Source organism: Triturus cristatus, chromosome 2_2 (assembly GCF_964204655.1).
Source record: "Triturus cristatus chromosome 2_2, aTriCri1.1, whole genome shotgun sequence".
In the NCBI taxonomy this organism is placed as follows: Eukaryota; Metazoa; Chordata; class Amphibia; order Caudata; family Salamandridae; genus Triturus; species Triturus cristatus.
The window spans coordinates 1,220,583,360-1,220,655,448 of NC_140582.1; the positions used below are offsets into that span (position 1 = coordinate 1,220,583,360).

A 72,089-nucleotide genomic window follows, 5' to 3' on the forward strand; every position below is an offset into this window, starting at 1 on the left:
CAACACAGTTTCTCACAGTGTTTTGCTCAAAAGATTGGAAGAGGTAGGGCTAAGAGAATCAGCCTTGCTATGGAGGAAGAGCTTTCTGTCTGATCGCTCTCAGGTTGTCAAACCTCGGCTCGTATCGGTCGGCCCCCATGGAACTGACCAAGGGAGTACCTCAGGGCTCATGTTTGAGCCCAACATTGTTTGATATCTATGTTGCTCCCTTGGCCAATCTCCTGAGGACATATGGGTTCATTCCCATTTCATATGCCGACGATACTCAGCTTCTTTTCCCATTTAATAAATTCACGACTGCAGTCCAGCTGGCCTTCTCCAATGGGATGAGGGCCATATCTCAATGGATGGTAAATAATTTCTTACAATGCAACGTGGGAAAGACAGAGGTAATGCTCTTTGGAAAGGCCCCCCTTCTATGGACACCTGATTGGTGGCCAACTGATCTGGGCCTTCATCCTGCTCCTAAGCTTATAGTTAAAAATCTGGGCATTCGCCTAGATCAGGCCCTTAGCATGAAGGAGCATGTTGTCCAAACAGCTGGCTCCTGTTTTCATGCAATAGGCCTACTCCGCCGGGTCTTTCCTCTCCTCCCTGATTCTACCCGCAAAACTTTAGTCCAGGCCCTGGTATTAAGCCGCCTGGACTATTGTAACGGCAGGCTGATCTCTGCCAATGATGCCTCACTCAGCAGACTGCAGGTAGTTCAGAATACGGCAGCACGGCTGGTACTGAATGTTCCTCCTAGGACTCCTTCCCACCCCCTCCTTGTAAAGCTGCACTGGCTTCCTATCCGCCAACGGATAACATTTTAAACGTTCTGCACTATTCACAAGGCATTGCACAACCTGGGCCCTTCCTACCTTTCGGAGAAATTCCTGCCCTATACGCCCCCAAGATCTCTCCGTTCAAGTGTTAAACATCTTTCGGTGGTACCCCGTATAAGAAAGGTTAGACTAGGAGGAAAAGCTCTCTCCTACATCAGCCCTCGCCTTTGGAATGAGCTCCCTCTCTCTCTAAGACAGTGCTCTGAACATTGAAATTCAGAAAGTTGCTTAAGACCTTCCTATTCAGTGTCTGTTTATCTTGCCAGGATCCGCTGCTTCTCCTCACAGTCTGCTTAAGCGCAGAGATACCCCTCCGGGGGTCGATTCCTGCGCTATACAAATAAATAAATAAATTCTGTTCGAAATGGGATTTCTGGTTGGCTAGGGCTTGCGCCAAAGCCAGGCAGAAACCACCACTCTAAGTCAGGGCTGGGGAGTTACACGCCAAAGATAACCCCTGCTCACCCCCTTGGTAGCTTGGCACGAGCAGTCAGGCTTATCCCGGAGGCAATGTGTAAAGCGTTTGCGCGCACACAGCAACAACACCCTAGGCCCACCACAAAAGAAACTCTACACAAGGTTATATATAAAAATAGCCTTTGTATTATACCAAAACACATTAGATAATATGCACACAATTTACACTGTGCCAACTGGCACTGGGCAGAATTTACAGGGGAATTATCTACATGGGACAGGGCCTCATGGACCACTGTCAGGAATAAGCACTTTTAGAACTAGCACGTTGTAGAATTAGCACTTTGTAGGAATAACACTTTAGAACATAGCACATATAATCACTGTATCACCAATTAGAAAATGTAGCGCACAACCAGTAACCACTGGTAATAGGTAAGTACCACCTCCGCAACCCTAACCACCTTAGGAAAATATTACGCAGGGGACCATGAACTCACAAGTATCACTATACTAGGCAACACAACCTCCTAGGTATAAAAATACATCTAGAGGGATACACAAAGCATTGCATAAATCACATTAGGCAATAATGACAAATAGCGCACAGATCACTTAGACCTGCCCCCTAGGCCAACCTGGCCTCTCAGGGGCTCAAACGCCCTTTGTCCAGCAGAGTCAGGGCTAGCTGTGAATGCAGCAACGCACAGGGTGCAGGGCACCACCTAAACGTTGCAGCTGCCCAATAAGTGCTGGGCAGCTGTGAATGACCCTGGCACCGGCGTGCTCCCTGAGCCCTCTCTGGGCTCTGGAATGCCCAGAACAGCGTGGGAGCCTTGTGACCTCTAGATCAGCAAAAAGAAATATGCCCGAACAGCGTGGGAGCCTCGTGGGCTCGAAAACGCCAATATGCCCCCGGGAGAACGTTTGAGCGCCCCTCTGCCTTCCAGGGCCACTCTTATCGCCAAAGAAATGTCCCCGTATGTTGGAGCATCAATGGGCTCTGGACTAATAATGCCCCTCAAATGTGGGAGCGGCCCTCTCGCAGGCGGGGCCGCTCAAGCACCGTGCCTTCACTGGCACTAAACTAAGGCCGCCAATAACTGCCCCCAAGCGCAGGCACAGGTAGGTGGGCCCCCCTCTGGGGCCCTCCCAACAAAACCCCCGACGTTGGAGAGGCGAGCCTTGTTGGAGCGGCCTGCTGCCAAGTGCGGCCGCTCGAGAATGGAGTGGATCAGGAACCACCCCGAGCCCTCTCCTTACCGGGTAGCACTTCTGGACACGCTGTGGCGGCCTGCGGGACTCTCGGTACGGAGAGGAGTCCCGCGCTGCAGCACCTCACTTTACCCGGGGCATACGCAGGAGCGCGGGTAGGCTCCCGCCTGCTTCCTGCTTCCGGGCGCGGCTTCGGAGAAGAGTGAGGAGGTGGCCCGCGCCTCCTCCACTCACAGCGCGGCTTCCTCGGTCGAGCCTCCGGTCACGTGAACACACTCTCTCCCGCTGGGCCAATCCCAGCGGGGCAGAGAGATGACGTTGCGGAGACTCCGGGCCTGCGGCGGTGATTGTCTTTCTGCTCCTTTCACCGAAGCGCGGGGTGGGCTCCCGCCTTAGTTTTAAAATTAAATATACATGAATAAGCGGGGTGGGCACCCACCAACGAGCACCACAATGCGGGGTGGGCACCCGCTATGAGTCCAGGACAAAGCGGGGGAATCCCTATGTCGGGCTTCCCTCGTAGATTATTGCAGCTCGGCGCTGCTGTCACAACGAAGGCGCTCTTCAGCAAAAGCGCTTCTCGGCCAGGGAAGACACAGCGCTCCTCCCAGGCGAGGCTCAGGAACAAAGTCTTCTTAGGAGGCAGGGGGGCAAGGGCTGGGCCCAGGGGTCAGCTCACAGGGCCCTCCAGGCAGGGAGGCAGTCCCCAGTGGCGGTCTCTCCTGGCGCCCAGCACCAGCAACAGGCCCCCCCCAGTTCGGATCAGCAAAGAACAACCTACATCGGGTCACAGCCCTTCTTATACACAGGTTTCCTTTGTTTTGCTCAGCCCCTCTCCCTATTCACAGAACAGGCCAGGGTCATCAGTCGCACCACAGGGGCCGGAGCCAGCATTGTGTGGGGAAAGCCCAGCCCTATTCAGGTCCTAGGTGTACTCCTCCCACTCATCAACATGCAGATCTCTCCACCCACCACTGGGGCAGACCCATCCTGACTCCTGGAGCCAGGCACACCAGCCAATCACACGCCAAACAGTCACTGCACATTTATGCCAGCGTCTAGAAGTGGCACTTCTGTACTAGCTACAGTAACGCCGCACACATCACCGCGCAGCATTCACTCTCACGAGTTCGCACATACCAAACTCGGCCCTGCACTTCCCACGCACTAGGAACTACCAGGGACACACACATTCCCCATTCATTCCTATGGGAGGGCAGGTCAGTCTAACTAAACCATACACAGAGCGCACGCGCTTTCCACTGGGACACAGTGTGAAAGCGCCTAGAGGCCTAAAACCACTAGCACTCCATAGGGAAAGAGCTAAGATAATCGCAAAAAGTTTAGGGGTGAACCTGCCAGAAGGGCCAAGTCCAACACATTCTGTTCTGCCATTTTGGCTGTCGCTCTCTCTATAGAAAAATGAATGGGCAAAACATGTTGTGGAGCCCCCTTTTTTCGGCCCCCGCTTGACTGATCACCATGAAACTTTACAGGAAGGAGAGGAGGTGGGTGGATGAGACTTTTTGGAAAGTTTGTGAAGGATCCTCAAACTGAGATAAAGTTCTAAGCAATCCCAAAAAAGCTTTACCTACAGAAAAATGGTCCTAACTATAACTACACACTGGAGTCTGCCACTGATAAAATTTATATATCATACTTTTTACCACTCCGTTTGTGGATCCGAGCAAGATCACAGGTTCCGCAAACCGAACTGCAAATTCATGATAAAGAGTCACAGCCTGGTGACTCCAACCCAGGGCAAGCTTCACAGAACTGCAATTGTGTTAAAAGGCTATGAAGCTTGTACTTGGTAAAGTAGATTCAAAGCCTGGAGCTACAAACCTTACAAATTAAAGAAAGGTAAAAAAAAATAAAGGACCTGGTCACTATCTTACCTGGATGTGGCAGTAGTAAGACTCCTTACAGTAAAGAATAACATCTGAAGCACACAGAGGTCAAAGTAATAGGGTGTTCCCTTGAAGGGAACACTGCTTGGGCAGGGAGCAGAACCTGTGTCGCTTTACACACTTCAGGACCAACAGTGCATCGGTTACAACGAGCACGAGGCAGAGCTCCTAAAGCGTAGAATCAGATTCACAATCATTAAAAATTTTATTTTATATAAAAACTGGTAAAAAAACATCACTAGTACAATTAGGACACAGCAGCACGGTACAGATAATTATACACCATTCACCCCCCACCACTTGCTCACTGATTTGCTTTAGGAAACTCTTTGCCATCGCTCTACAGTCCTTTACTCACTACAGTTCTACTCATTGAGTACCTGTTCCAGTGCTTTCATGTCAAAGTCAGGATACTCAAAGTAAGTTTCCAAAGGCCCGGTCTGTGGTGCGTGCCAGTTATCCTCAATTCCAGGTAGTGTGTCCCACTTGACCATTGATGGCTACTTGCTGCATAGAGTGATTCCCTGCTAATGTTGGGCACAAGCAGTGCCAATGTGCACTAGTGAATGGTAGGAACCCATGCGTGCTTAATGCTAATGGCCAAACCAGTGTGTGCCTCACGATGGAGTATAGGAACAAGCAAGGGGTAGAAAGAGGGCAGTAAGGGGAAGGTGTCTCAATGATGGTGCCTGGACGAAGGGGTACGTGGGACTTCAGACGCAAACGCAACAAGTTTCTATCATGGTTGCCACAACTGTGTAAATATCTCATTCTTACCAATTCTTCAGGCCGAAGTGACTCGGAAATTATTTGAGGGCAGTGGTAAGAGTCAACAGCAGAACAATGTCTATGCACTGCTTTAAAATGCCCATCTATTCAGAGTCTGATTGCCCACCAAAATGGAGGGCTTTTAGCTGTCCAATTGTCCATTATAGATCTTAGAAAGGATGTAAATTGGGAGGTAGGACTTATGTCTGCACAGTCTTAGGCTGTGCCTGTGGCGAGGGCAGTGCAGTCCTTGTCAGTAGCTGAAAAAGGACGACAGAAAAAGGTGAGGTATCACTTTGTGCTCTAACAAAACAGCGATGGCACGGTTTAACGGAGAGCAGTTTCCGCAGAAGTGCCTGTGGCAGCAATATGGGCATGTTGTAAGGCTTCTGGATTTGGCATTAATGGACATATTGAAAAGCTACTTATGGGTGCAGGAAGCTTGCACCAAACCAATGAGCCTCTAGGTTTCTGAAGATGGCTCATGTGAGTAGTCAATGCCCTCTAACCTTTGCATGCCTGGCTCCCTACACTAGATTCTGTGACCATTATATTGCCGGACCTAAAAAAGACTACACAACCATTCATGGCAAGAATTAGAAACAGATCTGAGAATTTAATTTTGACGATAGGAGAAAGTTGAAATTAAATCATTAAGTCACGCATGAGTCACCTCAGCGCAAAACTACCCCAGAATGCTCTTTAGGGTAGTGCAAGAACTCGGACCCCAAGAATGCTGCGCGTTCTTCTACACTGTCCCAGTGTCATTGCGAAGAAGTGGCGCTCTTCTTTGTAAAAAGGTGGCGGATATTCAACTTTTGCTAAAAGCGGGAGGGCATGTCGGGTCTCAGCCTTGTTTCTGATTTGATGCGCTTGATCACGGACGCTCCCATCATTCCAGCCCTGACTCCCATTGACGAGCTTAACACCGGTTACTCTGAAACTTATTGCATGGGACATGTTGGACCGCCATTCAAGACATTGGTAGAATCCACAGGAACAGGCTCATCCGCAGATCCTCTTCCCCCAGCGAAGCTTATTACCCAGGACCTTGACATTTTGAGGCTGTTGGTGGGCTTTCTCAATCCTCCTTAGAGGCAGGGTACATTTCTCAGCCTTGGAAGCATGCCGTGATTCTGCCCCTCCTGAAGAAACCCAATCTGGATCCCCTGAATTAGTCAAACTACAGACCGATCTCCATGCTTCTATCATGGATAAAATCATGGAAAAGCATGTTAATAGACAACTCTCTGCTTTTGTGGAGACCCATAACCTGCTTCTTCCCCCTCAGTCAAGGTTCAGAGAGTGTCACAGTACAGAATCCACCCTATAGGTGTCACAGAACATCTTAGGCAGCTCCCGGATGATGGGGAGACGGCAGAGTTGGTTTTATTAGACCTCAGCACTGCTTTTGATACGGTCTCACACGATAGGCTATCGGAGAGACTGGTCAGCCCAGGCATACAAGGAACGGCCTGATCCTGGATAGCATCCGTCCTGAGTGACCAAACTTTCGAGGTCGCCTCAGTGAATGCCTCCTCCACATGTCATGCCCTTACATCAGGGGTTCCTCAAGGCTCACCCTAAAGTCCGGTCTTATTTAATAGCTACATCCGACCTCTGGCTGACCTGGTTAAAAGCTGCGGCCTGACCTTATTTTCCTACGCGGATAATACACACATCATCTTCTCTTTGCCTTCCGCTTAGGACCATAACTCTGACGCTCTCAACTCCCGTCTGTCTGGGGTCGCCTCATGGATGAACAGTAATGCTCTGAAAATTAACGGGGAGGTACTGGTGCTGGGAAAGAACCCGGCCCTACGGAGCACACAACACTGGCCTCAAAACCTGGGGTCCCTTCCCACGCCGGCCCAAAAGGGGAAGAACCTTGGTTTCCTGCTGGATAAAAAGCTATCCATGAACCTGCAGGTTGCAAAGGAGGCTGCTACCGGTTTCTCTGTCCTGAAATGGATGCGGTAAATCCTTCGTATTCTTCCATTTTCAGCCCACAGGACAGTCATTCAGGCACTCATCCTATACAGTTTGGACTATGGTAATGTCCTCTGTTTAGGAGCAGATAAGGCCTCTATAAGAAGGCTGCAAGTTGTCCAAAAATTGGCAGTAAGGCTATTCTACAGACTACCAAGTGCACTGGCTTAAGGTGGAGAAACGGATCAAATCCCTGTGCTTTGTACACAGAGCTAGACCAGGAGCTGGACCCAGATACCTCCACAGAATGGCGAGCCCGTATCTTCTGGCTCGCTCACTATGCTCCAGTGATCTTTCCTTATGCATGGCTCCGAGAGTCAAACGGACTTGCATGGGAGGCCAGCCCTTTGCCTATCGGGACCCTAAGCTATGGAATGACCATCCGCAAACCCTGAGAAGCTGTACCTCTGGATTTCTTTTGGGAAACAATTCAAGACATGGATGTGTACTATTCACAGGAACAGAAGACAGAATGCAGCAGTAATATGGGAAGTTTATTTTGTAGAGGAGATGAGCCCTGAAGCGCCTTCTCCAAACCTGGGCCAGCTGCCCTAGTGTGGAACCTGGTCCACGCATTCCGTGTTCCAGATTTCACCCGAGAACAGCAGGACACCACAGGATGTTCTGGGTTAGTGGGCTCTGATTGCACCCTATCCATCTTCAAGCGCCAGGAAACCCTGTGGGGGTAGCTGTTTGCGCTATACAAGATTTAAAAAATAATAATAATGAGAAAGTTGCAATAAAGTAATTTTAGCTTTAACAAACCAGCATGTATTCACTACACCTTTCTCACATTCTTCTTATCTCCCTTTCCATGTTTCTTTCTAGTCCGGAGGATGAAACTCTACCGCTGTAAATGCCACCGCATCCTCTCTCTCTCACTTTACCCTCTGCTTGGCTGCCCCTGAGGTAGAATTTACCAATAGCGCGCTGCCGCTTGAAAAGAGGGGCAGATGTAAAAAGAGAATATTTCCGCGGAGTGTAACAGGACCAGTCCTAGAGAGGAGGGGACCTGCTGTTAAATGTCAGAAATGGCAACATTGGAAACACAGCTCAATTAACACCGATACCACCCCGGTCTCCCGGAGCACAAGCACCATTTATAACACTTTATAGCGCAAACTCGACCCGAAGGTATTGGAGCGCTTTACATGAGCAATAGTTACATTACACAAGGACACATTCACAATTTTTTAAGGCACGAGGTGATTAAGTTGTTTGCCCAGATTCACAGGATGTTGAGCAGATGCCGAAAGTCAAACTTGGTTGTCCAGTTTCAAAGCTGACAGCCCTAGCCGTAACGCCACATCCTCTATTGATCCTTGCTTCACTTACAATAATAAATATATATTACAACTGACATTTACTAACACAAAGTCTGCAATAAGAAACAAAAGTAGAGTTTTTTTAAGTAAATCACATGCGACAGAAAGTGCAGAATTCCCTTACTCAGCAGAGTTCGTGTAGACTGGCGTCATACAGCCATTGAAGGTGAAGGACCTTCTTACTCCAAAAGAAACAGTAACACAAGCCTACGGCAAACAGTGCAAGTCTTTGGAAAACAACACGTAGGGACCAACCTCAAAAGAGGATGAAAAGGCCAACAGACTCTAAAGAATATGAGTCTACTTCCAATGAGTGGGGTGGAGCAAACCAACAGACAGATGATTAAATACATGTCACCCAGGCACAGAGTAGGATGGAGTAAGCAGCATATGTGTCTGGATGAGAACAAGGCCCTGAGGTACCTTGTGGGATTCAGTTACAGTCCTTGAGGAGGCAGCTCAGTTACCCACCTACCGGATGAACAGTAGGGTGGAGAGAGCACCTAGGCAAAATGTCTTGGTACATTCAAACACTGCATCTCAGAGGTCCACCAGTCAACCATGAATTCTCAACATCAAGTAAAGTCCAGACGCTGAGCATCCCTGAAGAGCAGCCTATACGCCAGCGCGGGATCCTTTAAGTGCCCGTTGGATCACCACCTGTTGGCACTGGCCGGTATGTGCCATCTGGATCACCACCTGTTGGCACGGCCTGGTATGCATTAAACGACACATTGGTAGTCTCTCTCCCCTGCTCCATGTCCACAGACCCCTTCAGAGAACGGTCAGTGTTGCGTCTGTCCAGCCCTTTGAGAGAGGAGATACAGCAGTTAGTATCAACTTCTAGGACAGACCTAAAATTACAGAAATTAACTGTAAATGACATGACAACAATAGTCCCAAGTAGGTCCTGTTAACACCTTAACATCCTCCCAACATTCCCAAGATGAAGGCGATTAATACCCAGCAGACCTTCCCTTCCGTCTTCGGATGGTCTCTCAGGGTCCACCTCTCACCCGGCTAGGAACCCACAAAACGCTATGTCTCAGATCAGTACGGGTTCAGGTGCTGCTTCGGTCTGGAGCCAAGTCACCTCTTACTGCTATTTCTGAATGACCAGCGACATTACACCGTGTTACACGTAATACCAGTTCAAACGGCCTATAAGCCCTGACCGAATAACTATGATTTAACAACAGTAGATGCAGCTTGGATGTTGGTGGTGGTGGTGCAGAGTCAGAGGATCACCAGTTCCAAAGCCAGATCCTTTGTGATATAGAAACTCTACCCAACCGCCCCATAAGTAATTCACAAAATATTCTCTTACAGGAGCTGAGCGGTCCATTGGGTCGGCAGCACCAGTGGATAAGAATGAGAACCGCGACTGGCACCACAACAGCAAATGAGAAGGTCCAATCAAAGTGCGATGGTTTTCCATAGGCGTGGACATCTGCAAACATTGATCAAAGGTGGTTACTAACACAGGATATTCTTATGACAAAGATGGCAATTCTAAAGTAAGGTTTTGAGAAAAATATCTGAACCAGCCTTCATAGGACTCGGACCTCCTAAACCAACACTAGCAGCCTTCCCCTTCTACTGTCACCTTGCTTCGCATCCCACCTGACCATCCATGGGTTGCAGCCATCCCTAAGCGGTCACCAGGGTGACCCCCATGCCACCTGTCAGATGCCCCCAGTGCAGAAATGATAAAGATATGGCAAGGGCTTGTAGCAATTCCTGTTTTAGGTCTTATTCCTCCCTAGAAGAGCTCAAGGCCACACCTCCTGGGCCACCTCTTGCAGATGAGACAGTAATGGGGATATTTACAATAAAATGTTGGAGTGCTGTGTTACTCCAAAATTGGTAATGCCACACTCCAACATTTTTAAAATGCAAGGATGTGCCATATTTACAAAATTGCACCAGCCCCTGCCTTTTCCCTAACAATGGCGCTAAATCAGCTGCCTAGTGTCAGCGCAGGCATCCATGCGCCATGTTGCAAGGGTGCCTGTGCAGCAGGCGATATTTTATGTCCAGAGAGGGACACCTTCCTGCATATAAACCACCTTTAAGGCGATTTGCTGTTTCTATGTGTGCTGCAGAGTGCAGCACACATAAAAACAACAAAATACGGGGAGAAATGACGATTCTCCAATTTTTATGCAGAGAGAATCTTGATTTCATTAAAGACATACGGAGGCTAGCATTATGCAAAGACTTTTATTTGCTGACCAAACATGCAGCCCTTTAAAGAATGTTATTACATCATAAAAGAAAGAACATTAGCAACATGACAAGTAGGTAGTCCTGGTTCCAATCATCCTCTTTTGTTCGCTGCCCTGACACAGCTAAGTACCAATCTTTCTTCCTTATCCTTACTGATTGAAATTTGTCTATCTCTTGACAATATTTTACCATATATACATTGTTTTATTGATTGTATATGCCTATATATAAACAGCTTGCTTTATGTATCAACATAGATTTACTTAAATAAGGTTTTTGATTAACACTACCTGCCAATTTATGGTGGCTCATTACCTCCCTTATTATATTGATATATATATATATTGTTATTTTCATCTTTAATTTCCATTTTAATCGTTTGCTTTGACCGATTACGTGATGTTATACACAGCGTGAGGCTACTTCGTCTGTTTACTTGAAAGCATTAAGCCGATATGAAAGTATGATAGGCGTTATACTTTTTTATAAAACATATTCTTTATCCAAATTCTCACTGTTTAAAAATGGGGGACTCTTATGATTTCGAATAATGCGCTTTCCAAATAATTCGTTTTTCCCCGTGTCTCGTAACACAAACACGAGACACGGATCACTTCCTCCTACAGCGCGTCTCCCTCCCGCTGAAACACGCATCGCGTCTCCCCCTCAGCGCGTCTCCCTCGCGCTGAAACATGGGATCGCGTCTTCCGTTCAGCGCGTCTCCCTCGAGCTACTATCTCTGAAACAACCCGCTTCCGCTCAAGACGGGTTTCCATAGTTACACTAATATCGTAGAGTGTAACTGAAGCCTTTTTGTGTACCGGCAATCGAGATCTTGAAGACGAGGATCCTCTAATTATACTGCCATCTAGTGGCCTAGTGAATTTTAGCTAAAATAGCTTAAATCAAACAATTTATTGAATTGTTGAAGCGCACACTTTACCGCTTCCTTCGCACAAAGAAGCTAATACCAAGAATAGTCTGTTGGTAAGCCACCCTAAATTTGACTGATTTTAATTAATCTACTTATTATTATTATATATACCTTTTGGTATTACATTTTAAGGGGATTTCCTTTAATTAATTATTTATTCATTAATTTTACATGGATTCTGATGGCAACGCCCCCCAAACTTCCCTTAAGGAAACTTTAGATGACAACCTTAAGAGGCTAATTGATGAAGAGTTAAAATCTTCAATAAGACAAGCAGTAGATGCTGCTTTTTTAAAAAGGAAAAGGTCCCCCCCCCTCGGGAGGAGACATACTTTTCTCTCTCAGATGGAGACTCCCCCTCCACCTCTGGTGCTCAAAAGAAGGGCAAGGTTTCCCAAAAAAGGAAACCTATTTCAGAAGCATCTAACAATGCAATAAGATCTGGTAGCTCACGCGCTACAAAAGATTATGGTGCCCATAGCGACACAATAGAGAGACCCCAATTCCTTGGGGCAGAGAGAATGGGTGCCCATAGCGGCATTATAGAAAGCGGTACCCTTTACGGGACAAATGATTATTACAATGATTATTATAATCAAACAACAGACTACGAAGACTTGGATGAATTTGTTTTTGACCCTAAAGATACATTTGAAAACCTTGATGAGGACTTCGATCAAGCCTGTTTTTTTATTTTGGTAACCTTCTAATGATAGCCTCCGGTCTTGTAATGAAATTAATAATTTCTCATAAATTTCTCCTCGTATCGCCATCCTATGACCCGGTTTTACCTGGCCTTAGTTTTTGGCACTGCCCCATCCGTGTAAATATGGGGCAGCGTCAAAAAGCAATAGGTGTTGCAGCGGAACGCCCACTGCAAGACCCATTGCATGCGAAGTGAAGCGTGAAAAGGGGCCTTATTTACAAGGCGGCTTTAAGCGACGTTAAGCTGGCATGGAATTATGAAGCCAAGTATAGGCATAAGTGATTGAAAGTCTGCTTTGAGTCGAACTATAGGTGCTTTACTATGAATTTCACAATACTAAACACCTAAGAAAATGAAAAAAATGTGAAAAATAAATAATAAAGAATATGGCCCTTATAGAAGAAACACATTTTAATTAAAATTTGTTTCTTATATAAAGGCCATATTCTTTATTATTTATTTTTCACATTTTTTCATTTTCTTAGGTGTTTAATATTGTGTGATTTAAATATATGTGATCTAAAAATATGTTTGTATTTTGAACACTTTGTGCACACTGTGAACCATGGTTAGGATACAATACTGATTGCCCCTGGTTCAGGTGGTTAGGGCTGCCCCTGTGGTGGTTAATTACTATGAATCTCAACATAGATCTAAGCTGTGTGTGCGACAGTAGCTTAGGCTCTACCGGACACCTAGAGACACCATTTTGCGAGTGCGCTCTCTAGTTGTTCGGACTGCAGACGCATAAATACTCTCGCTGCGCTGGCGAGGGAGCCTTAGAGGATTGCTCCGCTGCTATACCATAATTGCTTTTTGCACTTTGTTTACGACTGTTTTTGAAAACTTTTTATGAATTTTAAACGTTACTTCATGTTCCACTGTGCTCACTTTGTTTAAAATCTGTGCCATTTCCTTTCCCAAGTGTGCGACAGTATCTTAGGCTTTACCGGACACCTAGAGACGCCATTTAGCGAGTATGCTCTCTAGTTGTTCGGGCTGCAGACGCATAAATATGCGCGCTGCGGGAGCGCTAAACGCGCGCCTACAGCAAGCCCGTCTACACCCGGAAGCGTCCTGGAAGCGGCCAGCGCCAGGCATGCTGCCCATTCCACTCCCCAGCATGTGGCCCCTCTAAAGTATAGCCGCGACGAGCTGCTGCTACTTCAGCCCTGTCCTTGCCAACCAGCTACGAGGTGGGATGTGTTCCATCAACAGCCGAGAGTCTGTCAGCGGTGCAAGTTCCAGCTAGGTTTAGGCCCGGGGAGACAAGTACAATCTAATGGCATGACCCATGCTGTCAAAAAGAGGCCCACCCTTAGGGCTGCTCTGATAAATATTCGCTCGCTGGTGTTACATCACCAGGACGTATTGGACCTTCTCTCATATAATCATATTGATCTTCATTTTATTACGGAGTCTTGGTTGAATGAATCTTCCAATCCGGTAGTGCAGATGGCTATTCCAGAAGGTTTTAAGATCTCCCGCACTGACCGCCAAAATGGCAGAGAGGGCGGTGTTGCTGCTGTGTACAGGCATAAGTGGGAGTTTAAGCACGGGAAGACCGTACTACTGGGTGAGGGCGAATTTCTGGCCTTTAGCATTGCTTTTTTGCCGCAATCCACGTTTGGGGGGAGGGAGGTCCTGGTTTATAGGCCCTCTGGCTCTGCAGGGTCCTTTCTCAAAGGAGTGGAAGATATTATTGTCCCCCGTGCCTTGCGCTTTTCGCAGTATCTTTTTCGAGGGGACCTTAATATCCACCTGGATCAGATTGAGTTAGGGAATACCCGGAAATTCCTGGATTCTTTAAACCTGGCTCAGCTAACTCAGTCGGTCAGCCTACCTACCCATAGTGGCGGCCATATCCTCGATCCCATCTGTTCCAATTTTCCCATCATAATTGAGCACCCGCTCCCGGTGCCCTGGTCGGACCACTTTCTATCTTGTTTTTCCTGGGCGGCTGAAGGCAGCTCCATGGATCGTCAGTGCAGATCTGGCCCTGCCACCACTAAAATCGATCCGTTGGCTTACGACCTTGCTCTGGAAGAATCAAGACCTGCCTTCCCCTCCAACTTGAGAGGTGCGCTAGCCATTTTCACCAAATGGATTATGCAGGCGGTGGATAGTCTTTCACCGCCCTCGTGTCGCAGGCGGTGCAGGCAATCCCCCTCTAAACCCTGGTTCTCGTCTGATTTAAAAAGACTCAAGCAGCAATGTAAAAAGCTGGAACGCTGCTGGCATAAGGACTACTGCCCTTCAGCAAAGAAGACACTCAGAGAAGCCCAGAAAATGTATTACTGTGCCATCAGTCAGGCCAAAGGCCTCTATTATACTGAGCGCATAGAGTCAGCTAGCAATAACTCCAGGGAAATCTTCTCTATTGTTCAGAGCTTTCTGGCTCCTAAGGCGGAGGCTACTATGCTTCCTACTTCAGATGCCTGCTGCGAAAAGCTTTCCAGTTTCTTTGTTAATAAGGTTCGTGGCCATACAGGCAACGTTTATAGGTCAGAGCTTGCCGAGGCCGGAAGCTGTGCCCTCGGTTGGTGCGCTAGCTTCTTCGTTCATACTTGAGGCCTTTTCTCCCATTGCCTTGCCAGAGTCTCTTAAAATTCTTAAGTCCATCACATCTGTGTCTCCGTCTGACCCCTGCACGGCCAGGCTCTTGGCCTCCGTTGCAGAGTCTGTCAACCAAGAGGTTAATGCACTTATCACTCTCTCCTTTCAAGAGGCACTTGTCCCAGCAGAGTGGAAACAAGCAAAGATCCTGCCGCTTTAAAAAAAACATTGTTGGATCCGTGGGACCCGGGGAGCTACCGCCCTATCTCTCTGCTCCCTTCTGTGGCAAAAATCTGTGAGAAGGTGGTTAACAAACGGCCATTAACTTCACCGGTCAAGTGAATGCAGTCTGAATCTCTTGCTCCCACACACTCAAGATGCTCTTCAAATGGCTCCCCACCAACACTTGCAGAACCATCACCCAGGCACTCATCACCAGCAAGGGGCAACACTGGCAATTCACTGTAAGCTGGAATCAACACCCAACTGACCAGAAGACTGCAGACCATACAAAACTGAGCTGCCAGACTCAAACCCTGCACTCACATCACCCTCCACCTCAAAGAGCACCACAGGCTACCTCTCCCCAAACGAGAACTCTTCAAACTTCTCACACATGCACACAAAACATTGCACAAACATTGCCCTCACGCAGCTCAACAACTGTATTACCTTCACAAACCTACCAGTCACCTCCGCTCAGACATACTCTTACTTGCACCCCACCCCCTACATACACGCAGAACCGAATCTAGAGCTTGTGCCGTCTCCTACCTCATCCTAAAGCTTGGAATGACCTCCCTCTCCACATCAGAGCCTCCTCCTCAGTTCTTGAATTTCACCTGGCACTACACCTAGTAGTGCCAACCCTGGCTCGGTTCATCCAGCTCCTTCTTCAGCACCAGGACACCCTCCCGGGTGAGCCGTCCTATGCAGATAACATAACATATTTTTGCTGCCCGTTGGCTAGGTTTGTGCTACACAGATAGCACATACATACCAGCCAGCTGATGCCAGTTAGTCAAAAAGAAGGTGCAAGTGCAATTTAGAGAATGAGAAACCTACAAAAAAAATGAACATCATCTTCTTAACTAAACGGGCTTCACCGAGAGCGCCCACGGTTACCGCGGACCCTCTGATGCCCAGCGACTACCCTACACATATGTTGAACCCATCCCCCAAATCGATTATCTGCTGTTATTCCATTACAGGTGGAGATGGGGAGACTTATTAATGTGTGATCATGAAGATTATGTGGAGGTATAGGGCGCCTTTTCATGTTTGCAACTAGATCTACCAATAACCTCACAAGGCGGATTCATCTTCCTGTACTCACCGGTACAACAGTAGAACAGCAGCATAGACAAGGAACCCCAAAATAAGAGGGGGCGCAGTGCCACTCGTAATAAGCTCACAGCACCTGGGAAAAAAAGGACAGAGTCAGTCCCACATCTCACAAATAGAAAACAAAAACACTTCAATAAAAACTAAAATCTCTGCATTCTATCAAGCGAGTTATCTAGTAATGAGTGAGAAAATAGGTAAGTGATCGTAAAAGTGAACAGGTTAGTGATTCAGTGAGTTAGGAACTAGTGATCTAGTGACTGAGCTTCTCTCTAGCACAGGATTGCCTGTGCTTGCATTTATATCATGTAATGGTGACTACACCCCCCATGAAGTTTTCTAAACTACCCAGACTGCTCGGTTTTCATTTTTCCATTTAATTCATGGCAGCTAATTTGTTTACATTGAAACTTTGTTGTGGGAGGATGGGGTGGAGTTTGACATACCTCCACAAACAATGCTAACAGATCAGACGCAGAATTCATTCTTGAGCTAGAGTGACAGGTTTCTATAGTGCCTCGAAGTACAACCTAGGCGCACCCGACAAACATCCGCTGGGATCCTAATAGTTCCATCACCGTAAAAGTCACAATTTCTGCCTCTTTCTAAGTGTACAAATAGTGCATTGCTCTGGTTAGGATAAGGGCATAGGATGTGTGTAGGGGGAGAGGGCTTCGTAGTTTTTCAAACAACATTTTTTTTGTATTTACTCGTAGATAAGGTACGTACATTGTGCATTTTCCTGTCCTGGATTCAGAAGAAGGTGCACTCAAGCACAGGAAATGGGGCAACAGGGTTTCTAGGAAAATACCCATGGATTTCATGGCAGTGTAAGAAGAGGGGTTCTGTGCACAACTTGTTCAGTCACATAAAAATGAGCCAATGAGGTTTGGTCCTTGGCAGGGGAAGGTGGAACAGTGTTGGTAAAGGAAGAGAGCACAGATGGAAGAGAATCACCACAAAGCCAACCCATATCTCAGTCTAAAACTCTAAATGCATCGGTAGATACCATGGCAAGAAGGCAGCTTCAGTGAGTAGTAAATAGATAACCTGCTGGTCAAACTGTCCCTCACTTTGGGAGGAAGCCTTAAGAGTGTCATGGTCACCGGAAGCTCACGAGGTGGTCTCTGAGGTCTTCCTTGTGATCCCTCAGGCTGTACATGCCTGGGGCGGTCCTGGTTACCTTAGGTCTGCTCAGACACTGCCCGGCTTTTATCAACTGTGACCGCTTGCTGTATTAGTAGGTATCTATTAGTAACAGTAGTGTTAGGTTACAGCTAGACCAGCGTGTTGTATGGTGTCCTTTTACTATTATTATTAGTATTAGAATTCTTGTATGTCAGCACTCTGATGTAAGTGCATTCTGTGTTACCTAGATACTTAGAGGAATGTTAGGATTCACTTCGTGTTCTGAGTTGACCGGTGCTGGAGGGTCTCTGTCATCCGCACTGGTGGGTTTACTTATACCTGAATTGAGAATAAATCATCTCCTCACTACTTCGTGTGAGACCCGTCTTTACATTGGCGACGACTGGGATAACCCACCGTGAAGGAAGGACCCGAGTATCTCCCTGCACTACGATTTTTTTTTATTCTCTTACAAGTTTTTTTTAAAAGAGATAAAGAAAAGTGCACGAAGGCATTGCTACGGAAGCAGCTGAAAATTAATTGAAGGCATTGAAACGGAAGCAGCCTAAAATTGAAGAACTGAAGTCTTCATGGTCGTGAAATACTTCAAACGGTAAAGTTTACCTTGGATTGATGTGAATGACGGTTGAAGACGGGAGTTTCTTCTGCTCGAGCTTCCATTGTTCCGGCGATTACGTGCGTCTGCTGCTCACGCTTATAAAACAAGAACCACTGCCTCTTGAAAGCACGTTCGTGGTGTGACGTTCGTGGCGGCCATTTTAAGTTGGGCAGATTTATTTTCATTCAGAATTCAAGCACCAGTTTCTTCGTTACATGACATCGTTTGATGATAAGAAACGGATTGTCATGCTGTGAAAAGGTTTGACTGGTACTGTTCAAGTAATTTTTGTTTACTTTTCTTCACTTATTTTGAATTTTGAGAATTATTGGATAATACTGTTTCGTGTGTTTTTTCTTGTTTCACATGACATGTATTATTCACTGCATCGTCTACTAAGATGAATATTGGCATCAAATTCTTAATTTGGCAATTTGGATTGCTTTCTTGTTGAGTATACATCTCGTTTTTTTTTTCTTCAGCTTTGGAGTTCATTTCTACTAGGATTTTTCTTTTACTGCTTATTGCAATTTTACCTGACTTTCTTCTACTATGGCATCTTCCCAAATATGCAATCAACCAGCAATTTTTTTAAGTACACCAGGAAATCCCACTTTAACGTGGAAAAAATGGTACAAAACTTTTGAAAATTATATAGTTGCTATTGATGGAAAGAAATTTCCTGCTGAAAGAAAACATGCGCTGCTTTTTACTTATTTAGGGTCAGCTGCTATTGAGATTTTTGAAAATTTATCACCTATTGCAGCACCTGCTGGAGCTGGCGATTCTTGGGACATTTTTAAAGAAGCTGTTGCTAGATTGGAAAAACAGTTTATTGAAGAACCTAGTATTTTAATTGAACGTCATGCTTTCAACAAGAGAAAACAATTTGCTGACGAAACGGTGGAACAATATGTTGCGGCGTTAAGGGTTCTTGCTGCAAATTGTGATTTTGGGGCAAGTGTAGATATTTGCATAAGGGACCAGTTTGTATTTAATTGTGAATCTAAAAAAATACAAGAGAGGTTGTTAGCCTGTCGCAATCCTACGCTAAATGAAGTTATCGATATTGCCAAAGGCATTGAAAGGTCCATACGTTCATCTAAAGTTTTATCTTCTGAAGAGATTCCAGTTGCTCCTGTATGTGCGGTTCAAGTCACTAAAAAAATATTTAAACCTAACATGGTGTCAAAGCCTATCAAACCGTCTTGTTTTAGATGTGGATCCAGATTTCATCTTGCTAATAGTTTGGAATGTCCTGCCATTAAAAGAAGGTGTACTAAATGTAATAAGGTTGGTCATTTCCAAACTGTTTGCAAGAATGTAAGGAGTGGTTCCACTACTATAAACAATGGTTTAACAGTGAATTCTGTGAATGATGTGACCAATGAGCTAGAGAATATGATTATTACATTGTATGATTCTTCCTTTGATGTTAATATGATTAATGTTGGTTTTAAAGCACCTTTAGGAGAAGTTTTAATTGGAGATGTTGTTTTAGAAGTAATGGCTGACTCTGGCTCTCCAATCACTGTGCTTTCTGATGCTACATTTGAAAAAAAATGGACAGGTATACAACTTTGTGTCACGGATGTCAACCCTAAAGCATTTGGTAATTTTGATATTGAAATGTTGGGTTATTTTGAGGAAAAATTGAATTTTCAGGGACGATGTATTTTCACAAAGATTTACGTTGCAGTTAATGGCAAGAATATTGTCGGGTGGTATGATCTGGGCAAACTAGGAATAATGCTTTGTCCAGGTACGGATACTCCTATTAGATTACGTGACATTTCTGTTAACCAGATTGCAACACAAGATTCTAATACTGACTTTATTCTTTCAAAATTTAACACTGTTTTTGCTGATAAAGTTGGTCGCGTGAATGGTTTTATGCATCATATTAAGTTAAAGAGAGATGCTAGGCCGGTGCAGCACAAAGTACGCATGGTACCCTTGGGTGTTCGTCAAAAGCTCAAAGAGCATTTAGATAATCTGTGTTCTGAGGGCATAATAGAGTCCACTGATAGTTCAGAATGGATTTCGGCTATTGTAATTGCATTAAAAAAAAATGGAGACTTGAGGTTATGCATTGACTTGAGATCACTGAATAAGAATATAATTATTGACAGTCATCCGCTTCCTAGGATTCAGGAATTGCTCATGGCTGTCAATGGAGCTAAATTTTTTTCCATCATTGATCTCAAGTCTGCATATCATCAAGTAATGTTGGACGAGGAATCTAAAGACTTGACTGCTTTTGTAACTCCTTTTGGAGTCTATAGGTTTTTACGAATGCCATTCGGTTTAGCTTCCGCCGCTAGCGTTTTTCAAAAGCTGGTGGATGTACTGTTTCAAGATGTGGTTGGGGTACAAGCATTTCAGGATGACATACTCATCTTTGCCAAGTCACATGAAGAACATGATTCCATTCTTGGCAAAGTACTTACCAAACTGGCACAAAGAGGCATGACGGTTAGCAAAGAGAAATGCAAATTTTTTGTGAAGGAAATTGATTATTTAGGACACAAGATTTCAGGTGAGGGCATTGCTCCTAAACTTGATCTGATTAGTGCTCTTAACAATGCTATTAAGCCGTATGACAAGGATTCTTTGAGGTCTTTTTTGGGACTTGGAGAGTATTATGCTAGGTTTGTACAGGGCTATGCTTTGGTTGTTGAACCTTTGAGACTTTTGCTTAGGAAAGGGACATCTTTTGTCTGGTCTGACGAGCATGACAAAGCTTTTGTTAGAGTTAAAGAGCTCATTTCTAGGGCTCCTACGTTGAAGACATTTGATCCTTATGGGGAATCTGTGGTAACTGTGGATGCCAGTTCTATTGGCTTAGGGGCTGTTTTCACTCAGTTTGTAAATGGGAAAGAAAGAACTATTTCTTTCATTTCAAGAGCTTTAAAAGGTTCTGAGGTACATTACAGTACAATTGAAAGAGAGGCGCTTGCATGTGTGTGGGCTGTAGAAAAGTTCAAGAATTTTTTATGGGGACAGTCTTTTAAGTTAATCACAGATCATAAACCCTTGGTGTTTATGATGGATGGTGTACGCTCAGGTAATGCTTCTTCCAGGCTCATAAGACTTATTGCTAGGTTACAAGAGTTTAACTTCAAAATTGAGCATATTTCGGGTGGAAAGAACATCACGGCTGATTGTTTGTCTAGACTGCCAGCTAAGGAAGTCGATGAAACTTCATGTGTTGATAATCATGAATGTGTAGTTGCTTTGGTGGATGTGTTAAATAATTGTGAGGGAAAAATTTCTGAAGCTGACTGGGTTAAATTTTATGATGAAGATGTTGTGATTAACAAGGTCAAAAAGTTTCTTGTTCAAGGATGGCCTCCTCTCAGGAATCTTGAGGCAGATTTGCACAGTTTTGCACACATTTCTAGTGAACTCAGTATTGAGAGTGGATTGCTGGTCAGACATAGTTTGTTGGTTCCTCCCATAGGTCTCAGGTCTAGGTTGGTTGAGTTAGCTCACTTCGGTCACAATGGGGTGTCCGCTACTAAGAGAGTTCTTAGACAACACTACTGGTGGCCTGCTATGGATACTATGGTTGAGAGATTTGTTGATGCTTGTGCTATATGTGTGCGTTCAGATAAGCATTGTAAAGTTTCTTGTGAGCCGGTTGGTTTACAGGAAATTCCCAAGGGACCTTGGGAGAAGGTATCCATTGACTTTTCAGGTCCCTATGATATTTTAGGTAGACAGTATAGATTTCTTATTGTTCTGATTGATAATTTTTCAAAATGGATTTACCACACTTTTGTTGAGAACCCAAATACTGACGAAGTGATCAAATTTTTAGAGAGGATTTTTAGTGTTGAAGGTTTTCCAAGAGTACTTATGTCCGACAATGGTGTTCAGTTCACTTCGTCCAGAATGGTTTCTTTCTTACAAAAGTGTGGCATTAGAGCTGAGAGAGCTCCTTTATATTGTCCGAGAGCTAATGGTCAAGTGGAAAGGGCTAATAGATTTGTTAAGGATGGTATTCAGTGTGCTCTGGAGAGTGAGAGGAATGTTTTCAATTTTCTTGATGAGAAGCTTTGGGCGTATCATAACATGCCGCATTCAGTGACAGGATTTTCTCCTTTTTATTTGATGAGAGGAAGAGAGTGTTGTACATTGGTGTCACCATCTTGTGAGTTGATGGTTCATAAGGATTTTGACAAAACATTAGATAAGGTGAAGGACAATTTAGATGGGGCTGCCTTGAGAAATAAGATATATCATGATGACGTACATAGAACTAAACACAAAAACATTTGTGTTGGCAGTTGGGTACGCATCATTAATCCAGGTTTACCACGCAAAGGTCTGTCTAGATTTGCTGCCCCTGTGCAAGTTGTTAAGGTCTCGGAAACTGCAGTTTTTTTACACAAAAGGGGATGGTGGAATAAGGGTGCAGTAGTTCTTCTCAAACCTGGACAAGAAAAATTGTTTAATGTGAATGATGCAAATGATTCATTTTTGGATGTAGGAATTTCCAATGAGAGAAGTGTTTGTAATTCCAATTTTAGACATGCTAGTGTTGATACACATATGGCTAGTTCTTCATCTGATGATAATTCTAAGTCTTGTGCTGATTTGTCTGTTCCCATTACTGATTCTCAGAATGTCTCTTCTTCAGAGGAGATTATTTCTGGGAATGTCTCTTCTGGGGATCCTGTTAAGAGGGTGGTGAAATTGCCCAAGAAGTTTGAAGATTTTATTTTAAAATGATCTGTTTTTTTTTGTGTGTTTTCTTCTAAGTTTTATTTGCTTTTGTTTATGTAAAAAAAAAAAAAAAAAAAAAAAAAAAAAAAAAAAAAAAAAAAGGGGACATGTTGTATGGTGTCCTTTTACTATTATTATTAGTATTAGAATTCTTGTATGTCAGCACTCTGATGTAAGTGCATTCTGTGTTACCTAGATACTTAGAGGAATGTTAGGATTCACTTCGTGTTCTGAGTTGACCGGTGCTGGAGGGTCTCTGTCATCCGCACTGGTGGGTTTACTTATACCTGAATTGAGAATAAATCATCTCCTCACTACTTCGTGTGAGACCCGTCTTTACACAGCGTCATTACGAAGGCTACAAGCGTAAAAGACACAATGCAGCACCTCCTTGGCTGAGAAAGCTTCGGGTGTCGAAACAATGTTTGTTGATCAGATGGAATTCAGTCTCAACTTTGTTCACAAAACTCTCCAGAGCCCTCGCTTCACGGTGTCCCAGTGGGTCACAATATATGGGTCCCACAAGATGTGCCGTCGGCTGATGCACTCGCAGTTACGAGGGGCACCAGGAACTAGATCTTTTGAGACAGACATTTTTCATTCTCAGAAGTTGAAAAAGTCGGTTCTCATTGCAGTTACCCTAGTGGTGGCCATACTAGAGGCTGCAAGTCTCTGCAGCGACAGGACATCATCCCGCGAACAGTAAGTGGGTGGATTTCAGTGAATGAATCTCAGCCACTGTCCCTTCACTTATTATCTGGTCTTGTCACTGCCTGAGGAATTGAGCACAATGATGGCATCCGGCAAGGGGCTATGAAGGATGGCAAAGCAGCCACTGAAGCATCAATTTAGTTTTCTGCTGCATAAGGAGGTGCCTGAATGAACAAGGCTTCACCGTCATTCTTGAGGACCGAGAAGTGCTGCGCAGCCAAGTGCGGTCTCTTACGTGGCAGTGGCCTGGTAGTTCAATCAGTTGGAGCTGCCCTGAAGATGGAAAGTCCTGCTGGGGGCGCCTGGTCTTGGATGGACAGAGCTGGAATGCAATGAGCAGTGACAGAGACGCAAGCCGACTGGTGCCAACTGGACTGGGGCTGCCCAAGCCATTGAAACAGGGCCAGGGCTTCGACTCTGGAAGATGCACCGGTCCTACTGAGGCTGGGAGTGTGGCTGGTCTGCTGGACTTGGAACCAGCTTCCTGCTTTCAGCTAGACATCTGAAGTGCACTAGATGGGATAAAAGCATGCAGGGGATGCCTGCAATCGAGTGAACAGGAACCAGGATCTGGCGATAAAGGAAGATAATTTGATGTTCATGGCTGAAGCGATTAGGGATGTCTGATGTGCCCACCTTAGAATCAACCCCTCCCAGACATGGGAAAATGAACTTCTTAGAATTCATAACTCCATAGAAAAAGGTGGGGGATACAGTTCCAAGCAATAAACTTGTGGTGGAGAGGACTACAACCATTCTTTCCATGATGCCCTAACTGAGATGGGTATGCCCAGGCATGGGTCCTGTTCTCACTATGCCACAGGACTCAAGCTATACCTCAATATAGGGCCTATGCAGGCTGAAACCGGCCTGTGGTGGTTTGTGTTCCTGCCTGGTGAGGACCTGAATTGGTAGTTTGGATGGGTTGTTCCCACTGAGCTGGGACCAAGCCTGATTTACATGTGTCTGGTATCTATTCGTCTGGCGTCACATTAGACCTAAAACGATGGCCTGGAAAGTGGCACCGACCAATAGCTGATATAAATTCAAGCATTTCTTCCATCACTTTGCTGTCTAGAGCAGTCTACACACACGTGTGGGACTGAGGAGGGCAGGATCACATACTCTGCGGCTAGTTTTGAACATATTTCCCAGCAAGATATTGTTAGATGGCGGGAGACAGAAGTGAACTCTGAGAAGTTCTCTCAGTAGCTAACCTTTGTTTTTACATTTGACAGGGAAATGGGATAAAGAGGAGAAGCCATCCCCTTGCTAAGGTGCCATCTTTCATCCACCACCAAGGCAGCTCCACCCTTTTTTATCTACAGTGAGCAGAAGCGAACCCTACCTGAGAAGAGTCCTCGTTGGGACCAGACCGGCTTTATTGCATTGGACAATGGTTGCCAATCGAGGAGCTTTGCTGAACTCTTTGGGGGCAGCTCCTTCTCTTCACCTGAAGGTGGTGAGATGTTCTGTTGACTGTCAGCAGGAAGGAAGGTTCATCCAACCTCTCCGTGGACCAGGAGAATATGCAACCGAGTGTGACCCACATTGAAACCGGGCGGGCCCAATGACCAGGTACTTAGTACAGCACCAGGTTTCTGATCACCTTTCTGTGTATTTCCATGCAGTCTATATATCCATGCACCCTATAGCTCCTAACACCTCTTCTTGATGATGTAATTTGCTGGCTCCTTTGGGAGAAAGCAGTGTATTAATGACAGCTAGCTTTAAATAGATCTTGTACCAATGCTAGCACACAACCCACTGCAGACATTAGAAGCGTGCGGGTCAGCAGCTGCAACTGCCAGGTATTCGGGTTCTAGAGTCTACATATTTTCAAGCTAGTCGTGCACACCTTTACCTTTCATCCGTTGGCCTATCCATTGGCTCATCTTTTTCATCCAGTTATCCAGGATTTGTGACTTGGTCTGCATCCACCACAGAGACTCCATGGAAAGGCTGCATACCAGAGTCACCAAGAAGGCTAGATTACAGGCTGGATGAGCTAGAAAAAGAAGTATGTTTTTTTAACACAAGTAGGCACATGAAACCATGATTTGCTATAACTTTGTGGCATGAATGCACAGGCCACGGGGGCCCAAACAGAAATCATCAACGACACCACTGCGCTTAAGCAAAGACCCTGGATGTTGTAGCACACGCACGGACCCTAGCTTCACTCTCCAACCCCACATTTTCTATGATAACTTATCAGCTCCCATAATTATGCATTTTATTTTCTACACATTTAAACTCAATGCCTACTTGAATGCTGAAGTTAGTATTGCAGAAGACCAAAGCAAATGTTTCAGCATTAAAAGTTCTGGCGAGAATTACACTCATCACATAAGACTAAAGACGCTAAGCAAATTCGCCCACCCCCTAATCGATAAGGTGTAGTACACATTACTCAACACACACACACACAATGTACCTTCTCAAGGACCAGTCATCCCCCCATTAACTCAGCACTCATACTCACCATATGAGACCGAGAAGCACTGTGTGAGAATGGCAGAAACCAAGGCACAGATCAAGAAGAAGAACCAGCAGACGAGAAGTGATAGCTGAAACTCATCGACTGTTCACATGGAAGAAAGAACACAGTCTTCGGTTACTATGGCAATACAAAGGAAGTGCAACCAAGCTCCCATCACCCATACCTCCAATCCCTAAAGAAGGCAATGCCTAATTTACACAGATGGTTGCAAGGACATCAGCAATCATGTTTGAGGATGAGGGCTTACTTTTCAGCCACAGACATTGACCCAGAGCAAGAGGGAGAAATGCAGCAAAGAGAGAGGAGGAGGAAGAGAAAATTAGGAAAACAGTGACAAAGGATGAAGAAGGGAAAGCCTGCAGGAGTGAGATAAATGAGAGGAAGCACAAAGGGTGGAAGAAAGAGGTAAGAGGTGGAATCAAGACTAGGTGGCCTTGGTATTCATGAAATGAAGAGACAGGAAGTGTGGGGTGGTGGAAGAAAGAGTCTAAGGATATCTTTAACCCCTGTACTTGGTATTATTTATTTAAAAATAATAACTTAAACTTGAGGGTTCTCTTTGTCTCCTAGGCCAGACAAGGTTCCAAAGCTTACTTGTCACTGTAGTGTTTAGAACAGGAACATCCCTCTTGGGCCTCAGTATTCCTATATGCTAAACTGTGCTCACATCGCCCAAGAGCGAACTTTGTTCACCAGGATAGCGCACAGCATGGAACTCATGATTGCAGGACTGCCTGCCCTACCAGAGACCCACCCACTGAACTTGTATGACATTGCTTTTAACAGTGTACCCATATCGACAACCGTAATAGCTCGCCCTGCTCCAAGACCTCGCATCATTGGCCCTCACTGCCTTAAATTGTAGAATGGTAAGAGAACAGCGTGAGGGAAACGCTTTACACTGAAGACCCATGTCCTCCTCTGAACCACCCATCCTTGTACAAGCCGTCACCACAAATACTACAAAACTTACCCTTCTGTTTTACACATTGACACCATTTCTTTCCCCAGATGAGGCGGGATAGCTCACTTATGAAGACAGGAAGACCGAAAACTACTGCAGCAGTCACCAACCCCATGACATACTGGATGACTGAGAAACACAAACAAGAACTGGGTTCAGCTGTGATAAAGGGGCAGCAAGAGCCAGGTCTCAAATATTTACTATAGCAACACAAAAAGATGGACAGAACGCTAAACATTGTCACACTTTCACCCCAGGACAGAGATAAATACACTGTGATTTTCTGCTCCCCATGCCATTCCAATTTGGCCCCAGACATACGCAAATCAGTCTTGACCCTGCTCCCCAGGTTAACAGTTTAGCCCGAGACACCAAGCCATATCCCCCCTGGACTGGAAACAAGCATTGTGGGATCGGTTTCGGTGTTTCACCTGTTATCATCCAGGCAAGCTTGAATCGAATGGCATAGTGAGCACAGGACCCACCTCTGGGCATACCCTTCCCACTTAGGGTGACTATAGCAACACAAAAAGATGGTGGACAGAATGCAGAAGACTGTCAAACATTCCCCGCCCAAGTACAAAGATCTTGGCATAAATCCATTACTTTATTACTCACCAAGCTATTCCAGTTTGGGCCCAGCCATATGAAATTCAGTCTTGACCCTGCTCCCCATGGGAACAGTCTAGCCCGAACCAGCAGGCTTGGTTCTCCCTGGGGAGCAGGGCCAAGAGAGATTTGCATTTGGGTGGGTGCAAACTGGATTGCTTGGCGAGCAAAAGAACGATGGATTTAACCCAGATCTGTGACTGGGGGTGAAGAATGCTTGACAATGTTCAGGATTCCGCCCATCAACTTTTTGTGTTACTCAAATATTTACTATACAGCTTAAGCAGTACTACCCATTTACGCATGCGACACAATGAATATGTACTTACATTTTCCCCATCACTGGCAGCCAATGAAAAGAAAGAACCATTGCATTAGTACAGAACACTCTTTGGATTCGCCGTGTACATAGCACTATGAACTAGAACAGACCCCAGTGCCTCGCTGCTCCCTCTTATACGTACTGTGCATCAACTCATCTAGAATGGCAACTTTGACGCTCAAGACCTTTTGCTAGCCCTCCACTGCCTCAAGTCAGCAGCCTATAGTGCAGTGGATCCATTGAAAGCAGCCATACACAGACCTAAGGGGCAACCGAAGCGTACCGCTCCGCACTAGGCCAGCACGTCAGGAGGATGGGAAATGGGTGGAATGGATGAGTTGGCCACAATGTCCTCAGTGGCCAACACCTCAGTAAAGGGGATACCAAATGATTACCATTCCCCCATCTCCCCAGTTCACAAATATCTCTCAAGATCACCTCCCTCCCTTCGATCTATCAGATCCCACGCTAGTCCTCAACATGTCAACAACAGCATCCTGGTGACAGCAGCAGCAGGGTCTTCTAGGGGTACGGTATCAGAAAGCAGAGGGGCTCCACTGGATGGGAAATGAAGGCCTAAAGCTTTGATTTTCGGTAATCTATTAGTGCCAGGTATAAAAGCAGCGATGGAATCCTTCACCTCCCGGCCATTATCGCTCGGCGTACATGTCACCTTGGACCATAATGGGACAGTGAAGTCAAGCAGAGTAGGATTAGATTTGGCAGTATGCCACCACACCGCGGAGGGCACGGTGCTTAATTCTTCAGAGTGCAGCGCACATGGATGATAAATTGAGTTAACATTTCTTCTGAGGACCATGCACGTAGGCCCTCACTTGCCACAATTTGCCTTTTCTTTACTGACCAATTGCATGCGCCCTTCACAAAGTATCAACCAGGTCCCCCATACTCCCAATAACAAGATCTCAAAATCCATCCAGTTTATGTTTTGTGCTTGGAACCAAGATCGATTTTATCCCAAAAAGTGTACCTCAAAATGAGTGGACAACACAGTGGTGGCCGCAGTAAACATCGCCACATATACGTGTAGTCCTAATGCTCCTACATGTTAAGTTCTCCTTTAGAGCATGACAGCAAGGCTGGCATGAACTGCGAAAATATTTTTTTTCTCTTACTTGACATGAAACAAAGCCCCCGACCATTCCTACTGCAACCAATGGAAGTGCTTGCAGAACCTGCTAAGAAAGCAGGCTCAGGTACCAGAGGAGGTGATGGCGTGTTACCAGCCTTGTGCATCCTTCATGGTTCTAGGGCACATAAATGACTGCTCTTGTTATCAATTTTTAGGGAACTAAGTGGTATCTGGAAGTTGGAGTGTGGGCTTTGCTTACAGAGCATAGATTTGGGCTCTTCCGAGGTCATTCGCTATCAGCACTTAAAGGTGGGTCCTCAAACAGCGGAGGTGGTAGAGAACCTCACGGAGGATGTATCTGATGATCAATTATTTGCATTACATCTACTAATACCACCCCAGAAAGATAGTACGGGGGCAAATCAAACTACATTGTGATGCGTGTGTTCAAGTAAATACCAGATCTGGGCAAATCTAAAATACACTGAGCACTTCACACTTTTTTGATTAGTAAGAACTTTAAAATGTCCCCACGGAAAAATGCTGAAAACACTTGAGGTTAAAATTGTGTCACCCAAATGCCTGCACTATCTGCAACTTTACAGATGCAATAATCTTAAAACTTTTAAATAACCCTCTCCTTTTAACAGATTATTTGTAAAACCTGCGATTTAGGGTCCAGTTCAAGTTACCATGCATATAAGGGCTGGAACAATTCAGCCATCATTGTTTTATTAAAGTGTATTTCAAAATAGGGTCTCATCATATTGTACATTGTGATACATTGTTTTATAGTTGCAATGGTTTTAAGTAATCACGCATTAAAAGTAATTGTATCGTGTCACCCAAATGATTTTGACAAAACCGAGCCTGTGGATTGGAAAAGACTTTTTAAAAAAAAAAAAAAAAAACACATTTCTTTGAGGCTAGAAACTCACCAGCACTTTCCTCAGCAATCTGATAGGAGGTTTCCAGTTGGCTGATTGGGTTCCAGGCAACACAGATGTAGGAGCCAGCTCCCACCTCCTTGATGACCAGTTCTGAGGTGTTCCCCCCGTGGGTGATGTTCTGCATCAACTCTCGCCCGTTGTTCCTCCATGCGAGGTTCCAGACATCACCTGAAGCTTCACACATTAGCCGGACACCAGAGTCACCACTCGATAGGATTTTCATAATCTTTATGTCAGATATGGGTTCTAGGGATCCAGAGAGAAGAAATACCATCATGAACCTGAAGAAGGCTTCATCATCCACACTCACAGCCGTGCACCGCAACATGTACATTCTGGGACTTGCAGTTCTGTTTATTCCATTAAGAGGATGGGCTTGAAAATCCCAGCATGGAAGGTGGTGTTTGCAAACAGGTCAGGCCTGGCTGAAAGAGCCACTGCTGTCTTGACTTTTCCTAGTAGCAGTGTGTGAAAGAGATGCTGTGACTGAACACAACACACATCTCTAAGAAATTCAATTTTCAGTAGCTCCATTCCATGAAGTAAAAAAAAAAAAAGGCGTGGAGGTAACTAAACTCAAATATGGTTAGGCTGCGAAACATGGGATGGTGTCCACGTGCATTGAGACACAAACCCTGTGGCAATACACAGCTGTGAACCATGTGCAGGTGCAACACACCGACAACCTCAGTACTTATAGTTTGTGTAATACATGTCTTCACAGAAAGAATACCTTTGTCCAGCCCATTTTAAAAAGTTGGTATTCCTGGTTCTTTAAGGAGGAGCTTTGTTTCCTATGGATATTGAAGCAGTCTATGCAATGACTCAAAGGCCACAACAGCCCTTCTGTGATGAGGCTTTTATCCTGCTCTCGAGCCTTATCAGGAGTACCTCAGATGGGAAACTGGTTTAGGGTCTTGAAGTTGCACCAATACTTTTAAGAAGAAGCCACTTTGGCCCCACTGATGACGTATTTGCAGGAGACACAATGAAAACTCATTTTCACTACTCAACTTCACATCACTAGAGCCTCAATCTTGTAACACAAAAGACCCAGCACCCATGGCAGCACAATCCACATCTTCACTCTTGGGAAACTTTGGCAACACACATGATCCCCTTACTTATAACAGAGCCCCTCGAATAATGACCATTAAAGACCTGGTCCAACCCGCTCCCTCGTCAAAAGGTCGAAACATTCACTCCTTTCTTGTCTCAAGGAAGCTGTATCCAACCAATAGTTCCTTCAATGCTGAGACGTTCATGTAGGAACAAGCAAGTGTGTCACCCCATCATCTAATGCCGCCCTCCCTCGAAAAGCCACACTAGATAATTCAAGGGTGAGAACTAATTTCATGTTTACTGGGGAAGGGTTAAGAACACATTGGACCTGATCCACAAACTGGCTCCACAGTCGTGGAGGAGGCCTCCCAGTCACGTCAGGGGTCCCACACTTGGGGCGGGACACCCCGCAACGGGAAGCTGCTGTATGGAGGTCCCACCACGAGTGCGGTACGCCTGCTGCGATGGTGGAGGCCGTTTGTGAATCAGGCCCTTTGTTTTGACAAGAGCCTTTAGGTTTGTGGTTTTGAAGAGACACCTGGTTTATGGTTTTGCTGTTGGTGGAATCTGTGTTTTAGTGGTCTGGATCTCCCCGACATGCTGAATTTTCACTACGTTTTTAAAGCGGAGTGACATTTCAAAGGCACTGAAGCTGGAGGTGGCGAAATGTCAGTGAGCGGGAATCATAGCGGAAATGAGGGGACAGTTACCCCATTAAACAAAATTCTTTAAAAATAAAAAATGTAAAAAAGGCATTCACTGCAGGGTAAACACTGGCATCGAGTGGGACAAGGTGTGTGTAACGCAGTGAAAAGTCCGCAAATCATCCTCCCCATCTGCAAACTCGAGAGATCTTGTAGCGCACGCGCACACCTTTGCCAATCCCTGCCCAACCCCCCACCAAGCATCATCATAAACAAAGTCAACACCCACAGCAAAACACTTCATGCCAGCACATTTTCAATCTTACCAAGGACTTTCAACAGGACATGGTTCTTATCCACAAACATCAGGTGCAGAATGTACAGGCCGTCATCCTGGGGGCTCAGGTTGAGTAGCCTCAATGAGGCATTGGTAAGGGAAAAAATTATCCGGTGTTGATACTTCTGGAATATTTGTGGCTCATCGCTTCCATAGTGATAGGTCAGGATCCACTGAGGTTCCAGATCCCTAGGCTTCTTGACAAGCCACTCAAGCACGCCTTCTCCTTCGAGCTCCGCCTCTACCCCTGGGAACAGGACGTCGGATCCATGGCGACCGTAGACCTGCAGCTCCGTCTGCTCTGCATGCGTGACATCTGGTGGAGGTGAATTCAGAGAGAAAAGTAGAGTGAGTTTTGGGATGTGGCTGTCTTACCCCTCAGGAGGACAACTACCATAATAAACAAACTTCACCAGTAAGTGAAGACTATGCAGCCTCAGGTTTAGAAAGTGCCGTCCAACTCTCTGGTGGATCACGGGCATGGAAATGCCCCACACCACAGCAGGCCCGGAGTAGTGGAATCTTGTTCATGGCCAGCTAACAAGAAGAGAAACTCTACATGTGACGACATCACACCATCCAAAACCTCCTAGAGCAGATGCAAGAACAGTAGGGCATGAAAGAGGACGAGGACACATCTTTTCTAGCTACACTCCAATCTTTCAAAACAGATTTCTACGGACTCTAAAAATGGCCCCTACCGCAGTCAATTCAACAACTAGCAACAAACGTGCCTTGACAAACCCTCTATACCTGCTTTTTCTCCATTTTTGATTCATCCCACCTCTTTCCAACAAATGTTTTGCTTTTTGACACCTCCGCTCTGCCAAACTCGCCCTGGCCTCCGTCCAATGGATTCACAAGACCAGAACCGGAGGAAGATACTTCTCCTACCTCACCGCCACACCTGGAACACCCTGCCTCTCCAACTCCGCTCCTTCCAACTCACCATGGCCTCCATCCTACGGATCCACAAGACCAAAGCCAGAGGAAGATCCTTCTCCTACCTCACTGCCATGACCTGGAACACCCTGGCCCTCCACCTCGGGCAATCCGTGTCATTGACACAGTTCAGGAAGGACCTCAAGACATGGCTCTTCGACTGAACCTCCACACCCAGACGGATCAGTAGCCCCCGCCCCCACCTCCTCAACGCCGTGTTTGATTAAATTTGACCTACATAACTCTCATGGCCTATTTATGACCATGTCGACATCCTTGTGTGTCCTCTAACCAGGTGCCATGAGGGTTACATATCCCACCGCCTTCTGAAAGTAAACAACCCGTACAATTTGCAATATCTCTGATGACACCATTCACAACACCGCTATTCACATTACTCAATAAACTTTTACTATTGTATACAGCATAGACGTACTATGCGCACATGTCGCATGTATAGAGTAGAGGCAGCGTAGCTCTGGAGAGAGGTGTAGCTCAGTATAGTAAAAGTTAAAATGGAGCATAATTTGCCTACCAGTAAAGTTTTGGACACCACAGGGCTGATTTACAAACCCCTTGCGCCGCTGGTGCATCATTGTTTGTAACGCACCAGTGGCGCAACCTGCAGCCCCATATTTACAAGGACACGTAAACCCATTCTGCGTGGTATTTTGTGTCCTTGTAAATATGGCCCCTTTACGCACAACACTGTATGAAAAGTGTGTGCCATGGGTTTTGCTGTGGGTGTTCCCACGCAACATCCATGGCTTCCGCCGCATTTCCAAATTTACGAAAAATCGTAACCCTGGAAATGCGTCCGAATGCTACGCCTCCCCAGGGGAGGCGCAACGAGTAGAAAGGTTTTCATTTCTCCTCGTTTTTTTCCTCTTTCTATGCGTGCTGCTAGGAAGAGAAAATCACCGATTGTGATTGTTTTTGTGCAGGATGGGACACCTTCCATCCCTGTGACGCAGGCACCCTTGCACCATAGTTCAAGGGTGCCTGCATCGATGCATGGCAGCTTATAGTGCACCAGCGCAGGGTAGAGCGGGATCCATCATATTGTTATAGATATGAAGCATCCCTTTGCTCCGGAATTAACACAGCGCGGCACAACCAAATGGCTTGCGGCACCGCACCAAGTTGATTCCTTGTAAATAAGTCTCAAACAGAGCTCCGCGTTAACCAAGGTAGAGAGGAGGTCAAGCAATGAGTTGTTGGGTAACATTTCATATTACTCCTGGCTTACATCCAAGGAACTTAGAGGGATATGTATTAAAAACCCATTTTGCAAGTCCTTAATAGCGATTTTTTGCAAATCGCTATTAAGGACTCGCAAAATGGAATGTAAGTAGGAATCGCAATATTAATTGCGATTCTTTGCTATTCCTTAATTGTGGATCGCAAATTGCGATTCGCAATTAAGGAATAGTTTCCCATTCATTTCTATGGGCCTAGAGGCCCATAGGAATGAATTGGAAGACATTGGCAATTTGCGAGTACCCATTAGGTACTCGCAAACTGCGAATGCAATTTCAAGGGTGCAAGGGTGTCAAAAGGACACCCTGTGGCACCCATGAAATATGTATGTGTGCACATGTGGCACTGTATGTGCGCCACATGGCACTTTGAAAAATGCAAAAAAGTGAATTTTTCAAAGAAATCGCAATTTACCACCAACTTGTAGTTGGTGGTAATTTGTATTTTCTTATGCCAAACTTGCACAACTTGGGTGCTTCATGCATCGCATTTTTGCGATTCCTTAAATGCAATCACAAAATAGGGAATCGTATTTTGCGATGCCCTTTTTGGGATGATACATCCCAAAAGGCCTTTTCCCGTTCGCAAACGGGCCGATTCTGAGAATCGGCCCGTTTGCGGACGGGGGAAAGGGCTGGATACATATGCCCCTTAGCACTAACACAGAAAAATCAAAACGTTAACGGTGGACTCTATTATTTAATCTCAGACATGGCTTATCACTCCAGGTGGTTTCCATTCCATTATGCTGTTCAGTGGGGCTCTGGAATCAGTCACAAAAAATATGCTTCCATAGGGACAGTCACAGTCCGGATTATTAAACGAACTCCAATCTCAAAGGGACACCAACAATCACAGACGGATGCTGGCCTCGTTGAGCCCAAATTACTTCCTATCTTATTAGCTAAGCGCTGCGCCCCATAACACGATAACCGCACCTTGGTGGACATGGCTCAAGGTAGGGAATCACTTCCCACATAGGATCAAAACAAGAACATACCCTTCCAACCACACACCCTACATGGTGTAGTGTGCTATCCATGTAGGGAAGCGCCTCAGGGCCCCACAGAGTGGTAGGTAGTAAGCGCTATATGAATGTTGCAATGCCATACAAAACAGCAAAAATGGTGCCGTGTTATTTCGCACCACTGAAAAGTGTACATAGCACAGCCCATCTGACACAGGGCGCTGCGAAGTGTCAGTGGAAACACGGCGCTATCTTTCTCCAGAGGATGGAAATTTCCATTCAGACTCTAGCAGGAGAACTTGTACTTTTAACAGCTCGTTTTCACACGAGCTGGAAATCCCCTGAATGAGAATAGATTGGCTGGTTCTGTTGCAAGAGCGATGTTCTCGTGTACTTCTCCTGTGCACATGATTCGCTTCACCTAAAATCGAAATGCAGGGCCCTTGGGTAAAAAACAAAAAGAATGCTGACAGAGTTGTTAATGCCTCACGGAAACGCCTGTTGGATGTTTACCAAGTGTGCAGGAATGTTTGGTGCCCCGGTTGATTTACATGGAATCTATGCTCTTCCTAGCGGCCTCGCGCAGAGGAAAAAATACCCCTTTTTCGTGCATTTACAGTTTGCAAGGGCCAGGAGCTGGAACTTAAATATTGAGAACCCCGCTTCTATTTAAAAGGACAATTCCAGCCTCCGTTTGCCGTGATAACTGATAACTGTGGAGGAGTGTGGCTCAATGGTTAGAGTGGCAGACCCTGAAGCAGAGTTCTGGCCAGAGACCAGGGTTCGATTCCCGCCTCGGCGGGGCTCGGGCTCAATTTCCTTGGACCTGTCTATTCTCGACTCGATCACGGGCCCCACGCTGCAACTCTGGGCAATAGCTTGCTTAGCCTCCACACCGGCCCCAACAGCGCTAAGGATGCCTGGCTTCACCCTGGGGGTGCCCAGGAGTGGACACTTCACAGGGAAAGCCAGGAGGGGTTCCACAGCGGTATGAGTATCAGCGCCAGGAAACCGCAAAGGCGACGCCGCAAGGTGGCCGTCTGGTGACAGTGCGCTCTATAAGTACCTTGACATTTACACCGAGAGTTTAGACATCTCTAGAATAATTATGAAATTACTTAGACTGGCATCTGATATTTTAAGTATATGTTTAAAAGGGGTAACCGTAATAGCAAGGTAGTAACCAGAAATTTAAAATACTCCTTACCCACAAAGCAAGCCTTAATGAACTCTTATCCAAGCATGTATACATTCACCCTTTTATCCACTCGCTTATAACAACCATTTCACATTACTATTATATTATTCATTTATACTTACATCGATCATTCAGTCGTTCACCATTCCATCAATCCATGGGTTACTCCTTCCAAGAAGCTACTCACACATCCATCAGCTACGCATGCATCTATCCATTCATTCATCCATACTATGACTTAGCCTCCATGAAAACATCCATCTAACCTTCACCTGTTTTTTTCTGCCCATGCATCTACTCACTTTCACCTTTCCATGTATTCTGCCATCCATTCATCCTGAGCTGGCCATCCTTTCACCTTCATCCATACATTCATCCTTCCTTCTAATCACCATTCTTACATTTCTTTCACATTCCTTCTATCCTCTACCTCCACTCCCTGCTCAGCTCACGCCAAACCTCATTTTACTCCTATGATCTCCCAAACAATCCTTTTTAAATTCTTCCCTCATGGATCACTCCCTTGAATTACCACAAACCTCTTTTAACTACTGAGATCTCTTAATTCCTTTTTAGAGACTCTTTCCTCCTCCATCTCTCCTTTTACTCATCCCAAACCTCATCTTACTACTATGACCTCCCAAACAACACTCTCTAGACTCTTCCTTCGTCTGTCCCTTCACTATCCTTTTCAATCCAACTAACAGACTCACATTAACTCATATATCCCTATTCTAATCCACCAGTGATCCTTCTGGGTTCCGGAGCAGCATCTACTCGCCAAAAAGTGCTTTGATGCCTCGTCAAAGGTGGTAAGCGCTATATGAATACAATTACCCATCTTTCCTTCTTCCTTGCTTCCACTTCCTGTCCTATTTTATCATCTGCCCCATTTGTCCCCAATTTCTCAAATGTGTCTTTCTCACCCCCTTCAGTGGCTCTGGTAGTCCCTAATAGAGTTAACTGTGATCTTTCCTCTGCACTTTTGCAGATAAGAGGCCCATGAGGAACCCCCCTCCTCGGAAGATACTAAGGAGGGGGGAGTTTTCACCATGCTCCTCCCCTTGGATGGGGGCTCTAACCTAGACTTCATTCCCTTTAGTTTCAAATTGGGGTCCGACGTTTAAGGGGACACAAAAAGATGCCTGTCTTATGGATTCTGATGACCAAAGCAATGAACACAAAACCCCAACTTATTATACGTTTTATCGATTTCAAGTCAGTTTGATAAAATTTCAACGACAAATTATGAGTAAAGTTCTTTAAGTTTGAAATCCCCTCATGTTTTTTAAAAGGCCTTCGGCTCCTATATTCAGACACTAGGGTTTGCATCCAGATTGGTAATCAAGGGCGAATGAAGAAAAAAGTCCCAAATGTAATTGTGCTTAAACAAGCCCCTTTTCTTTTTAACCTGTTTTTGTCAGCTTCGGCAAGTCTTCGACCCGACAACTGTTGATGCTCCCAAATCAGACCAAATCCAGTTGCGTACTCTACAGGATGCGGACGGTGCTTATGTGTAAGACCCCCCTAAAGTCCTACAACATATTGGACTTTATAGAGTCCTACTGTAAAGCTAATGGAAATCAATTTGGACAAGACAAAAAGGTATGCCAGTGGGGCAGCAAGACCACAGAAAGGTGTCTGGTTCCTAAACTCCCAGACAGTGGCTCTTGTCAGCTCTTATAAATATTGAGGCATCGTTTTTGAGAGCCGGGGCTCCTTTAGAGATGTTAAGCTTCCTTAGAATCAAAAGCTGTATCTTGGACTGAGGCTTTTAAACATTGTATGCCAATCTGCAGGCCCCGCCTCTGTTGAAGGTCATTCAAGGCCAAGATGGACCCGTATTAACCTACGATCTTGCTTTACTTCCACTTGTGCTAGTAAATCGTTTGAACACATTATTAGCAAGCGCCTACAGTAAAAGTTTCTCTGCTCCATCACCTTCAGCGCAATGCCAGATGAAGCTGGAATTTGGCATTCGTATTTTACTTACATTGAGGAAACTGGTCCTTATATAATTAATGCAAAAAATAAAATCATGTAATCAGGTGATTTTAGACAACAAGCCCCAAAACGTATAGAGATACTTTATTGCTCATTTTCACAATGGTTCAGAATGTTTACAGCTATTGCACCTAGGCACTTTATAGTATATTTGCACAACGTTACATAATGTTTATATTTTATATTGCATATTCTTGGGAATGTACCCATAATATGTTACAGCTTTATGTTTACAGTGTGACCGTGATAAAATATGTTTATATTTGGTATCAATGTTCTGGTAGGGCATGTAACCATAGAAACATTCTTTTTTGTACAGTTGTGCATTGTTCAAAGAAACACGAAATGTGTCTTTTATTCAGGATTTTAATTGCAATGATTTTTTTAAATCAAGCAATTAAGAAGAATTCAATTCAAAATCATCTAATCAAGATACACTACAGTAAGTAGATCTGGAAGGACATTTCAAACAAATCCCAGATCAATGGCAGTGTAGGATACTTGTGCTCCTCACAAGATGGCCACCTGTGGCCATTAGACCTTCCTTTGTGTTTCCATCTCCCCAGCCTCCCAGAATACCTGTGTGCATTCTACCTCGTACTGTGGGAAGGTTCCACTCTTGTCAGTTGATGGTCTGGTCAGCTGGCGAGGTGAGCACTCTGCTGTGTTCCTAATAAACCGATCTTAACCTCTTCAGCGCGGCGCGGATTTCCGCGCCACGCTGAAGATTCTGTGCGCGGGCGGGGCCATGACGGAACCGTTCCGTCATGCGCGTCGAAGGGGTTAAAACTACAAAGAAGTGTCCTGCTGCATACATCAACGATATTTACAACAGGCAGCAACTTACGGATGAATAAACCCGCTTGAGTTCCAGGACTCCTGGCCAACACCCGCGTCTCACAAGCTTTTTTAAACGGTTGTCAATTCTCTGAGAAAAAAAGCATTTCTTGAGGACAAAAATGCCTTCAGCATTTGTTTGCATGCCTGATTTGTGATGAACGCTTAACAAATTACTACGTCATCAGCAATACCTCTGTTTTTAGAAAGGGGGCCTCTACTTTACAGATTTGGCTGCTTGCCCTCAAAAGGCTGTACAATGAAATGGATCGTAGATTTGAGGTCAAATCATGTTCCTGTGCTTCTCCTCATGGGTGAGCCGAGCACGGTTTATACATGTGTCCTGAATTCAAAGATGAGAAACCATTGTTCATCTCGCCACAAATAGACATGTGTAGACAGTAAATCTAGAACCGCAGGGAGATGATCAAACAATACAACAAAGTTGCAAGAAACTGTACAATGTCCATTGATTAAGTTTCATTTATGATTTATTCTCAAAGGGGCAGATGCATCAAAGGGTTTTGCCCATTCTGTGTCTATGGGAAAAAGTGTTGATGCATATGGCCCAAAAGGATTAAACACAGGTATTCTAATGCCACGTTCCTATTTAAGTTCACGATGTGAAAGAGTTGAAATACTATACAGTCCACAATTACAAAGTTTACAAAATTGGAGGATTTGCAATTCCTAAATTGTAGATAACAACAACAAAAGAAATTTCAATCTTAAGTTTAATCAACAAACTTTTCCACCAGCATGTGTTTCGCGGCGTAACTAGGATTTGACATTAGAATTCTTTTTTTTTTTTTTTCTTGTCAAATAACATGATTTATTTTTAAGCCATTTCTCTTAAATAAAATCCTTAACACCCACCAGACTTCTCACTGTATAAAAATGTACAGTGGCTTTATTAACATGTCCATTCCATTAGGTTTACAGCTGCAAGATATGAGGCACACTGAGGATTGCATTGCATTTAAATTTCAGGCTAACACATAACCTAAAAGTTCAAATGAAATTGCTGTTGTAATAATTCTTATACAAGACAAACATTGACATCTTTATATACAGCGTGATACCGGTTACGTTTATATGCCTTCCTAAAATAATTTTCTTTTAGAACAGTCTAGGAAATTTTCCAGGATACAACTTTCTTCCTCACCCGTGATGCAGATACAATTGTACAAAATCCAATATACCTTAATCAATGATTTGCTTTTCTCCTCTTTGAAGACCAGCATGGCCTCTTATACTCTTGGACGCGAAGACCCTACCCCTGGTTATGTTTAGATCCGTTATTTGTAAGGGCCCAATGTTTCATAGCCGAGGACTAGAATTCCTCTGTTTAATCCTTAGGGAATTAGTCATAAATTAAACTAAATCAGTGGACATTGTACAGTTTCTGGCAACTTTGTTGTATTGTTTGATCAACTCCCGACACAGCTAGATATATTGAATTAAAAGTATCGACCTAGTTGGGCACCGGTCTAGTAGGTAGGAGCTCAGATCAGGGCAATTATAATCTTAGCCCAAAACCTTTTTTAACACATATATACAGGTCTTGATAACAAGCACGGATTGCGCAAATATTCAACTTCCAGGCCGGTTTATCACGCTTTGTGATCGCAATAAGCGCCAACTATTTGAATGCAGCTAATTAGGAAGAACATTCTTATCTTTGCACTCAGACCCGCCCTTTAAACTGCAGTCTTAAGCATCTGTGATTGAATTTTTATATGATGAATTTTGCTGATAATTTTGATCCAATTTCTTTTTTTTTTTTTAGGAGTATCAATGCAAATTACTGTTTTTTGCTTTACTGGGTCAAAGAGGCATTTTTGGAATTGTACACTTGCTTATGTGTTCATCTCCCTTTTTATTGCCTCTGCTAGCATGATTCCAAATCTTGTATATTTTTGCACATGTATGTTGGGATTTTATTCACGGAAGCTAAACAGGTCCTTTTATTTGATATGGGAGCCAGCCAAATTAGACTGTGTGATAATTTAGAATATTTTCCAATATAAAGTTTGCATGATCTTGAAATTACTTAAATGACCATGCACATGCACTGTAGGAATTCAACGGCGGAAGTTATACAAGCCCCTTTTAATTTACAGAGGGACTAGAAAAACTGGACATCATTCTTATTCCATCAATTCTTGAATAAGTTTTCCAATGCACTTCAGGAATTTTACGGGGTGAGGGAAGTTATACAAGACCCTCTTAATCCAATGAGGAGCTAGCAAATTTGGTCTTGTTCTTACTCAATCAATATTTTACTTAGGGTTAGTTAAATCCTGATATTATCAGGTTTGATTTTTCCACAAACGCTTTAGGAACTTATTACGGTATTAATACAAGCTCTCTTGATTCTATAGAGAACATAGCAAAATTGAGACTTTAATATGTTCTAGTAGTCCTCTAATGCTTTTCACTTTCTTAGATTGAACCCTACCAGACAGCGCAGCTGTCTGTTTTGCTAAAGACATTTTGAGGGCATTGGGAAAGCTTCCCTGGGAATGCATTCTGCCCACTGCTCACCATTGGCTTTGTGGTTCGTAAATCACATTTGCTTGCGTTCTATTGGCTGACTCTATTTGTTTTAGGCTGTCCAGCCTGAGTTCGTCCCTTGCGTTGCCCAAACCCTATTTACTGCACTGCACTCAACAACACTGCACTCTACTTTGAAACAATCTACTCTATTCTACTTGCCTCCATTCCACGCTACACCACTGCAATATACACCGCGCCACTCCGCGTTACTATTATACGCTGCTGCACTGTACGCCACTGCACTTAATGCCAATGCACTCCACTTTACTCAAAACAAATGCACTCTCCGCCACTGAACTCTATGCTACAGCACACTACTGTGCTTTATGACAATGCACTGAGCGCCACTACACACCACTCTACTCTGAAGCAATCTACTTTACGCTACTGCACTCTACGTCACTCAGCACCATTCCACTCTACACCACTGCACTCTACGTCACTCAGCACCATTCCACTCTACACCACTGCACTCTACGTCACTCAGCACCATTCCGCTCTACACCACTGCACTGTACGTCACTCAGCACCATTCCACTCTACACCACTGCACTCTACGTCACTCAGCACCACTCTACACCACTGCACTCTACGTCACTCAGCACCATTCCACTCTACACCACCGCACTCTACGTCACTCAGCACCATTCCACTCTACGTCACTCAGCACCATTCCACTCTACACCACTGCACTCTACGTCACTCAGCACCATTCCACTCTACACCACTGCACTCTACGTCACTCTGCACCATTGCACTCTACATCACTCAGCACCATTCCACTCTACGTCACTCAGCACCATTCCACTCTACACCACTGCACTCTACGTCACTCAGCACTATTCCACTCTACACCACTGCACTGTACGTCACTCAGCACCATTCCACTCTACACCACTGCACTGTACGTCACTCAGCACCATTCCACTCTACACCACTGCACTCTACGTCACTCAGCACCATTCCGCTCTACACCACTGCACTCTACGTCACTCAGCACCATTCCACTCTACACCACTGCACTCTACATCACTCAGCACCATTCCGCTCTACACCACTGCACTCTACGTCACTCAGCACCACTCTACACCACTGCACTCTACGTCACTCAGCACCATTCCACTCTACACCACCGCACTCTACGTCACTCAGCACCATTCCACTCTACGTCACTCAGCACCATTCCACTCTACACCACTGCACTCTACGTCACTCAGCACCATTCCACTCTACACCACTGCACTCTACGTCACTCTGCACCATTGCACTCTACATCACTCAGCACCATTCCACTCTACGTCACTCAGCACCATTCCACTCTACGTCACTCAGCACCATTCCACTCTACGTCACTCAGCACCATTCCACTCTACACCACTGCACTCTACGTCACTCAGCACTATTCCACTCTACACCACTGCACTGTACGTCACTCAGCACCATTCCACTCTACACCACTGCACTGTACGTCACTCAGCACCATTCCACTCTACACCACTGCACTCTACGTCACTCAGCACCATTCCGCTCTACACCACTGCACTCTACGTCACTCAGCACCATTCCACTCTACACCACTGCACTCTACATCACTCAGCACCATTCCGCTCTACACCACTGCACTCTACGTCACTCAGCACCATTCCACTCTACACCACTGCACTCTACGTCACTCAGCACCATTCCACTCTACACCACTGCACACTACGTCACTCAGCACCATTCCACTCTACACCACTGCACTCTAAGTCACTCAGCACCATTCCACTCTACACCACTGCACTGTACGTCACTCAGCACCATTCCACTCTACACCACTGCACTCTACATCACTCAGCACCATTCCACTCTACGTCACTCAGCACCATTCCACTCTACACCACTGCACTCTACGTCACTCAGCACCATTCCACTCTACGTCACTCAGCACTATTCCACTCTACACCACTGCACTGTATGTCACTCAGCACCATTCCACTCTACACCACTGCACTCTACGTCACACAGCACCATTCCACTCTACGTCACTCAGCACCATTCCACTCTACGTCACTCAGCACCATTCCACTCTACACCACTGCACTGTACGTCACTCAGCACCATTCCACTCTACACCACTGCACTGTACGTCACTCAGCACCATTCCACTCTACACCACTGCACTCTACGTCACTCAGCACCATTCCACTCTACACCACTGCACTCTACGTCACTCAGCACCATTCCACTCTACACCACTGCACTCTATGTCACTCAGCACCATTCCACTCTACACCACTGCACTCTACATCACTCAGCACCATTCCACTCTACACCACTGCACTGTACGTCACTCAGCACCATTCCACTCCACGTCACTCAGCACCATTCCACTCTACACCACTGCACTCTACGTCACTCAGCACCATTCCACTCTACACCACTGCACTCTGTCACTCAGCACCATTCCACTCTACACCACTGCACTCTACATCACTCAGCACCATTCCACTCTACGTCACTCAGCACCATTCCACTCTACGTCACTCAGCACCATTCCACTCTACGTCACTCAGCACCATTCCACTCTACGTCACTCAGCACCATTCCACTCTACACCACTGCACTCTACGTCACTCAGCACCATTCCGCTCTACACCACTACACTCTACGTCACTCAGCACCATTCCACTCTACACCACTGCACTCTACATCACTCAGCACCATTCCACTCTACGTCACTCAGCACCATTCCACTCTACACCACTGCACTCTACGTCACTCAGCATCATTCCACTCTACACCACTGCACTCTACGTCACTCTGCACCATTGCACTCTACATCACTCAGCACCATTCCGCTCTACACCACTGCACTCTACGTCACTCAGCATCATTCCACTCTACACCACTGCACTCTACGTCACTCTGCACCATTGCACTCTACATCACTCAGCACCATTCCACTCTACGTCACTCAGCACCATTCCACTCTACGTCACTCAGCACCATTCCACTCTACACCACTGCACTGTACGTCACTCAGCACCATTCCACTCTACACCACTGCACTGTACGTCACTCAGCACTATTCCACTCTACACCACTGCACTCTACATCACTCAGCACCATTCCGCTCTACACCACTGCACTCTACGTCACTCAGCACCATTCCACTCTACACCACTGCACTCTACGTCACTCAGCACCATTCCACTCTACACCACTGCACTCTACGTCACTCAGCACCATTCCGCTCTACACCACTGCACTCTACGTCACTCAGCACAATTCCACTCTACACCACTGCACTCTACGTCACTCAGCACCATTCCACTCTACGTCACTCAGCACTATTCCACTCTACACCACTGCACTGTACGTCACTCAGCACCATTCCACTCTACACCACTGCACTCTACGTCACTCAGCACCATTCCGCTCTACACCACTGCACTCTACGTCACTCAGCACCATTCCACTCTACACCACTGCACTCTACGTCACTCAGCACCATTCCGCTCTACACCACTGCACTCTACATCACTCAGCACCATTCCACTCTACGTCACTCAGCACCATTCCACTCTAAACCACTGCACTCTACTCCACTCAGCACCATTCCACTCTAAGTCACTCAGCACTATTCCACTCTACACCACTGCACGGTACGTCACTCAGCACCATTCCACTCTACACCACTGCACTCTACGTCACTCAGCACCCTTCCACTCTACACCACTGCACTCTACGTCACTCAGCACCATTCCACTCTACACCACTGCACTCTACGTCACTCAGCGCCATTCCACTCTACACCACTGCACTCTACGTCACTCCGCACCATTCCACTCTACACCACTGCACTCTACGTTGATCTTATTCACATTTTTGAGAGGTTAACATGAGTTTTGTGAATCCTGTGTATACTGTAAGAATTTTAATGAATCAAAAATAAATAATTTTCATTCAGGTTCCACCCCTAAATCTGAGAGGAAGGCCCCCAAAAAGCCCATTGGAACACATCATTGCAGCAGCAACAGCTGAGTTAATGCCTTTGCAAATCCCAAAACCTGTCGCTACTGCCACGAGGCTGGTTATTACGCATGTTTCGACAATCAACACTGTAGTCTGGCACGTGCAGCTCTATATTTCCGCATTATATATTTTCAAAGCATAGGGCACCCAGGTGGTCGCCCGCGGTAGCATCAGCTGGGGGTGGGGGGTCACATGGAAAGCCAGGAAAAAGCTTTTGGGGGTGAGAAAAAAACGCAAACCGCTCGAGACATCAAATCCCTTCACAAGGTCATAAGACTAAGACAAACCTATGCATGGAAAGTGATTTTAGCTAAAAAAGCAACACGTGTGAACTTTGGGAGACAAGACATGGTAACACCATTGCTGCCCAAACCTGGCTCTATCCAGTATCACTTTCCATATTGAGACTTTCACGTTATTTAACATTATAAATAAGGGAGAAAAAGCACAGCATTCATACTTCCGCTGGTTAATAGTGAAACTGCCCGGAGACGTCACGTGTGCCACAGTGACGCACGCGCACAGCTGCTCTCAGAATCCCAAACACCAAGGACCCAGGCATGGCCGCTGCCACCTTCAAGGAGTCATGCCCCGTACACTCTCTGCTTCACTTGTTAGCACTCGAGTGAAACAGTGCTTAGACGTGTATGTTGCGTTTTGTCTTCTGCAGAACTCTAACGGCTGGAGGAGTTGAGGCATGGGCAAAGTGGACCCGGGGCCCCAGCCTTTCACGGGGGGGGGGGCGGGGTGGAAGGTGGTACAACCAGTTCTATTCTGCAGAGTCTTGTCCCGATGGCCTTGAATAATTTTTATACAGATTGATTTCTTTTAATTTCATTTTATTGTGTGTGATGTGTGGGCCTTGATGACAGACATTTTGCTCAACATCCTTAAAAAATGTTTCTTTTAGTTGAAAACAGGACCTCACATATGGGGGTTACAAAGATTATTTGCAACAATATTAGTGGGCTGCTGCTGTATATGCTAATATTTAAAACACGTCACTATCCTTGAATATCACATGTAAATAAATGTAGACTATGGACCAGTGTGACTGAACTGTCAGTGGCCTGGCCACAGAGGGCACCAAATCATGAATCCAAAGCTGCTCCCGTACAGGGGCCCCAAAACACATTTGGCACAGGGCCCCTGAAATCCTTCAGATGTCCCTGCTAGCCAGGGCTCAAGTCCTAACAAAAGAAGTGGAGGGACTCACCAAGTTAGGCAGAACGGATGTGACATCACTGTGCGTAACATCACAGGAAGTGACATCACCATGTGTGACAGCACAGCAAGTGACATCCCATGTGGCATCACAGGAAGTCTTCCAATCACATAGGGGAGAGAGAAGATCGGATCCATTCTGCTTCCATATTAGTCATCACAGAAAGTAGCATCGCAACCCATGACCTCACAGGAAGTGACATCAGATCTTAAGACCTCACATTTGTTTAGCAGGTCTATCAAGAGTAGATTTGAATGTATTTCAATAGTTAACAAATTTGATTTTGCATTGGGATTGTGCTAAAATATTAACGCAACCCTGACACAAAATCTGGCCCTCAATGTATGCATTTTTTTTAAAACCCTGCCACAAGGAAATTGGCAACAAGGAGAAATGTAGCAGTAAATCTGTTCTGCAAATTGGTTGCAATGTCCGTATTTTAAAACATCTTATGGGGTGAAGGCACCTGCTGCAGAGATCTGTGTGCCAGCTCAATGTTCGGGAATAATATTAAATGGTAAAATAACTCTGGAGGTTAACGCACTTGCTGGAGAGATCTGGGTTTTGCCTAGTCCTAGTTTTGAATCAAGGTAGCATGGAGGGTTAATGTACCTCCTGCAGAGCACATCATGTAACATGCGGATGACAGACTTATTTTATGTAAATCGGTAAGTGGGTTACTGCTGTTAACGCAGAGATCCTTGTGTTACCTGCAGTTCATAAACTAATCCTTGTAATATAGCACAGTGCGCTATGAAGGACATGTGGCTCTTACACAGGAGAGGTGTGGCGCAGCGGCCAGGGCAGCTGCCTTTGGAGCACAGGACTCACGGCTCCGGGGGCAGCTCAGCACCATGTGACTCTGGGCAATAGCTCACTTAATTTCCACAAATGCCCCCAGCGCCTTGAGACCCGTAAGGGTGAGTAGTTCGCGCTTTACAAATACGGATTTACATTTACACCTTGTAACACTGACTGTCTCATGTAGCACATCCTGTAGACTGATTTACAAACATAAGATTTATTGTCAATGTATAATATGTAAGTGTCATTTAAAGCGCTCTGACGCCCTGGATTGGGTGAGCAGTGCTATAAAAGAAATAAAACAAAACAGTGCCAGCCCACAGCAGCTCAAACACTGTCTGCCTGTGCTCAGGAAGCTCTCTCAGCTGGGCTGACACACACGACGGGGAGGGGGCTGGAGCCCTTTGAGCCCAGCGGGCGTTGCGCGCCTGCCTCTGACGTTCCTACAGGGCAGACATATCTCTTATGGACAGGGTCTGCACAAAGTCAAAAGCATGACTCTCAGGTACCTGCGAAGTGATAACAAGGTGTGAGCCTTTGTTTACCCTCCATCGCACTTAGGCGTGAGGCTCCCCATAGCTCCCAGCCAGTATACGCTAACAGAGTGAGGCCTGATGGCCCCTTAACTCCAGCATTTGTTTTGGGCACAGATGGAATTTATAATAACAACGCCCCCTCTCACCCGCACTTTGCTGCTGGGAACAAAAGCAGACAAGGAGCAGGCGCTGCTGAAAGTGTCCCAGTGCCAGAAAAGGACACCGGAGCAAGTTCAGCAGATTTCTGCGAATTCCAAGAGAGGTAGTAGGAAAGGACCCGGCACCCCCTGGCAGCGGCAGCTCTGCAGCAGGGGGGACGGCGCATACGAGCCCTGCGGCTACTTAATAGGCACCACAGTAATAGAGTATTTTTTTTATTTTTTGATAAGATAGGCGTGGCCAGAGCCGTGGGCGGCAGCCCCCATCACCTGATCACAGCCATTGGCTGAGGAGCTTCAGGCCAACAGACAGGGGGGTTTAGGCACATCTGGGCCGGCGCCTGATGCGTCACTAGGATGGAGCGCATCTGATGGACGCCTCCCCCTTCTTCGAGGGCACTAGGGAGGGGGTGCCCGCTCATTCACCTCGGCAGCAGCTAAAGGGTCGCTGCACGATCAGACCCAGTTCCACTGAATGAATGTGTGTTTTAAAGGGGGGGGGGGAGTGTATATATAAATACGCACGTGAATAAGAAACAGTGGGGCCACCCCTTCCCCTGCGGGGTAATAAGAAACGAGGCGAGGGGCATCCCTTCCCTGCAGTGCCAGAGTCCCTACCCCCTCGAAGGGCCCCCTTACTCGGCCCTGTACCCCGAGAGTCCGCATGGGGTAATTATGGGGAGTCTGAGACCGGGGTCACCCCGGTGCACGCGCTGTACTTGGCGCTTTACGGAAAGGTAAGGCCTACCCCGGTACTACCTGCGCTCTGCAACACCATGGACAGCGACAGGCTGCAGGATCTGTACCGGGGCAGTACGGGGTCAGAGAGGGTGACCCCCAATATTACCTGCGCTCTGCAGCGCCATGGACAGTCAGCGCCGGGGTCTGAGCGGGTGCAGTACGAGGTCAGTACAGTATTGAATCTGCAGCACCGACACCACATGCAGGGCCAAACCAGATTGGTCGCACACTGCTACACCTACCAGGCGTGTTCCCCCCTGCTGACGAGAGGCAACTACCTCGAAACACGTGTCCAGGGATGGCATTTATTATTTACACTTTGTAGCATAGGTGTACTCGCCGCTGCTACTCTATCATCCAGAATCCTATGGGGCTACTTGCTAGTAAGACCAGCGGAGTGCGACCCACGTGAAAACCACATGCAGGGCCCCTCGGTGCAGCACCAGGGTACGGAGTTTGTATCCCAGTACTACCTGCGATCAGGAGAGGGTACCACTCCCGCATTACCTGCGATCAGCAGACCCAGCTGGGCGCCCTTGGTGCAGTACCAGGGTGCGGGGGAGGGGGGTTAAGCCAGTATTATCTTTTTTAGTTTTATATAGCGCAAAGGTGTCAGAGCGCTTTACACGAGCACCAGTTTCGTTACAGATGGACACATTCATTTTTGTCAGGCATGGGGAGATTAAGTGATGTGCCCAGAATCACAGGATGTTGAGCGTCGTTGCCGAGACTCGAACCTGGTCCCCCCCAGGTTCAAAGTCGTCTGCTCTATCTTCTTCCTTGCATTACCTGGGATCTGCAGTACTAAATGTGTGGGGCGGGGGGGGTCACTCCTGCGTTACCTGATGTCATCAGAAGCAGCACCCCCGCCACCAGAAGGGCGCAGCAGGTGTCCATGATCACACTGTGGGTCGGCGGGGCCGCTGCTCTCTTCGCCTTTGCCGCCTCGTGTGCTTTTCTGCTGCTGAGTGATGCGAGCGCCTGAGGCTCAATAAACTAAGGGGACTGAGTGCCCCCACCCCCCCCCCCCCCTCCTCACGTCACCATGTACAGCCAATACGTGGCCGGCTGCGAAGCCTAGCCTCCCACCCGCCCACAGCCTACGCTCCATCACACCACCAGCGGGGCTGTCCAGCGAGGGACCACCCCCTCGATGACGTATCACAAGCGAGCTAAACACGGCTCACTCGGGGAAGCCTGCACATCCACGGAGGGTCCGCCCACGTCTGGCAGGGTCGATGAGGCGTCTCCTGCCGCCCCTTCAAGTCAGGACTGTTGTATTTATTTTATTTTATTTAATGCGTTTTTATATAGCGCGGACTTTACCTGAAGGTGTCAGAGCTCTTCACAATAGGAACAGTAATGATACACGAGGAGAAAAATTACAAGTGTTACATAAGCAAACGTTACGTCACAAGGGGCAATAGTGACAATTGTGCAAGTATCAGGAGCAAACAAAATACAAGAGGTAGCAAACGATACGTTACAAAAGGAAAAAGTGACGTGTGCAGGTTACAAGAGCATACAAAGTACAAGTAGAGGTAAAAAACTGCAATAAATGGCAGACACTCAAAACACTAAAACAAACGATGCGTTACATGAGGCAATGGTGGCAATTGTGCATGTATCAAAAGCAAACAAAATACAAGAGGTAGCAAACGATACGTTAAAAAAGGAAAGGTGTCATGTGTGCATGTTACAAAAGAGTACAAAGTACAAGTAGAGGTATAATACTGCACTAAATGGCAGACACTCAAAACACAAGAACACACTGGGAAGGCACCTATATAGGCATGGAGAAAAGAATTTCCTATAATGGAAGGACTTCCTTCAGGGACTAGAGAGCGTGAATTAAATTTGGAAGTGTCTTTGAAGGAGGAGAGCTTTGAGGTCAGTTTTGAAGGCCTGGGAAGAGGTGGTGGTCCGGAGCTGAGGCGGAAGTGAGTTCCAGATTCTCACCACGTTGCTTGAAAAGGATTGGGCCATCGATCTTTCCATCTTGAAAGTGGGAGGTTCAAGCAATACATTTTCTGCATCACGTGATGGTCTGGAGCCTCCAGAGAGTTTCAGTTTATCCGCCAGGTAGCGAGGGGAGGAGGAATGCAAGGCTTCGTGGGTGATACAGGCAGTCTTGTAGATAGATCTTGCCTCGATGGGAAGCCAACGGAGGGAAGATAAAATGGGTGTGATGTGGTCTCTTCTTTTGGCCCCATATATGAAGCGAGCTGCTGAATGGAGAACGGACTTCAGGGGGGACAGGTGGGATTTGGTAAGGCCAGTAAGAAGAGAATTGCAGTAGTCCAATCTGGAGAGAACTAGCGATTGGACCAGGGTTTTAAGGTCGTGCTCCGGGAAGAAGCGACGAATCCCCCAAAGAAGGCGCATTTGGTATCGAGCAGACTTTGCAATGGAATCGATGTGGGAGAGTAGATTGAGTTTTTTGTCGAGTATGACACCAAGGGATTTTGCGCTGTCGACAATGATGGGTTTATTGTTAAGTAAATTCATCTGATCCATCCATGATTGAACCGGGGGAGGAGAAAGTGAGGAGGAGAGGAGGAGGAATTCAGTTTTGGAGGGATTCAGAATCAGTTGATGAGTTAACATCCAGTTTTGAATGGAGTCGAGAGTAGAGCTTAGGAAGGAGAGATCGTGAGTGGAGGCCACCTTAAGGTAGATTTGCGTGTCGTCCGCATAGAGATGATAGTGGATCCCGGATTTACTAAGGAGATTTCCCAAAGGTTCTAAACAGAGATTGAACAGTGTGGGTGCAAGTATAGAGCCTTGAGGAACACCTTGACCGACCGCCAAAGGAGAAGAAAGACTGTTCGCTATTTTGATCATTTGGGATCTATCAGAGAGGAAGGAGGCAAACCATTTAAGCACAGTGCCCTCCATGCCCATTTTCTGGTGAAGAGTGTTAAGGAGAGTGTTGTGATTGACAGTGTCAAAGGCTGCAGAAAGGTCAAGGAGGATTATAAGACAAGACTCTCCCAAATCCAGTATCCGTAGCGCGTCATCAATCACTTGCAGCAGGGCTGTTTCAGTGCTGCAGTTTTGGGCGGCGGGTGGATCTAGTGCTCAATTATGCCATCTGCACAGATCAGATATGTGGGGCAGGCTAGGGGAAGCTCTGTTTGCCCAAAGTGGTTAGTGAGGGCACGTGGCATAACTCTGGTCTGCACATACAACATGTATTGTATGTGATTAACAAGTCTCCCAACCCCACTCTAACTTTTAGGTTGAGGGGGGAGCGGGGGAGGGCACCAGGGCTTTAAGTGGGATGAAAAAACTGGGAGGGGGGTTTCTCACAGGGGCGTGGCCAATGTAATTAAGGGCGTGACTTAAAACACTTAAGCTAAAAATCTGTGTTTAGCATAGTGTGCCACCCGACTTGTATTTTGCTGTTTCTGCCATTGCATCCAGATATAGGCTACAACATTAGTTCCCAAACTCTTGACTCCTGAGGACCCCCATTGACTCACCACTGGAAGCCGGGGACCCCCAGCAATTTGTATGATTTAAATTTCAAATATTAAAAGGGTAATTCGAAAAAAATAAACACATGTGTACACAAAACAAATACTCAAATTACTAAGGATTTTAGTATTTTATATTGAAAGAGTTTGCAATTAAATTTTAAATGGTTAGTTTTACTTTGCAGTACAAGGCTCCTGCCAAGGCCAGAGTGGAAACCCAAAGCAGCCCAGGCAAAGGTTTTCAGACCAGTCCCCATACAGTGCACACCAAGTACAGTGCGTGAGCCTGACCACTACAAAGGGGGCGTTGGGAGGCTCTCCCCCCAAGAAAATGTAGGATACACTGGTGCATTCTACAACACATTTATCATTATATATTGAATTGTATTAGCTTTTAAAGAATAGTAAATGATGATCTCACTATGCACCAGGATACAGCAATCTTTGTTGGGGCTCTTCAATGATTCCTTTACCACCCTCCATCAGTGCCTCTCATCTCTCCATAGCCCCTCTGTCACATGTATTTCATTTGTTTTATAGCATCTCTCATACCACTGTAGGGTGTAAGAGCACTTTACATCACACACATAAAGAGACAATGAATCATACTTGTAAATCAGTGTAGAGAAAATGATACATAAGGCAAAGGGGACTACAAGGTGTAGGAGTCACATGTCATTCATACTGGTAGGCATTTTTAAAGAGTGCTTGGTCTGGAAAAGCACAAACTCGGGATTCAGAACATAACACAGTGGTTAGCATTGACTTTAACAATAAAAATATATTTCCACCCAAATAAACCTTTTTTGCAGCATCAGGATAATGAAAGACTGGGGGAAAAAACAGAACTTACTAACTTGCATCATGCAGTGTGTAAGAAGCTCTTTGATGACCGCTTATAGGTCACTGTGCTGGATTCTGCTTGTCTCTTATGAGCTGCAGAGTAACAAAAGAATCTCTGTGACAAAAGCAGTAACCCACTGACCTATGCACATAAAATACTGTTTTTTAAAATGCATGGTACGCGTTCTTTGCAGCAGGCATATTAACCCTCTGTGCTGCCGTAGATAACTCAAAGCTGCCACTGGGCAAAACTCTCATCTCTCTCCAGCAGGTACATTAATCACTGGTGTTATCTTGACACTTTTATTGTTGCTCATAAACTGCTAATTCTACAAGGAACTTTGAAGTGCTTTTCAAACTGCTGCCTGAGGACCCCTTGGGAATGTGTCACGGACCCCAGTTTGGGAAACACTGGGCTACAACAAGTAACATCATCCCCACTAGAAGTCAGGACTGATGGCTTTGACAATGGTTGTTAGTTTCGCAAGATAAATAAGCAGCAACTATGGCTTGTTACATATATTGAAAAAGCTTCCACTTAAAGCCCTGGTGACACCACAACAATGTTGCTGCTCTGAGTTTCAACAAGAGAAGGGAAATCCAAAGAGAAAAGGACTCTCTTTAAAGGATTTCCGTTCCCCTACAACGCTCACCTGGCATGACGTCATGCCGTAACTTTTCCTCTAGTGAGAAGTGAGCAGTGTGAGCAGCGCACATCCATGTGCCTGCTCTCACCGCAGTCCGGACAAAAACGGACCGCCTTTGGAGGGCACAAAACAGAGCCCCATTAAGACCCGTTTCAAGGCCCCCTTAAAACAAGCATTGGCATAGCCAATAGTTCTCGCCTTTGGGACCTTTTTAAGTGTTTATCGATGCAATAGTTGATATTGTTACACCAAGTATATTGTGCTGGATAACTAAACACTTATAAGGCCCCAAAGGCGAGACCTATTGGCTATGCCGATGCTTGTTTTGTTTGTTTTGCGTCTATGTGTGGCATGACTCGCTGCTCATGTGTTAAACAGGCTCTGGCTGCTACCCCATGCTTTAAGTTTGTGTCAGTTGAGCGTTACAGGCAGTTTGTGTCCGACTGCAAGGGAGTGGCGCGGTGCACATGTCGGTGCTACCCACGGGACGAAGCGCTGCCAGAGAATGGCGTGTCAGAAAGGTCTGCTGTCGGCTTGTCCGGGCTGCGTTGCATTAGGTAGATCGTGTCCAAGTATACTGCATTGGAGACTCTACGCAGTCCCAGCGTCTCCTCGCAGTTGGAAGAGATGCTCTTATCACTTTTTTATATATGGGGACTGTGACTGAGTACCTCCATAACTCAATTGGCCCCCAACTACTATAGACTTAAAAACATTTGTGAGCAGCTGGGCCAAGAGTTCCAAATTGTGTTTAAAAATCTCCGCTGGTGGGAGGAGCCAAGATGGCGACCGGGACGGCAGCGTAGTCTCCCGGCTCTGTGAGCCTCCGCGTCCCGCACAGATATCCTGCATGAGATCCTTAGCCTGCGCTATATGCCCGTGTTGGTGAATGATAGCGGCAACCGATCGTGTGATTCCGAAGTTTCTGGCGGCGGTATCGCCGGAGAAATGTCCAGTTGAAGTTTGCGGCCTGTGCAACCCTGGAACCGGGACCTCGAGTGGACCACATGGCCGGGCGGCAGTTCAACAACAGCGGCCTTTGATGACGGGGTGGAGCCGGCCTAGCCGGAGCGGTGCGAATATCGGCCTACATTTCGCCGTGGTCGTTCCTACCGCTAAGCGTAGCGGAACGAGTGCATGCCCGAGGTGACTAATCCAAGATTCCCCAGTGATTGTCTCAGCCTTCGCCGGTGAGCCGCCCGGCCGCCGCCCGTAACTCGTCCGGATTTTTGCGGACTGCTCCCGGATTTTCGCGGGCGCAGGTCCGTGGAGGGGATGACTGTTGCCCGTGACCACACGCCGGATATATTTTTTGCCTGCCCCCGAAACCCTGATTCCAGTGACATGGAACCTGAGGCGCTTGTCCCTGAGTCCTGGTCCCAATCTGGGTTGGCCCTACCCGGCGGCCATCTTGACAGGACGAAGTCTACTATCCTGTACACTGGGTCGCAGCACGATTGGAAGTGTGCGACTATGAGGAGCGTTGCGGTGCGAGCGCCGAGAGCTGTGCTGGGGTATGGTGATCTTCTCGAGGCTCTCGGTGCCCTCCATTCCACCTTGGTTCACGGCGCCTGGGTATTGGGGAGTAAGCTTGATGGGGTGACATCAGCGTTGGAACGGTTGCTGCCTGCCTGTCTCCAGGTACACGGGGAATTCCTATACCGCACACAAGAGGACAGTGTCGTGGCCGCCCCTGTGGATAGTGACCAGCTGGAAACTCCGGACAGTATCTTAACGTGTGATCGGCTGGCTGTGGGTCTGGTCTGTTCCGGAGGTATTGGACCTGAGTGGGGGGTGGTGGCCTTGTCCCGTGCGCGGCCTCCGGCAACCCTGACAACATTCAAGCAACGGTCGCCTGCTCTGGCTGATTTCGCTTTCTTGGACCTTGTGTGCGGTGCAGATCCTGGAGCAGCACTGGGAAAGATGACTCTCCATACTGCTGACTGTGTCGGTGATCAGAGACTTCCACCCTACCTGTGTGTGTCGCTTCCAGTTCTCTTTTGGACGCTCCTCTTCTTTGTAGCATTGGCCATGGCACTGGGTCGATGGGTATGCATGGGTAGATTCGCAAAGAGTGGCCAAGGATGAGGCTGATCCTTCAGAGGTAGTCATCTAATAGGCGGGCGGGCTCAGGGGTTGCGTGCTCTCACGGCATAACTGTTAGTGTATTAGGCGCATAATGCTCCCCATTCTTCTTTGACTTGGTCGATTCTGTGTTGCTTAACGTTTGCTTTAGGGGAAAACAAATTGTGCGGGAGGGAGAAGCCGGGGGCATGTTTTGAAGGCCCTCCTCCAGTTTATTAATATTCTCTCTACCCCCCGTCTGGTGGGGTTCTTTTCCTACTCCTCTTTCTCTGTTTCTTCTATATTTCGGGTCTGGTTCCGGGGCGACAGGCACGCTGCTGGGGGGGGGGGCCGTACTCATCTGCAGAGGTGCAGGGTGGGGGGTTGGGGGAGGGGATCCTTTAGTCTTTAACCTCCTTTTCTTCCATGGCCTCCTTTTTCTTCTCTTATTCTTCTTTGTCTTTCTTTTCTGGGATCAGCATGGTAGAACTCCTTCGTCGTTAATCGCTGCGTTTTTATGTGTGCCACAATTTCCGTGGTGTTTTCTGGGTTTTAGGGCAGGGGACTGCAGGTGTAAATGGCCGTGATATTCCTCCACATCCTGAACTTCTTGTTTCAGCGCCATTGACTAGATAAATTGCTGTTTATTGTGGACGTTTATTATTCTGCCTGCCATTTCTTGCCGCCGGGAAACTGTTTGGCACCTGATCCTTCCATTTTCCCTTATTATAAAATGAAAACCTTTTGTATCATGGTCTCCTACTTGGGCTGTTTAGTAGCCGAGAGTATACCAGCATGGAGATTCTGCTCCCCGAGGTGCTGCCAGTGATAAATATTGATTTTTGTTACTCTGATTGCTTAGCGGCCGGCCCCGGGGGTTGTATGCCCATACTTGTTATTGGTTGAAATGTCAATAAAGGTTTTTAAAAAAAAAAAAAAAATCTCCGCTGGCACCCCGTCTGGGCCCGCTGCCTTGCCTGGTGCATGTGGATTAAGGAGCAAGTTCTGTAAATCCTTAATTATGTGGAAAATGTAGAAGTGCAGAATTCCTGTCGCCCTGGCAATCAATGACCCGCACTAAAGACAAACCCTCAAATTTGCAAAGTATTAAAAGTAGATCTGTCAGACAGACTTTAGTTTTATTGTTAAACTTGTATCAATCTGCAGTAACTAATGCTCTTCAGGGATTCATTTAAGGTAAACAGCAGGTACCGGTTCTAACGGGTCATTAGCTTTAATCCTGTGGGTTGGATGAGATGCTGATAATCCGAAGGTTTGAAATACTGTTATTGAGAAAACATACGTAGAAGTGAAATGGGTTCACCCACGGCACCTATACGGCAAGGAACAACAGATCTTCGATAAAGAACCCCTTTATGGGTGCCCGTCGAGCATTGCAGCGCCGGTTCGATGAGAAGCAGACCCATATGATAAAGTTTGCTGGGTGTGTGAGGGTCCTAGTTCCGAAAGGAGGTATTTCCCACCTCCCCACCACTCTGAGTACTCACCAGGTGGCCAACTTGCCACCCAGGAACACCGTACCTCTTTTGTCTTCTAGTTCAAAGATAGAGGGCCTTAGGATGTTGGTTAATGTGGAGTCTAGGTTTAGAGTTGCAGTTAGGGTTAAGGGTAGGACATGTGAGGTGAATTATGGTAAGGATTAGATTAACAGTTTTGGGGAGTGTTAGGATTGAAAAAAACAATTGAAGCAATGAAAAAATAGAATTAATAATCAATTTAAATGTATATCTGCCATTTGCATTCCAACCAATGTTTTCGAGCAACATAGTTCTTCAAACTATTCAGGTAGGCCCTGCCCCTACGGATGAAGTAAACCTGTGACTTTTTAAAAAAAAATTATAAAGAATTTACCACGTGGAAAATGGGTTTTAAACCATTGCAGCGTGTTTAATCACTGGAATGGCACATATAAATGAATTGGCAATGAAAATAAATGTGGCCTAATATCGCGCTATTTAGTGCAATTCTGATTATAAACACGAATTCACACATTTATTACTAAGGTACAAAGGTCAAATCCAGGATTGATACAGCGCAGCAGAGTTGTCACAAGAGACTTTAGTGTCAGAAAGATCGCAATTACAGAAAAACAACGATCCTAATGGTCACAATAGTCTTCGGTGTGATTTCACCGTGCTGCACACATGTAGCCCCTTGCATCCTGAACATCTGCACACATGTATGCAATATGTAAATATATTGATAGTAGTATGCAATAGTCCAGTAATAAGAGCACGCCTCTCAAGTGTGACTCTTGCAGTTTCTTAAAAGTGCATTTGCAGATTCCCATCAGGATAATGTCAGTTCATTTTTGCATGTATGACTGCACCTAGTCAACATTTACATGCAGAAACGTATTGCAGTAGCGTGCAACATGCATGTTTTTTTCACAAAGGGAAAACGTTTTTACTGTCGGGGGAATAACACGCCCCCTTTTCCCCAAACCCCCCCAACACCACCCCAGTTTTAAGGATGTGCCCTTCATATGTTTCCCTTTGTAACCTAATTACCCTTGCCCCTGAAAGGCGCAAATCTCGGACCATTTCTTTAGTGAGAAAAAGCCATAGAAAAGTTTATGAATCCCTTTAAAGAAGTACATTTAGTAATGGTGGGCCCTGGAAGCCCTCAGGGCCCGCTTGGCCTCCCGACTGCGCTGTGGGTGCCAAAGAGCTGCGTACGTCCCCGCCCCCGAGTGAGTAGTTGCGCTTAACAAACACTTGATTGACTGATTGATTGATGGTGTTCCCTAACTTTCCATGAGGACTGAACCCTGAACGCCCAACTAACCCCCCCCCCGCCTGCCCCATACACCGCGCACTAGAAATTGTTCGAATAAAGAACAAGTCGCAGCATGCAGCTTAGAGAGCGATGCCAGCGCCAGCGCAAGAGCAAACAATCAATCCCAGCGGTACCCGCGATAAACGAATGAGGAAATGCGCATCGTAAACATGTAAGGAACATGCACTCGGTAGACACACTCCGCCCCTCGAGTGGAGATGAACAGCGTGTGCGGGCTATTGATGCCCATGATACTTTATAAATGCACAAGTAATTTTGCACTGTAGATGCAAACGATATCGTCATTGTGAGAGTAAGGTATGTGTTGCTTTATGTTCACAGTGGCAAACAAAATGGATTATGTTATTATGTGTATTGACACTTAGAATTTATGTAACAGAAAAGATAAAATGCAATAAAGATATTTAAAACAATAAAATAAAATAAACATGTAAGGAACATTACAGGAAGCAAACCCAGGATGGGTACACAAGGACAAGTGTTGAAGATTCAAATGCACACAGCTACCTACACCAGTGTAACCTGAGTATGAGGGAAACAACAAGCAAGAGAGTTTTCAAAGGAGTCCAGTGAGGACGAGGTGAAAGAAGGGCGAGAGAATGCTGGCGAATGGAGGATAAAGAACGTAAGAGCGGGGAAATAGTGCGGCAAACGCAAGGAGGAAGGCAAGGTGGGGTGATGGGAAGATTGTAGGACAAGGCATGGTTAAAAGCAACGATGAACAGAAGAGGGCACACACTTATGTACACAAATGCCACCAGTATAATGAATCGTCATAATGCTGTAGTTCTGGCTAAACTACTATGCATGAATAAAGAACTCAGACAAATGTGTCTCATTTTCCAACTGTCCTAATTTTTCACACGCAGAATATCCTCAACGAGGACTCGATTGACAAAGCCCCCATGCTTGTAATTCAGGTTTAGAAGTGCATATGTCTGGGTCTATGAATGCAGGGTTTCCGGAAAAGGTGGCCTTGTCCATAAATGTATTTCCTGCTGAAGAGAATAATAACTTTTCTGAATAGCACTTGTTTTCCATTTCCAAACACAGTAAATAACAGATGTCACTCCTCAGAAGGATGCACCTGTCTGACTCAAACTCACGGCTTTCAGATCACGTCATTCGTCAGCGGTGATAGTGCAGCTCCCTTCAGCCACCCTCGTACCCACTGCCGAGTATTACACTCGTGGGAGTAAACTGCATGCAAGGGACGGGGAGGGGTTTGCAAGGAGTCTTTGTGAACACCCACAAATGTGAGTCTGACGCCATTCACAAGCTTCCCCCCACTCCTGGAAAATGATAGTTGTTCACTGTGGCGTGAAAGAAGAAACGAAGTCTCGGTTCCAGTCTGCACCCATGCCCAGTCACAGCCCCGCAGCTGTAAGTGGACTCGTTTGTGAATCTGGCTGTGAAAGCCGAGACTCCACACAGGTAGGGCTACTGATAGCTTGGGAGGGGTGTGTATTGTAGAATCGAATGCGCGTATGTTGTGTATGTATTAAATACCACAGGCACATGCCTGAGAACTTGGTAAATTAGTGTGAAACCTTGCGCCACCAACGACTAGTGCTACGTTGTTCTTGATTCGGTTCAGCACTTCTGGAGTAAAGGCTGCAGATGCGAAGGCCGATAAAAATGAAACACAAGAGAAAACAAGCGCGCGCGAAAAGCATTTGCCGCGCAGCGCCGAAAGTTAAAGTGATCGCGATGCACTTAATTACCCATGACGGAGAAAAGACAGATGGCGGCTGCGTGCGTTCACACGCACACGCACGCAAGCTTGAGGCCAGCAAAAAGCCTCTGGTAGCACTTTGAAAACCCCTTTACTAAAAGTCGAGCAAGCAGCGCATGCGCTGCTATAGGCTCGACCTAAAAACTGCTGGTGCTCAGCACTGATGAGACCCGGCCCACTTAAAGTCCTTGGGGTGGGGGGGGTGGCACCCTTTTCACCATGTATTTACTACAACCGCAAGGATGAGGGGCTACCAAGGACTTTAGTGAGCCGGGTCCTGCCGGTGCTCAGCATCCGCAGATCAAAAATGCAGGTGTCGAGACGGTTCCCTTTCGGGCTCTCCATTTTTGCCCCCACACTCAGGGTGGAAAAAAAATCTTAACTCTGGAGCAGTGCCAACCTTCACTGTCTGTGATGTAACTTCAAAGAGACTCGTATTTCTTTCACAGCCTCATTTCAGAACAAAAGCCTTTTCTATTTTCTATTTATTGAAGTCGTAGTTGTTGTTTATTTATTTTATGCAGCTAACAAACATTGACAGAACCAATAGTCCTGGCTTGTGGTAGGTGTAATGTTACTTTTAGTAACATATCTTCACATTATATAACGTTTATTGTGCAGTTAATAAAAACCTTTACAAAGGAAGTATTTTAAAATGCTAAGAAATGTAAAAACCTTTCCAGGACAGGTCAATGTTGAAATGACCGGGCCTCCCACGATCTTATGCTTCTTAGTCCATAGTAAGGCCATTGGTGATCAGCTCCGCCTGCCGTGCTGGCGCGTTGCAGCCAAGGGCCGGATTGCACAGTTCGGCCCGGCGATCGGGTAAGGGATTCGAGCAGGACAGATGCAGAGAGAGAGTTGCAGTGCCGGATACCTCATGCTGTTGCTCTGGTATTCCCTGGGCGTTCAGTTAATGCATGTGGAGTTATGCTGGTCTGAGGTGCCTCCGCTTTGGTGCAGGTTGCACACACTGCTTGTTATCCCTGCTGTGCCTAGTCTGCTGGTTGCTAATTTGAGGTATTTAATAGTTTTTATATTAAGTTGGCAGTTCTGTGGTTTCAGGCTGGCCATTACTGCCTGCCGGCATGTGCGTACACCTAAGCGGATATAGTCGGCGCGGAGTAACAGTTTTCTTAGCGGTAAAAGATGAAGACAATTACACAGGACGTGGTTTAGTGTTTCTTTTGCTACTCCACATAGGCGTCAGCTTGTGTCATCATTGTCAGAGCGGCGCCAAGCCGGAAGGTGATCCCAAAACTTCCACTCCCCCATTCTTAGTGCCACCAGCCTGGATGTAATCCATAAGGGATGGGTGTCAGTCATGTAACTGTTGTTTTGTTGTGGCGTATGAGTTAATCACGGACCATACACTGCCTTGTCCTCTAGAGTTGACATTTTCCTGGCCGTGCTGGAGGACAGTTTCTTGAATGCTTGCTGGGAGAGGTATTTGGTCCAGGCATCTATTACTGAGAAGTCTCTAAGTAAATTGTCTAGTTGGACCTTCTAAGCAGACCGTGGTCCTGAAGGCTCCATTTCGGACCAAACTAGGGCAATCATTGAGCCCGGGGACGCCAATCTGAGCTGGTGGCAGAAGTTAAGTAAACAACAACCGGATGCCAAGCACTGCTTCGTGATGGCGTACTTGAGTCTCACTTGGGGGAGAGAGGCTCTTTTAGGCAGGCGTAGGGTAGCTTTGTAGATTTCTGTAACTAGTTTGTCCACAGACCCAGCTCCCTTCCCTTGGATAACTTTGTTGGCATTCGTGAGAGTAGGACCTATTTTTGCTTTCATTACTTTAAGCAGGGGGTCGAGGCAGGGGCCTCGTAACTTCTGCGCGATGGTCGTGAATGCATATAGTGGGCTGTAGCCCTAAGTGTTGGTGAAGCGAGCCTGGTTCGAGAAGGACCACTTGCTGTCTAGGAGGATTCCCAGTATTTGCATTCCTTGCTATGTGCAAGAGCTTCGCCGTTCAGGTGCCATCTATGACTCAAGCTGGATTTTGGGCTGAATGCTGCTGTTTTTGTTTTGGCTTGGTTGATGGCAAACGCATTTATTATTGGATAGTCTTGCAGTGTTGATAGAAGCCGTTGGAGACCTATCTTTGTCTGGCTAAGGAGCACCAACTCATCAGTTTGGGGTGGTGGTAGTTTGCTTTGTCGAGGGCGTTGGACAGATCAGCTATGTACAGATTTAAAAGCAGGGGGGCAACACAAACCTTTGCTTAAATCTAGAACTGGTTCGAATCCTCCTTGACACATAGCGGCCAATGCCTAGCTTAATCTGCACCCATGTGTTTGTGTATAGTTCTGTTATTTCCCTCAACAAGAGGTCCGGCAGACCCCAATCCCGTAGCTTGTACCACAGTCGGCTTCTTGAGATACTATCTCACGAAGCAGCAATAGAGGGTTCCTTTCCGTTTGAGTGCATTATCACACATTAGGGCGAGAGTCATCAGGTTTGTGGTGGTGCCGCAACTGTCTCTAAAGCCGCATTGATCTGTGGGCACGATCCCCAGGTCTTTTGCATATGCTCTGAGGTCATGTATGAGCAGGCTTGCATACATCTTGGCGTCATTGTCAATTACTGCAATCAACCGGTAGTGGCAAGGATCTGTTTTGGACCCTTCATTAAAAATTGGTTGGATGATTGAGCCTCTCCATGAGTCAGGGATGGTGTTGGCTGTTGGACAGTATTTAAACAATGGGGTTAATATTTCAATAGCGCAGGCTCGGATGAGAACAGAGCGTTGGGAAGCCCAGTAGGGCCAGGGGCACCATCTTTCCATAGCCATCTTATTTTTTGTAGTATAACGTTCTTCCAGATTGCTACTGGGCATGGAAAAAGACGGTACATCGAGTGAGTGGCTTGCATCCTGAGTTGATGGGGGATTGCTTTGCTGTGTGCTAGGCAGTGGACATGTCGAATGTGTAGAGAAGTGAGTCGCAAGGAATGAGATCCACACGGGTTCAGAGATTTTTGCGTTAGCTGCTCTTCTGGGTCCTATTGTGGCACAATTAACTAGTGACCAGAATTTCTTTGCGTATTTTCCTTTGCTAGGGGTCAGCAGTTGCATCCAGAAGTCCTCGTCTTTTCCCCTTCTGAAATGCCAAATAGCTTCCCTGAACCTTGATCTTGCTTTGCTCAGGCTAAGTCTGGCTGAGATTGTGGATGGTTGCTTTACAAGGGCTCTTATTTGGCAGTTATCGTTTCTTTTCAGAGACTTCAACTTCCCTGTCAGTCTGAATTTAGTTGACGGTTGATCACGTAAGTTGGTGCGTGCCGGTGGTTTGACTTGAAAGTCCAGCAAAATTAGATCTATAAGGTCCGTCAACTGTGAGATGGGTGTGCTGCCTTCTGGTAGTACGTTTTTTAGTAGGTCTTTTATCCGTGTCAATATTCCTTGGCCCGGATCCGCTTTCCCATTTCAATCATTTCAGATTTTCTGTCACCACGTCAGAGCTGTCATGCGGTGCTGCTTCCAGTTTTGGGTGAATTATATTGAGGTGGAGGATTTGTGGCCGATGGTCGCTATCCAAGCGCTCGGCTAAAGAAAAGTCTTTGATTTGTTTGACAAGGCCAGCTGAACACAGACTGAAGTCTATATAGCAGATGGATCTTCCCGCTGTTCTCGTCCAGCCGGGCGGAGATTCGCTCTGAATGCGGCCATTGATAAGCCGCAAGCCCATGGCGTAGCATTAGTTTAAGAAGCTTTATGCACTGGAGTTCCGCCAAGGGTTTGGGGGAAGGGTTTGCACAGGGAGATCATACTCAGTGTCCAAGATGTTAACTTGGCAGCCGATCACCCCCCACCAAAAGTTTTATATTGAAGTTGAAGATACTATGATATTTGCCGATTGCATATCTTGATGCAATGACCGAAGAAGCAAAACACCAAACACTATGCTAACACAGATTTTTAGCTTATGGGTTTTTAAGCCACGCCTTCAATTGCATTGGCCATGCCCCTTTGAGAGAGCCCCTAGATTTTTTTATTCCACTTAAAGCCCTGGGGCTACCCCTTATGTATACGGCTGTAGCGAATGCCATCCCTAGGTCCGTGAACCAGATCACTTACTGGGTTTTCCATCCACCAGAAGACTTAGCCGGTCATTGGGGCAGCTAACGAGTCACTGTTTCGTTTGATCCCCGAGCTTTACTTCCGCCATTCACCTACTATCATGCACTGATAGCAGGTTTAAATAGAACAAACACCTGCACCGAAGACACCTGCTGCTGCACCGCCTGATACCTCACTATGTACCAAACAATAGTTTCCCACCTCTAACAACAAGCTACCAAATTGTCATATATTAGATCTATTTAAACACCATCAAAAGGCAACAAAACAGAGTATACATATAGAAATTTTACATGAAAAAGCAAAAATCTAAAGGACGAATGGGCCCTTTGCTCATATCTTTTTAATCACGTTCTTCTTCACAAAATATGAACAAGCGCAGCCAACGTGTTTCGCCATATCACAGGTTTCCTCAGGGCTGCAAACATGCAAGGAACCCATGTAAGTCTAGTAACTATACAACACATTTAGTGGTATGGCACATAACATGAAAGAACCAGCACCGTAACAGACACAAGTCACAGAAGAATTCTGATACATCAGACAAATGTCCGTTGGTCTAGAGACTTAACAAACAAGTTACCTACCTTCGGTAACGATGTATCTGTAAGAAACATTAGTTAGTTAGATTCCTCACCTTAGAATATCCCCAGGCGTCAGACTGGATCCGGAAAGATTTTTGTAGCAATACCCCTTGCGCGTTGATAGGCGTCGTCTGCGGCTCCGCGTCCGTTGTTGGCGTCGTGCGCCGAAATGACGTCGGCGTACTTAGATGCCGCCCTCGCGCGCTGACGTCAGTTCTTGTACATAGCTTTCCACGCCAGGAACGCAGAGCCTTGCAAGAGACCGACACTGGTGCCAAAAAAGTCTAGGGACCTGAAAAGGATTACCTTAACCCTAGATGTCAGTTCGCAGAACGGGAAGGCTGGGTGGGTCGGTGAGGAATCTAACTAACTAATGTTTCTTACAGATACATCGTTACCGAAGGTAAGTAACTTGTTCATCTGAAAGAAACACGTTAGTTAGATTCCTCACCTTAGAATAGATACCCAAGCAATACCAACCCCGGTGGTGTGTCTGCGAACCAAGATCACACCAGAAAGTCCTGGAGAACAGAACGGCCAAAGAAGCCATCCCTCTGGACTTGGCTATCTAGGCAATAATGCCTGGCAAACGTGTGCAGTGAAGCCCACGTCGCCGCCTGACAGATGTCCTGCAAGGGGACTCCCCGTCCCAGGGCAGTAGTAGCCGCCGTGGCCTGGGTGGAATGGGCTCTCAGCCCAACAGGAGGGTCCTTTTTTGCCAAAGAGTAACAGACCTTTATACACAAAACGACCCACCGTGAGATGGTCCGTTTGTGTACAGCTTTCCCCTTCTTAGCACCTACGTATCCAACTAAAAGTTGGTCGTCCACCCGGAACTGTTTGGTGCGGTCCAAATAAAAGGAGAGCGCATGTTTTGGGTCCAGACGGTGGAGCCTCTCTTCCTCTTTGGAAGGATGCGGAGGCGGAAAGAAGGTGGGCAAGGTGACAGATTGCCCGATGTGAAAGGGGGTCACCACTTTCGGGAGAAAAGAAGGACGAGTCCGGAGGACAACCTTGTCCGGATGAACAGACAGAAAAGGAGGCTTAGATGACAGAGCCTGGAGCTCACTCACCCATCTAGCCGAGGTGATAGCCACCAGGAAAGCAGTCTTAAGGGTCAGAAGACGAAGGGGACAATTGTGAAGAGGCTCAAAGGGAGCGCACATCAGAAATTTCAGGACAAGATTCAAATCCCACTGAGGCATTACGAAAGGGACAGGAGGGAACGTGTGGGTAATGCCTTTAAGAAAGCGTGAAACTACAGGGGACTTGAAAAGAGAGGGCTGATGAGGAAGCCTCAAGAATGCAGAGATTGCAGAGGGATAACCTTTCAAGGTGCCCAGAGCAGAGCACTGCTGGGCCAAAGAAAGAAGAAAGAGAAGAACCTCAGAAAGAGGGGCGGAAAGGGGATCCACAGCCTTTGCTGTGCACCATGCCACAAATTTGTTCCACCTGCAGGCGTATACCGTCTTTGTGGAGGGACGCCTGGCTGCCAGAATGACATCAAAGACTTCAGGAGGCAAGTCAAATGGCATCAACTGTCGCCGCTCAATCTCCACGCATGGAGGCGGAGGCTGGACAGGTTCGGGTGGAGGACCGTCCCCTGTTGCTGCGACAGAAGGTCCTCCTGAAGAGGCAGACGTATCGGAGGATCGGTTAACATACTGAGTAGCTCGGGATACCAGTACCTTTGTGCCCAATCCAAAGCCACTATGATGACTTGGGCCCGGTCATGCCTGATCTTCTAAAGCACTCTGGGCAGAAGTGGTATAGGCGGAAAGGCGTACGTACAACAGACCGCAACTCCACTCGCGTCGAAAAGCGTCTCCGAGCGAGTGCCGCCTTGGAAATTCCAACGCACAGAACTGCTGACATTGCGCGTTCTCTTCGGTGGCGAATAGATCTAACCAAGGCTCTCCCCACTGCTGAAAGAGACCTTGCGCCATGTCCGAGTTCAGACGCCATTGGTGATCCATCATGCACCTGCGGCTGAGTTCGTCTGCTCTGGCGTTCAGAGAGCCCGCCAGATGTTGAACCATCAGGAAGATTCCCTGGTGTTCCAGCCATGTCCAGAGGCGCAGAGCCTCCTGACAAAGGGTCCACAACCCCACCCCGCCCTGTTTGTTGCAATACCACATGGCAGTGGTGTTGTCCGTGAACACCTACACGACACTTCCCCGGACAGAGGGAAGGAAGGCTTTCAGTGCAAGTCGGATCGCTCTCAGCTCCAACAAGTTTATATGGAGTTGAGACTCCACCAGAGACCAGACGCCTTTGATCTCTGCCTCTCCCATATGGCCCCCCCATCCCAGGAGGGATGCATCCGTCACTACTACATGCTCCGGTTGGGGTAGGGAGAGGCATCTGCCCTTGACCCAATCGCGGTCCGTGAGCCACCACTGCAACTGCTTCGCAGTGCCCTCCGAGATCAAGACATGGTCGGACAGGTTGCCTCGATGCTGGGCCCACTGAAACTTCAGGTCCCACTGGAGAGCCCGAATGCACCACCTGGCGTAATGCACTAACAGGATGCAGGAGGCCATCAGCCCCAGAAGCCGCAACACCAACCTGACTGAAACCCAGGATAGAGGCCGAAAGATGGGAATCAGAGCCTGAATATCCCGGACCCGCTGTTCCGGTGGATAGACCCGGAACTGCGCCGAATCGAGAACCGCTCCGATGAAAAGGAGCTTCTGGAGGGACTCAGGTGCGACTTCGGCACATTGATGGAGATCCCCAGCGAATGCAGGAGGTCAGCCGTAGTCTGGAGGTGGGAGACGACTTGCTGGGGCGAGCCCGCCTTCAACAGCCAGTCGTCGAGATAGGGGAAGACTGGAACCCCTGATCTGCGCAGATGAGCTGCGACCACCGCCATCACTTTCGTGAACACCCGAGGGGCACTGGTGAGGCCGAAGGGGAGCACGGTGAACTGAAAGTGCTCCGGACCCACCGTGAACTGCAGGTAACGCCGATGGGCCGGCAGGACGGGGATGTGAAAGTAAGCGTCCTGCAAGTCTAACGCTACCATTTAGTCTCCAGGACCGAGGGCAGCCAGAACCTGAGCTAGCGTGAGCATCTTGAACCGCTCCTTCCGGAGGAAGGCGTTGACGCTCCTGAGGTCCAAGATAGGGCGTAGGCCCCCTTTGCCCTTCTTGGGAACCAGAAAGTAGTGGGAATAGCAACCACGACCTACTTCCGGCCCAGGAACGCGCTCGACGGCCTCTTTGGCCAAGAAGGTCGTAACTTCCTCCCGCAGCAGATTCAAGTGATCCTCCGACATACGGTGGTACTGCAGTGGCATGGCTGGAGGGGTCGTCTCGAAGGGGAGGGAATAGCCCCTTCGGACGATTTGCAGCACCCACCTGGACCGCCAGTGGAGCAGGTGATGGCGAACTCTGCCGCCCACTGGGGTGGGATGGGCCTGAAAGCTCGGACTAGGAGGGCTTTGAGGCGGATGCTGCCGGGGTGAATGTGGACTGACCGGCACGTTGTCCTCCCATACCGCCTCGGCGGAAACCACGTCCGCGTGCAGGTTGGTTCTGCGGCCGGTGGCTCGGCGGACGTGAGGAGGCGCCCCTTCCTTGGCCACGAAAGGGGCGAAAGGTGGAAGTTTGCGGCCGCGGGGCTGAGAGACCCAAGGACTTTGCCGTAGCCCGGGAGTCCTTAAAACGAGCCAGCGCACTATCCGCCTTCTCACCAAAAAGGCGAGTGCCATCAAAGGCCATGTCCATGAGAGAACTCTGGACATCCCCTGAGAAAGACGTGGACCTTAGCCAGGTTTGACGCTGGAGCGCCACCGTGGTGGAAATCGCCCTACCCAGCGAGTCTGTGGTGTCTAGTCCACACCGTATATGCTGCATTTTGCCCATCAGCAAGTGTCTGGGCGAGTCGTGTCCGGACCTCCACCGGGCACTGGGGCAGCGCGTCCTCCACCGCATCCCACAGAGAGTGGGAGTAACGGTCCAAGAGGCAAGCGGTGTTCAAAGACCGCAGCCCCAAACTCAGGGACGAGAACAGTTTTTTCCCGAACTGTTCCAACCTCTTGGATTCCCTGTCCGGAGGAGCGGACGGGAAGGAGGATTGGGACGTAGAGGCCTGGATAACCAGACTCTCAGGGGTGGGGTGTTGAGACAGGAAACTGGGGTCGCCCAGAGCAGAACGTAGACGAGGGCCTTATTGAACTGCAGCAGAGGCTCTGTGGAGCTTGCTGTCGGTTGAAGCACCTCAGTGAGGACGTTAGTCCTCACGGCCACAGCAGGCAACTCTAGCCCAAGGGCTTCGGCCGCCTTGAGCAGCACCACTGAAAAAGCTGCACCTTCCTCCGATGCCACAGTCGGAGGAGAGATGAAACCAGCATCCGGGGAGGTGTCCAGACCACTGGCATTCCCCAGTTCGTCTGCCCAGTCCTGAGAAAGATAGGCCTGCCTGGCCAGAGGATCCTCACATCCCTCCCAGTCGCCCCCGTCATCAGAGTCCTGGTACACAGGAGGAAGAATCGGAGCCGAACGGTAGATGACTTGCTCATCCATTGGCGCCGGCATCGGCGTCGGTCGATGCCGAGCCGGCGTCGTGTCCGGAACGGGGCTAAACCGGGGAAGGCGCCGGTGGTGGAACCGGTGTCGGCGCCGGCGGAGGAGGCGTGACGAGGTCAACCGGCGCTGACAGAGATCGAGGGCTGGATCCCTTGGGGACCTGCGGCTCGAAGGCACGCCGGCAGGCGTCGACGGCGGAGTCAGGCCTCTCATGGCCGAGAGGAAGGCACTGATCTCCGCCGGCGTCGCGTCAGTCCCAGGGACCGGAGGGTATGGGGACGGACGCGGCGCCTGCGGCACCGACGGAGGTGGAACCACCTTGACTCTCGGCCGAGTCATGCGACCGGCGAGGGGAGTCCGAAGTGCGATGTCGCTTCTTGGACTTCTTGGAGTGCTTCAACTTACCCGAAGAGCCCGACGAGCGATGTCGATGGCTGCGGCTCCGCGACCGGTCCTTGGACCTCCTCCTGGACCGGGACCTCGAGCGGCGCGGAGCCGAGTGGCGAAGCTCGAGAAGCTTGTGGGACCGCTCCCGCCTAGCCTTCGATGTCAAGGCCTGACAGTCGGGGCACGACTCCGCGTCGTGGTCGGCCCACAGGCAGAAGAGGCACCGGTGATGGTGATCCGTCACCGACATCAGTCGATGACAGGCGTCACAGGCTTTAAAACCTGGCATCCTACCGGCACAACAGTCGAGTCGACCAAAAAAGTAGTCAAAAAAGTTAGTCAAAAATTGACTAGGGGTAAGCTCTTCCCAGATCGGCGCTTAATGGCGCGGAAAAAAGAAGAACTGACGTCAGCACGCGAAGGCGGCGTCTAAGTACTCCGACGACGTCATTCTGGCGCACGACGCTAACGACGGACGCGGAGCCGCAGACGACGCCTATCGACGCGCAAGGGGTATTGCAACAAAAATCTTTCCGGATCCAGTCTGACGCCTGGGGATATTCTAAGGTGAGGAATCTAACTAACGTGTTTCTTTCAGATACAACATCTCAACACACATTTACAAACATATATGCAACAGTAACACATATCTATTTATACATAAATAAAAAAACATACTGTAATGAAATGAACAACAAGCCACCCACCTATGTGGATATGTACAAAAAAAATGAAAGCAAGAAGGCACAAAACACAAGTAATGAAAAGACATTTGAAAACTGTGAGTGAAGGAGTGAATGTACAAAATACGTGGACAGGGGTAAAAAAAATATGCGCAAGACAGGGTCAGGAAGACCGTGGTGCTCGTAACTGTAGGTGTTGGAAGCGCACAGAAGAGCTCAGTGAGGAGCTAAAAGAGATCATTGAAACAATAGGTCATTGAGAGCATACACTGTGTGCAGTATACCATGGTATCCCAGACGACTTGGTGACATGGTAGTAGAACACTACACACAGGGTACAAGGTGGAGGACAATGAAGCCAGGGTCTTACCAGAAATGCATAGAACAGCAGTGTAGGCAGATCTGAAGAAAAACAGCCTCTCAAGGGACAAACATTCATCTATAACTTGAGGTAAACACATTATAAGTACTATAGTTACATCTTAGAACTCAGAAACCCAAACGCTAGTAGCACTCAAAGTAACTGAGAAGTAAAGGAGCCAAAAGTCGAAGTGCCAGAGAGATTTAGAGTCCTCACCATCTACCAGAGGTGCTCCCAGAAGAATATAACTTAATGCAGAAGTCTTTGGACCCAAATATAAACTGAGCTAAGAAAGAGTACCTGATTTGTCAAACTCAATCTGATCACGTGGTGCATGTCGTAGTGTGGTCTGGTTCAGCGTCCCGAGTCGAGGGAACAGCCCTTGCACCAAGGTGAACAGGAGAGACACTGGAACGGAGTCAGTCCGGACTCATCATCAGAGGCACGTGTTGTGTGTCTACGCATTGTGGCACACCTAACAATATTGTGCACTGTCGTGTGTTCTAAACTATGTGCAGGTGCTGGAGCAGGTATAATATTTTGAATACCTATTCCATTTTCGTATGTCTATATTAAAATAATTTATGAATAATTATATAATTATTAACTGTTTGCTGTGTTTTGACTAAATCAACCTTATTAACAGAAAGAATACACGTGGGAATGCATTTGGCATGGCTAAAATAATAAGTGAACTAAGCCTGTACGCATATTAAAATGATAAACGTTGCT

At 46.8% G+C, this 72,089-nt stretch overlaps 1 protein-coding gene across 1 annotated transcript; it reads right to left on the reverse strand.

Annotated features, from left to right (window-relative positions):
* Positions 1–1,407: 1,407 nt before the first annotated feature.
* On the reverse strand, positions 1,408–50,117 carry LOC146863433 (uncharacterized). Its single transcript, XM_085642862.1, has 9 exons — positions 49,984–50,117; positions 31,883–32,209; positions 29,839–30,096; positions 26,886–27,005; positions 25,895–25,993; positions 25,274–25,417; positions 16,213–16,296; positions 9,779–9,901; positions 1,408–9,258 (listed from the first exon to the last, which is right to left on the reverse strand). Exons 1-9 carry the CDS (start codon positions 50,036–50,038, stop codon positions 9,089–9,091), a joined length of 1,380 nt encoding a protein of 459 aa, XP_085498988.1. The 5' UTR covers positions 50,039–50,117; the 3' UTR covers positions 1,408–9,088.
* Positions 50,118–72,089: the final 21,972 nt, after the last annotated feature.

Excerpts from the sequence above, each read along its gene's own strand:
- LOC146863433 (XM_085642862.1), bottom strand. The coding sequence starts at position 50,038 with ATGGACACCTGCTGCGCCCTTCTGGTGGCGGGGGTGCTGCTTCTGATG. Across the intron at positions 25,418-25,894 it reads GTGCTTCTCGGTCTCATATG|CTCATCCAGCCTGTAATCTA; the intron begins GTGAGTATGAGT and ends TTCTTTTTCTAG. Across the intron at positions 16,297-25,273 it reads GATAGGCCAACGGATGAAAG|GTGCTGTGAGCTTATTACGA; the intron begins GTAAAGGTGTGC and ends TTTTTTTCCCAG.